Raw genomic sequence first — 61,906 nt, forward strand, 5'->3', positions numbered from 1 at the left:
GAATCAACCGAAAAAAAGGTATCGATCTGATGGCCAACGGCTATATATAAACCTTGTGAATGAACAAATTCGAACTAGGACACCGTAAATAATTCATTGTTAAGGTTTACAAAGTGTTTCAATGTCACGTCCCGTCGGTTTTTAGTGCTGAAAATGCGTTATATGTACTAGAGTAGAAAATTACTCGAAGCGATATCGGAAATACCAATAAATTACGTGTACACCAAAACACCAGTTCAGAACCTTGTCTCTCCAATTAGTATCGACATTATCGAGATTTATGCAAACAAAGGTGCAACTACGAAAGTTTTCGTACCACAAATTTCCTATGACATGGTGCAAGTCATTAATTACATCCATCACATTACATTTCTGAATGAATGAAAATGTTTATCGAACAAATTGTTACGATTGCATATAGTGTAAGTAGCGTTGAAAAAAGCTTTTACACTTTTTTCGTTTTCAAAATCTTGAACTTGAACTACCCATCACTGGTGAAGGATCTATAAAAAGACGAAAAGAAAATAAATTTTCTGATCGCAATCGCCATCAGTCACGTAATTTGGCGTGCGATTCGTATTTTTAAAAATAAACAAACAGTTAAGTAGTAAAGGAAAGGAAACTCATCACAACGACAATTTTTGTCATTACATAACCAAACACAGTGTCCGAAAAACTTGTGTGTCGACTGATATCTTTTATTTTCATTTCTTTTTGTTCGAAAAAGAAATATTTAAAGGCAGACGAGATGACATAATACTCAATTATTCTATATATACGGCTACCATTGCGCGGATATGGATTATGTACATGGTGGCGTGAAAGCTATATAGAAACGACGATCGATATAAATAATATGAAATATTTTCTTTTGCCAGGAAAATAGCAGCTGACTGGCAGAATGTATGTGTGGTTAAGGCTGAGGACTCCATAAAAAAAATCGAGAAAAATCTATCGAACAAAACTGTGACCAATCAAACGATTTGGATCGATGGTCGACATTTTTTGTTTCACTCCTAGTCCCACACAGAATGTACTAAAAGACAAAATAATTTTGATTCCACATCGTTTCGAATTACACAAATCTGGGAGGTCATTTCTATTCAATTTGAAAATTGCAAAAGTTAATTGCTACGAATTGCAACTCGGTCTAAAGAATATCTGACAAAAAATATATATTGTTCCATGCATGCACCGTCAGCTAAACCGTTTTTATTGCCAAGTAAAAATTAATTTGTCGTTCAGACACATTCCAGAGATCATTTTGGTGTTGAGAAAAAAAAGGGAAAACGTTAGAATGCTCACCACGAACATCGTTCAATTTACGATTAATTTTCTTAGTCCACCAAATATACCGTATTCCCAGGCCTTAAACTATGTATATGATCAGATGAAAAAAATATAAAATTCACATCGGTTTTTAGCGGGGACAGCAACATTGGGCAACATTGCGCATACTCATATCAGCAAATATTGTTGTGAAAATCATCATTCTACGGTTGATTGTTGGTATAGTCGGGTTCTTAATTTAAGGAGAAGAAGGTGAGTTCTGAAAAAATTCTAAAAAATTAAATTTTGGTTTCTAAGTTTGAACATTTTGTTACACCGATTGTGTTGTTCAGTTATTACTGTAAGATACTCAGTGGCTTTTCAATTGAAACGAATTTTTATTTCAAATTTCTATTGAATAAGTGAAATATCCTTCGGTAAATATCCAGTGAATTAAATCGATTATATAACCGACCTTTCCCTTCATTCACGATTCATATCTTTCATGTTGGAATTAAAGGATGAGAAAAGCTTTTATCATTGAAGTTGATTTGTCTGTTCAATGTTCAGATTATATTATTAATCCGTTACAATACAATAGCCAGTCGTTCGTGAGTCCTTTATTAATTTACAATCGGCACGAAAACGTTATCGATTTGAATTGGGAAAAAGAAAAGCTGAAAATGAAGAAAAATCTAGTTTTCCGTGAAAATATTCATTCTTTTTTCTTTTACCAAAATAAGCTCGATTGCGCACAATCCCCAGAGAAAAAGTTCATGGTTAACGGAACACGCTCAATGTTCTTGATGTTATGTAAGACCGGGGCTTGGCCAAGATAGGATTTTTGTTATGCGATATTTATTGCGGAATTGTTGTGCGAAAATAACATTTTTCAATTGTCATCGACGAGTTGGTGCTGTCAGTGGGTATAATAAATAAAAAAATTAATTTCTTTTGTGAATTACTATTTTGCCGTTCGAAATTATTCTTTTGATTGAGAAACATATGTGCGTGGAAAATTTCTCAGTTCATTTACAATGTGAATGTAAAAAATGCAACTGCATTATAGTCGAATTCATTCGTACTAATCTTAAACGACCTTAACTGATTGTTAGCATATCACAGCTAAATGAAATTCAAATCTGAACCAGTTTAATTGGATAATTTAGTGAAGTGAGCATACAATTTTAAATCTAGATTACCCTTAGATAAGTTGTGTAGTCTTTGTGACATGAATTTAAGACTTATATACGAGATAATGATTAGGCACAATCTTTCTAAGATTCAGAACTTGAATTAGTAATTCGTTGATCTAACTCTTCCAGGGTCGGTCTGGCTACTAACAGGAACTTCGGGTAATTTCATAAAAGTACAAAAGACCCTTCGGAAAACGCCCAAATTCCTAGTAAGGCCAGTCCGGGCCTGTCCGCCGTATATTTATTTAATTAATCAAAAAACGATTTTTCTACCATCCCAATGATTCTTCAATACAAAATCTTTTTAATTCCACCTGTCCCTTATTGTACAATTGTTCTGAGACAGTCAACAAGTTTCATACAATTACCGGCCAAACAAAACATAGTACCACAATGCATTCAATTGTAACTTTAATTAAATTCGAATCAAACATTTCATTCAATTTAATTCCAACATTTAAAGTGTACAAACGAACGTTGTCATTCAAATAGAAACCCTTTGTCGCATATACACAATTGCATGATGATGATGCATTATGGACGGTTTGATTAGATGCAGCGTTTAAATTTAACATGTTTCGGACGGCTATCACCTTCAACGACGACTTCTTAATTAATGTGGACTTATTTAAAAAAAAACTAAACAAATGAAGTAAAAGATTTGAAATCAATATCTTGAAAATACTTGGATAAAATGAAGTAACAGATCCGATTGTAAAACTAGTGATATGCCAGCTGTCTGTGAAAGGTTAAATTAAAGTGATATTTTTACCTGTAAAGAAAACTGAGAAGCAATTTTCCAATGTGAAAAGCAATAGCAACTCGTTATTTATGAAAACGTTTCTGACGGTGCCAGTACGTTCCGAATTATTGCTAAATTGCACTTCTTAGCCTGTTGAATGCACTTTTTTGCATTTCAAACGATTCAGAGGCATGGCGTATTAAATACACTGTATTTGAGTATATAATTGGCAATGGAATATGACTTGGGGTTAGGTACTGTATAAGAGAGAATTTGCTGCATAGACAAAACAAACGTGATACCTATCGATTTTCATGAACATTTTTTGTTTAAGTCAGAGTATGCACTAAATTTCCGATCGTTTGCTGAACTCAATGTTTTTATTTTTTAATTGTAACTCAGTCGTTTGCACTTATTGCATAATTAGACGATAAATGTTCAGCAAAAAATGTGGCCATTATCAATCCGTTTGAAGAATTCTATTTATCAATAGACCGCTAACTAATAAATTTACTTCGCATCCCATTGAAATAATCATTAATTTATGCTTCTGCTAAATGATTCACATATCATAATTGGTCGCGATTCGCCAGTTATAATCAAAAGAAAATTGGCCACAACAATATCTGACGATTGTACACTTGAAAAATATTGGTGATGATGTTGGTTGTATCAGAACATTATTCGCTTTAATTGGCCAGTTAAATTAAATGTTTCTCCGCACACACTTTATGTTTATTTGTCTTCTCTAAAAATAATATGATGTATATACGCTACGGATCATAGTATATACACACGGTTCTGAACGTAGAACATTTTTTCATAATATAGTCGATTCCACAGTGGAGCTACGGGAACTCAGTAAAGTTTCAATTTTTTATGAAGTTAGAGAGTGTTGAGTATTGTATCACTGATGATTCATTAGATTCATTAATACAAAATTGAATTTTTACCGAATTTCCCGCAGCTCACCCTCAGACGAGATATGAGTTATTGAGATCGATTCAAAGCACATAGAGTGGGCATTTATACAGGCAGTTATATGGCGGGTTTTTCGTTCTTTAACTAATATTAAAATCATACCATCGCATCGTTTATGTAGATTTATTTATGACCGTACACAGATAGCACGGATGTATTCAATTTGTTTGAAATTTGCAAATTGTGTAAGTGAGATATTAGTGCCAGTGTGTCTCTTTTCGCAAATGGTTCTAGTTAATAAGTCATTCAGAGGAAACGGAAGATGAATAGAGACTCATAATCGATTCAAAGCGTCACAAATTATGAAAAATGTTTTCTCGTTTCTGTAATTTTCCAACGACAGATTTTCATCTCTGTCAATTTTCTTCACATTTCAAATGTGTCTCCAACGGAATAAGTGTTTGCTTGTAGCCAAAAATTTGGCTATGTTACAGAGATAACGAATAATATGCTGGCATCGTTTCAAAATTTGATATTTTTTATTTTAAAGAGACGAAACGTGCGCGCGGATTGTTTTTATTTTCATGGAATGCGTGTGACTTCAACAAATTTAGCTATTTTTACATTCGGAAAATATTGTCAGATGTGAGGTAAAAAGTTATAATTTTAGCGAAAAGTCAAAGTTGTATGTTGCATTACGAAAAGGTTAATTAGAAGTCGAGAAATTTCAGATATTAAATTACATTACCAAGCGGTTAGTACGTAGCTTACCCAAACTTAGTCTGCAGCAGTGTAAAGTCCATATCGTCGATCCTAGAAAATATTTCAAAATACCGGCTTTTCATTCCAAAAATAAACTGAAGCTACATGACTCCTAGCACCACGGTTCTGTGTTTCGACAATAAAACACATTTCGCTATAACTTCCCATGTCAATAGAGTTGGATGAACGTGAATTTATACATTTTTTCCAAACGAACCATTTCTTAATTAATTGCCAGTTGTTTGCGCACTTACATTCTTTCACTCTGTTTTGAATCAATTGAAGCACAGACGTGTTTAGACACAATACGCCCGTTAATTAATGGTTTTGTGTGGATGCGGTTGCTAATTGATTTTCTTTCTCCGAATTATTTTCAGAAACAAATCAAAAATGGTTGACGCTGCTACACTTGAAAAATTGGAGGCTGCTTATGCCAAGCTTGCCGGTTCTGACTCAAAGTCGTTGTTGAAGAAGCACTTGTCCAAGGCAATCTTCGACAATCTTAAGAACAAGAAGACCACATTCGGTTCATCGTTGTTGGATTGCATCCAATCTGGCTGTGAGAACTTGGATTCCGGATTCGGTATCTATGCTCCAGATGCTGAAGCATACTCCGTTTTTGCTGAAATCTTCGATCCAATGATCGCCGACTACCACGGTTTCAAGGGTGTACATCCACCACGTGATTTCGGTGATGTTGATTCGTTCACCAACATCGATCCAACCAACGAATTTGTCGTTTCAACCCGTGTCCGATGCGGTCGTTCCATGGATGGTAAGCTTATAAGTAACACATCTCACATTTCCCATTTCATTGATTCACCAAATTGAGAATGATCATCGCTCATAACAGGCCAAATCAACGCACGACGAAACTGACGGTTTCATTTCTAAATTACAGGCTATCCATTCAACCCATGTTTAACCGAAGCCCAATACAAGGAAATGGAACAGAAAGTTTCCACCACTTTGTCTGGCTTGGAAGGCGAATTGAAGGGAAAATTCTATCCATTGACTGGCATGGAAAAGGCTGTTCAGCAGCAATTGATCGACGACCATTTCTTGTTCAAGGAAGGTGACAGATTCTTGCAAACAGCCAACGCTTGCCGCTACTGGCCATCTGGACGTGGTATCTATCACAACGACAACAAGACTTTCTTGGTCTGGTGCAACGAAGAAGATCATCTTCGCATCATTTCCATGCAAATGGTAAGTGTGACTGGGCCACATCTTTTGATAACTGCCAGAAAGTTCTATTGACTGGCTATTAAAAGGCACACCGGACGAAAAATTGAAACTTTTATATAAAAGCCTAGAATGGCCAGTCCGGGCCTGGCCTGATACTAAGCTGTGCCATAACGGACAGCACACCAAGCTTAGATTTGTCTACATTCATTAATTTCGTGTCAATTACCCTAACTAGGGTGGTGATCTTGGACAAGTATACAAACGTCTCGTAACAGCTGTTAACGAGATCGAAAAGCGTATTCCATTCTCTCATCACGACCGTCTCGGTTTCCTAACATTCTGCCCGACAAACTTGGGAACAACCATCCGTGCATCCGTACACATTAAAGTGCCAAAATTGGCCAAGGACTACAGCAAGTTGGAAGAAGTTGCTGGCAAATACAATTTGCAAGTTCGTGGCACAACTGGTGAACACACAGAAGCTGTAAGTATTTTTCGCAATGAACATATTATTGAGATGGAGAGGAATTGGGTGTTGAATTTTACGAGAACTAAAATGTGATTCGCATTTTAGGTTGGCGGTATCTATGATATTTCAAACAAGCGTCGTTTGGGTCTTACTGAATACCAAGCCGTCAAGGAAATGTACGATGGCATTGCTGAGCTCATCAAGATCGAAAAGAGCTTGTAAATGGCGTGCGTTCACTTTAAGGCGTTTTAAATTATTGTTATTAACTAAAATTAGCGAAAGTACCAACCACTCTCACCAAAAAAAGAACACTAAAATGTTACGTTACATCAAAAAAAAAAAGTTGAAGAAATTCTAATTATTGTTTCACTGCATCTCATAGAGATCACAATGAAATCAAAACAAAAAATTGCTTTAAGTAATAGTGTATGATCATAAAATGATTTAAAAAATATAGATTTACGTTTATATTGCTGTTAAATTATTGATTGACAATTTTTATGTAATGTTACACAAGTCCTGGTCTTTACTAGTAGAAGTGGAAAAAAAAATTGTAAGAAATTCTAAATCAAAAAACGTTTTTTCGAATTAATTTTTTTTTTCTCGATCGATCGTTTCTATATATTTTACATTCTCAAAGATCCAGTTAAGAGTCTATGTATTTTCGATCATTTAGTGATTCAGTAATGTATGGACGCAAAAGAATTGATTTCAAATTAAAACTAAGTAATTAAAATGTACAAAGAAAATGTCTTTCTATTTTTTACTGATATACTAAGATGCAAGAAGTGCTGCAGCCGCCGTTTATACCAACAAAATGGAACAATGTAAGAGATATTCAAAATATCTTTTCGAAATTATGGTTGTTGGCATGAAGGCCAAAGTGGCTACAAAAACTACAAAAAGGTCTTTCTAGCAATACCGTGTAAGGTATAGAACATATGCCAAACTGTTAAATTGCCCAACACGAACAAGTTTTGTTCTACGAATTTTATTCTTGAGGCCTAGTATGTCACTACCCAGTGAATGTAGCCGTAGTGCATATCTAGGCCTTCACATATCGTACGAAATTCAAATTGGTGTCAAAATGGGTCACCGGTATTCGTAACTCTCAATCGCTTCTACTTCTTAAAGATAAAAAAAATTGCTGAGGTCATGTCAACGTATTGCACAGCGGTGGGGTCAGGACACGAAAAGTGCCATAGAAATTTCCATCAGCGGATTTTATTTACTAAAAATGACTGAAAATGACTGCTTAGCAGGTAACAGACCCAATGGTTGTTGGCGATTTTCGCCATTTTTGAAACAGATGAAACATTAGCAAGAAAACCACTAACTGCTGAGGTTGTTTTGATCAAAATTTCTAATTTTGCACAATTCGAGTCAGTAAATCATTCTTCGTTAGAGTTCCATCAAGATGTGTCGCGCTATCAGCAGCTTCAAAAGATGCAGTTTTCACCATTTGGTATGGAATTCCATACCTACCACTGCATACCAATCACTTTCGAAATCACACAGACATTGTAGTTTACAGTCTATTATCATTTTATACGTTGGCATTATCCTTTTCCGTACAGTCACTCTGCCGTGGTACAGTCCACATGAGCTTGTAACTGTACATTTTGTCTTGTTAATTGCTTGTAATAAATTGAATTTGAATTTGCTTCAGCGGTTTTTCATCTCATCTGATCCACACATACAATCAAAACTGTTTAAATACGGTTGATTCAACCGAGTGGAAGCTGCACGGTAAGTCCCTGTATACTGTAAGCCGTTTTGATTGTATGTTTGGATCAGCTGCCTCTGACTGCATGTGATCTCATCCTGATTTCTTGTTCCATTTTACCTACCATCAGCGAACTCTTTCAATGTTTAATTCAAAATTATTACCTAAAAGTCCCAAAATTCAATAGTTTGTTATATGAGCGTATATCCATCACAATGAACACAAAAGATAAATTGAAAAAAATTTCATATTCACTTTCACACCCCCAAAAACCTGTTTCTGCCATAACATGAATGCATTATTTATATGTCGTCATAAAAACACACATCGAAAATATTCGCTTTAGAATGGAAGCAATTTTCTTTTTCAATTTTTATGTCTACCGTTTGCGTCAAGAATTTTTTTTTGTCGTTCAATTTATTGGTATGATTTTGGGGTGAACTCTCTTTACTGGATAGTCATAAAGAATTTTGTGAAGACGAGAAATATGAAAATAAAAAAAATCGAAGATTCTTTGCGGATATGACAAATTTTAAAGCTATCACACACTGGATCAGTAACATTTGTCTCCACGAGTTTCAGATTTGGCCGATGCTATTCGGCACCGGTGTCAAATAGCATGCACTGTGTTGTGTGGCTATTTGACACCGGATGCGAATAGCCAATCAACACAGTGCATGCTATTTGACACCGGTGTCGAATAGCCAGACAACACAGTGCGTGCTATTTGCATCCGGTGTCGATTAGCCACACAACACAGTAGATGCTAATTGACACTAGTGTCGATTAGCCAGACAACACAGCTGATGCTATTCGACACCCACCTTTGGGAGCCAGAAATAAATTTCGCGCGCGCGAAATTTATTTCTGGCTCCCAAAGGTGGGTGTCGAATAGCATCAGCTGTGTTGTCTGGCTAATCTAGACTATATATTTTGTTTTCTAAAAAAATCACAGGTTAACTAGAAACGAAAACTTTATTTGTTTAATAAGTGCTTTTCCCTAGCTGTAGATAAAGTATTTGAGTTTTTTTAACACTTCGCAAAGTTCATCAAACCACCATTTTTGATTTCTCTCACTTTTTCAGATGCATATCTTCGCATTGCATTTTTGAAATTGTGATAAAAAGATATCTAAATCACATTGGCGTCAAATTTTAACATTTCTAGCGTAACTTTATAGGAGAGACCTAATCATTAAGAACAGATACAGTATAGCTTCTAATTTTAACAGACTTTACTCATTAAATTATTTTTAATATAAGATCAGAAACACAAGCATATGGGATCCTAGTTTTAGACCACATACTTTTAAGGAATAAAAATTTAAACCTGACAAGAATTTATGTGATTTTGGGTCATGAACGATCAAGAAGGCTGCATTATAATACACATTGCAATGTGATGTAACGCGTTGAATGAAATCGAGTAGTCAATGCTTAGTATATACGCTTCAACAATACGTTCGGTATAATTGTGTGACTCTATACAAGGCTGTATACTTTGGGGAGGTCACGCAGACCGCCATTTTATTAGATATGCGGGAACACACCTTTTCCATACAAACAAATTCACCAAAATTAAATTTGTATGGCGTAGTGAATTTTTTGTATAAAACGTGGTGTGTAACCCGCGTATCTGCATCTGCGTGACCTCCCCAAAGTATACAGCCTTGACTCTATAGCCGTTTATAAAAATTTAGCCTTCGTTGAAGGTAATAGATTCTTTAGCGTGCGAAAAAAAGTTGGTATCGCACTGCGTGCGAAAAAAAAGTTCATATTGCACTGTGTCCGGGAATACAGTGAAATAAGTACCTTCAAAACGACATTAAATGGATGCATGGAAAGGTGATGATTATGGACCGGAATTGCGAAAAAAATTTTAAATTCTTAGAATTCGTTATTTTGTTGGAACTGTAAGACTGATATGCATTGAAAATAATAAATGTTGGGAATTACGGGTTGAGCCTGGCATTGAAGATGTTTTGGTATGTTTCATTATTTCACTGATGATTTGGATCTGGTTGTGAATTTATAATTTCGGAAATCGTAAACCGTATTGGAATGAAATTAAATTTGAAAAGAAAAATTTGGTTCACGGGTGGGGACCGAACCCACAACCTTCAACTTGCCGGGCTGATGCTCTATCCATTGGGCCACCGTGGACATCTTCTTTTCAACTCTAATTTTGAACCGTTCTTTCAAATGCTACGTCACAGCTCATATCGTGTGTTGCACACAAGCTGATCAATTGTCGAACTTTTCTACAACACACACATACTCAACATGTAACGCTGTCGCTTTCCGTACATACGAACATTTACTGTCTCCCGGCAAGTTGAAGGTTGTGGGTTCGGTCCCCACCCGTGAACCAAATTTTTCTTTTCAAATTTAATTTCATTCCAATACGGTTTACGATTTCTGATAATTATTGTACCAGTTCTAGTTACTTTAACTAACCATTAGTCAAAATTATAATTTCGCTATATTTCGATCCAGGTTTAGAACAATCATCAGACGGGGAACCAATATGATTTCGCTATTTCTTGAGTGCAAAATTGTTTTATTCTTTGATTTTTAATTTTCAGTTTTCTCTATACACTGAGAATATTTTTTACAATTGTCGGAAACTCCAATTAGAAATTCAGAATGTAATTATTTGAAAAGAGAACAACAACAACGGATCTCCAACGTTCAGAGCACCAACAATTTTTAGCTAATATGTCAATTTATCATCGTTACTAATATCGACCCCTCTTGACCTTCTTACACGAAATACCAACATTGCGGAAACCACAACCTATTGACATCAATATTTGAATTTCACATTTAATAGTAATTTTAACCATTGCGTATATTTAAAACCAAACAAATGAGTGCGTCTGGTGTCAATTAGCATGTACTGTGTTGTTGGGCTATTCGACACCGGTGTCAAATAGCATACACTGTGTTGTGTGGCTATTCGACACCGGTGTCAAATAGCATGCCCTGTGTTGTATGGCTATTCGACACCGGTGTCAAATAGCATGCACTGTGTTGTGTGGCTATTCGACACTGGTGTCGAATAGTCACTCCGTTCAGATTTACTGGAAAATAAACATTGATTCTAAGGAAATTTTGATCAGTTTGTTAAACTAAATATTAAGAGAATAGTTCAAACTCAAGATAAGTTTTTACTTTTCGTGGATTTTTTTATTGTTTCATTCGTTCCACATGCATTCCATCATCACATAACAAATTAGTGTCTCTCTTTTCATTTCTTCCATTCTACATGTATGACGTATGACGGCTCTCAGATTTTGTTTAAGATTTTTCCTCCATTATTTCAAAATTTGCAATGAAAAATCAGAGAAAATTACAACACATAATGAATCATTTCCGCCGAGTCCTTCGATAGAGGTGAGTGGGCATACCAAACAAAATGTTCAGGTCCAGTGGTCCATCCCACAACCAATGACTACGACTGATAGGCCCAGCCCAAGGTAAATATAGTGAGGAGGTACTGCCAGCACATAAGTTCGATGCCAATGACATCTTTTTTTTAAATGGTTGACTACGATTTACTTGTATTTCACAAAAATATTTTCGCTATCTCACAACAGATGGCCCGACTTTCTATTCCATTTTTTGCTTTCAACGAAGGGATGAGATGGCGTTTGTATCGAACTTTCGTGCCACCGCACATCTGACTCGGCTATATATGGCATTACCTCCTCACTATATTTACCTTGGCCCAGCCCAAACTATTTCGCCATTATTTTGAGACTTTTTCATTTGCTGAAAATGCGCATGACAAACCCCAGCTCACTTTTATGGTTAGCCCATTACGCAATTCACGCCGTAAGTGCGGTCGAAATTCAAAATGCAAAGTGCGGAGGTCTTTCCAACGTAGCGTCATTTTCATATAACGAAGCGTTGTAATGTATTTTTCGGTTCACTTTTTCATCGAATCGTTGACTTAAAATTCAAATTTTAGGCGCACTTACGGCGTGAATTGTCTGACGCAATAAAAATGTTTTATTTGAAAATCATTCACAATGAAACCGGTTTTTAACAATGGCGCAATTATATTTCGAGCGCAATAATTACAAAATCTTAAATCATCAGACATCAGCCTAATTTTAGCTAAATATGTTAGATGCTTGAAACACTTACGTGATAATTAATATTCAAATTAGATGTGAGTGGGCATACCAAATAAAATGCCCAAGACTGTTTCCTACGACATTTGTTGTTTGCTGTTTCATACGAAAATTTGAAAATACCCATGGGCGTGGGCAGAACACTTTTATAGATGGGCGGTCCACTCACCTATAATTCAATTCAATTATTAGGAACTTCCAAAAGAGCTCGGTATTTTTAGTAAATATACAAGAACTTCGAATAATTTAAGACTATTATCTTCTTTGAAACTCTTCAACTCAAATACGAACTCATTTCGGATGTTTGCACACTTTCGGCGATATTATCTCCTCAACATTATCGAAGATTTTCCTGAGAAAAATATTGTTTTTTTACAAACAACATCATGGAATCAATATGTTTCTTCCACTGCTCCAACTTATGTGTATCCTATCTTACGTTCTGGAAACTGTTTTCTTTGGTGTTTCTTGAAAGTATTCAATTTAGGATTAGACAGAGCTCATTGTTTATTTTTGTTGTCACTGACCATAAGAGACAGTGCCGTTAATGTTAACCGTAGCATGATGTTTTCAATCTCAATAAAACGAACACATTCAACCATCAAAGGTTAATTCTTTGTGACCAACGATATTTTTATAAAATCTTCGCCATCTTTGCACCGAAACTAATCCTTAAAAATATGACTGAAAGTAGTTAAATCCTTGCTTGCAATACTTACATCGAATCCGAAACGGCATTTCCATAATTTCAAAAATTCAATAAAAGAAAATCTTCACCACGAATCTCCTCTAGATTTACTTTATTGGAAAACTTGGTAGCAACCGAAATGCATCTGGACAGAGCACACATATATATACATAACTGTGAATCGAAATTGGTTTTCAGTTATGTTTTCCTTTCCCTCTTCCATAGAACTACATTTAGAGAGTGTATTACAAATAGAACTGTAAACTTATTACAACTGCTACATACACTCTCGGCTGACTATATAAAACAGAACAAATAGAATGGCATGGCAATAATAAACACCGACACTATTCAAGATTTGTTTTTATTTTTGCAGATTTCAATTACATTAGCTGAAGCAATAATACGATACACGACTGCACTTTATAGTTTTTCTTTTCTCACACAAAGAAAAAGAAATTCGGAGAAAATGAAATTTCCATTGTCAGTCATATCACTGGGCCTGTGGCAGATGTAGCAGGTCAGGTTACTATTGTATATTGAAAAACTTAATAACGGCGATTGAGCCAAATTGAGCGATAATTGGAGAGCCACTTGATTTAAACGTTCGTTTAAGCCTTCATTTTGAATCTAGTGAAACTTTTCCTCCGAGTGGAAAGTAGTATATACAACCCTATCTGGATTACTCTAAATTATATGGACGATATTTTTGCACGTTCAATGTAAATTGTTTAATAAATCGCAAGAAAGTTTAATGAAAATATTTCGCCAGAATTTTTTTTTTCTTTTGATATTTATTGCATGTACATTGAATGGAGAACTCCGATAATTCGGTCGTTTATGTTAAGATTAAATCACAAATTCACGTAAAGGATTTAAAACAAAGTCTCTGGCTAGGCTAAAGTCCTATACTGTTGCATTAATCGCATCTGAGTGTAAAATATATACCAAATAGAAATCTGCAGACGTAAAATTTTGACATCCATTACGTGCAGTAAAACTTTACAGATGCAACTTTCGGAATAAGCTTTTGAAAGTAAAACAGAAACTGTGACAAGATAAAAGGTGATGTCACTGTTGACAATATTCTCCATTGACAAATCTCTTGAAAGCCTTTGCAAAGCTTAAATTTTGTTTGGATTTTTTTTTTTTTTTAAATTTCCAATGGAAAATATTTTATCATCGAGAAATTGTGCTGGGTTAGGTAAATAAATGGTAAATAAATCTTTTTCGTTATACCAGGCGATAGAGTTGAAGTATTTCACCTTACCATTAAACACAACCATCGAAATTTCATTAAGTATTCAGAAACACCTCTTACACCCAAAGTGGTGCTGGAAAAGAAATTTTCTTAAATTTATTGTTCAGCTAATTTCGCTCTAATTACTAACATTTTCGTAAACAAAAATGCAAACAATTAATTTGCTAATTTTTAATTAAAGAACAATTTGGAAATTGTTGAAAGAAACTTTTCTCTTATTTTCTTTCGAACAATACGCCCAAGACCATATAGCACATAAAGATACGTTCGTGTGCCACCCTTGTAGGAAGCGAATGGTAGTCGGAAATGTAGCAATAAATTTTAAACTGGTCAAATACATTGAATTGAAATTCCTTTTGTAACGAAAGTAGGTACAAAAGAAATGAAATTTACACTCATTACGTAATCAACGCAAGGGCATAAAATAGAAAATTAGATAGAGAGTGTAATATTGTGTACATTGTACATGCTCTTACAATGTTCCAACAAAATTAAACGTTGCACAGAATTAGCACAAGAATTGTAAGAAAAGTTATCAGCACCGGCCACTCGGCAGCATTTCTGCTTATAGAAAGGGCAGGAGTATGACTTGTATAGAATCATTGAATCTGTGACGTCGGTATTTTTCTCCGTTCGGTACACAATCTTTTACTTCAATTGTTTCAACATTTCTATATACAAGAACACAAATCAGCACTACCGCTCATCACTTTTTTGTGTCGTTGGAATATGACTAGCAGTTATTGAGTCTTAGCACTAATCTCTATAGAATCGACTTTTAAATCCATCTGACTGGATGTAGTCTCTTTTTGCTTCGAAATATCGAGTAATTGTTGCATTTATCCAAGCTTATGGGATTTCCAGAATTTTTACCATTTCGACGACGTGATACCTACTTTTCCGTATGGGCAAAAAAGGGCATCTCCCTTGGCACCCAAAAGAACTCGGCGCCCTCACAAAAAAGTGGTATGTATCACAACGAGCATTTACATTGAATCCGAATGTTTAAATTTGGCGCCATTTAAGAATTCCCCTTGACCCCAGAAGCCTTCCTATTTCAAGTAGGTTTATCGTACTCCAGCATCTATTGCTTCAGACATTCGCATAGCTTTTCTTCCATTGTTATGATGTTTGTGAGTTTCGTTTCTTCGCCGTTCATGTAAATGTTGAATTTTTCTTGGATCTAGCGGCGTTGTATTGACGAAAGAAACGAAGAAACGAACAAATTTTTTTAGTTTTTTAGTTGAAGAATAGGTGAAGAATCTGTGTTAATAAGCTTTAAGTTTAATTTGTAGCCAAATCAAAATGTTCTTTTCAAATATAGCCTGATGAAGAGGTGAATAAACCTCAAATTTGCGAAAATCCTCGTTTTCTTTCGTCAATACAACGCCGCTAGACCCAAGAAAAGCTCAACATTGTTATGATGTTGACTAACTACTCAAAGAAACAATTTTATTTCAGTAAATTTGAATTGGTCTGTCGTATTTTTGCTAGTTGTCGAACTAAATTATAGCAACAACTTCAATTCTTCAATTCATCCAATAACGAGTTATGAGCTAATAAATTTCAGAAACTTTAAAACTTTGCTGTACCATGAAAGTTTTTGAGTCGATGATTAAAGTGACAGTATATTAGTGTCTGTATTGATTTTGCCATTGGAGTTCTATTATTGGAAAATTGTAAATTATTACCTTTGTTGTACTTTGAAGAACGTGTGTGGTAGACGGAAGAATGAGGAGTGAATGGTAACTCTTTAGCCCAATGAAGTGTAACGACTGGATGATTTTAATGATGTGATTTTATTCCATGTAAACTTTCAAAGGCACAGGTTTGACTTATATAATGTAAGGCCATACAGTCTCCGACATTATATAGATTCCCGATGTGTTATCAATGCCCGGTTATTCTATTTTTCATGCTTCCTTCATTTCTCCATAGTAAAAGTTTTGGAAATACACAGAAAATTATATTGATTTTGGACCAAAATTCACTAAAAACTTTCTTGTCAGTCTTGTCAGTATTAAGGATTTCTATCTATAAGATTAGGAAATCAAAATTATCGAGTATTGATAGCTATTACGAATTTGTTGCTCTCAACGGGTCGCAGCTGTTGATGAATTATTGTAGAAGACACAACGGATCCAGAGATTATAATCCTGGGCAAATTTTCCTGTTAAAATACGTTTTCCGAACAATGTAATAATTCAATGCTATTTTCCTCCGAAAAATTCAGGTGAACTCATCTTACCCTGAAAATGAGGTTACTGCATAATTTAATCTTTGACTTGCTTAGAGTCGGTAAGGGTGAAACAAACCAATATGAGGAATATCGATTTGCATCAAATTAGCGGAACAGTAAATTATAAACCTAATTAAAAATACAAAGAAATATCTACGGTATCATCACGTATTTATCCGTATTCAATGATTATAACTATTAACTACAAAACAATTAAATTCCATCTGGTGTGAAAAAAGAACCAACCAATGAAAATGGTACAAAACTAAAAACCATAACGAGCATAGAAATTACTTTGTGATGAAAATTTAACGAACTCAAACTTAGCTCCACTCAAATTTCAATATTTAAGATTTATGAAGTAGTTTGGCGCTTGTTTTTATGATCTTTTCCATGGAAATGAATAAACGATTTTCAAGTGGAAAATGGAATGGTTTTTTAATTATATAAGCGAGTTATATGCCAGCATTATAGTTCATAGTTAAGTTGGTGAAAAATAAAACTTTTCCGGTTTTTTTATGAAAAATGTGCGAAAAATAATTGGGTTATGGATGGGAATGAAAATGAAATATTAAATTCATTAATTTTGGAATTATAAACACAAATTCTGTGGAAAATGTTTTTTTTTGTCGAAGCAACACAGCACGTTGTGGTGTTTTTTTTTATAGTAAAAAGAAAAGTTGAGAATAGAGCCAAACATAAGCTTATGTTCGGCTAGCATAAATTAAGGCGTTTTCATTAATCAACAAAAATATTTTCAAAGGTTTTAATCATGAATAATGCATTCAACTGATGATTTCACATTATAATTAATTTTATGCGTTACAAACGACACATTGTGTACAGTCCTCATAACTCTCTCTCTGTATTTTTACGGTATAACGAAAAGTCCATGATACGTCACATTAAAATGCACCGGAACGATGGCATTTTTTAATAAACGGTTGACACGAACTGACAGCTCAGTGACGGATCATGAGTTAATATTAAGTGAAGAACGAGATTAAAGTACAATCTGACATTGTTCAAATATGTAGGGGGGATTTGAGTCAATTTATTTGGATGGAATGCACTGTATTGATACCAAATTAAATCGACCAACTGTTAAATGGAATATTTTATCCGGCAAGAATTTCTCACAAAAGATTGTGCAGAGTTAAGAATACATAAATAAATTAAAGGGTTGATGATTAACGCATCTTCCAGTTAGTTTTCTTAGAATTTCTTAGCCCTGTCGAGCCTAAGGCAATAAGGAAAAAATTAAAGTTCACCGAAGAGGAACCTCAAGAAGACAAAAAATAATAAAAATTTGAATCTTTATCATCAAACAGCTGACCCTTCCCAGCTATAAAATGTTTGCATTGCATTTAACAGAACAAACATTTGCACCCTTCAAACATTTCTCCAAATTTTCCCCTTGCAAACAATTTGCAAGTGAAAGGGGATGAAATTCATTTTCAATTCTCTATGAGTTGAATGCCCTCCAAACACCATCGAAGGTACTTATTGCGCATGTCCTCTTCCTCATATATAACAAAAGTTACTCTTCGCACCACGTTGCAGTACCATATTAACATTCACTGAAGTCCATCGCATTTTCCGCCTCCGCATAAATGTTTCGTATTTCCCTCTCTATAAATGCTCCAGTAGTTAACACAGTCCATTTGAAGATTATAATAGAATTTTACCATTTTGTTAGAAACGAATTTATTGGAAATATTTCATTGCTAGGACTGAATTGTACAATAGGAAGAAAGAGTGTTAAGCAAATAAGAAATTATGAAAGCAATTATTCAATCGGTTTCACGTAGTATACATATGAGTCGTATTCCAATGCTAGATGAAAGTTCACTTTGATTGATTGAAGGCGATATTATGTAATAATTTGATATTATAGCGTACACAGCCATGTTATATCCTTATAAATCGTAATGCTTCCGGTCATTCCGGTTCAGTTTTGCACACACTTCTAGGTGTTGTGCGTTGATCCTAAAGTACATTGATATGTATAGGGGCAGGGGCTATTTTCGGGAAAACATTTTCCTCAATTTAAAAAAAAAAAATTTTTTGGGATTATTTGAAAAAAGGTTAAAATCTGTGAAAATTTAAGAAAAAATGGAAAATGGTTTTTACTCATAATTAGTCCCTGACTATGGGATGATTATGGTATCGGTACAGAAGTGGTCCACAAAAATCTATTTTACCTTCCGTAGATTTTAAGCATTTATCACAGCCAGCACATATATGTTTTGTCCGTGCACCTAAAACCACAGCTGAGCTGAGCAGGACATTAAAATATTAGTCATCTGTTACCAACAGCGATGAGACGAAATAAGCGACGGGTTCTAGTTACTGTGCCATTTATTTCAGAATGTGTGCTAAAACTATTAAAGGAAAAGTTTCAGTCATTTTATTCAGTCTGCAGTACTTCCAATAGATGCAATGTAACTTATTCAATTCAAAATAAGATTTCTACAAATGGTTTATCACAATCGGACAAACGTTTGATTCAATTACTACAACGCGTTAGGTAGTACACTCGCTGTAGAAGAATCCGTAGGAACGAGTATGTCGAGAGCGGGTGAAAATTTTAAACGATAGGCAATGGTCCCCAGAAACATAATCGGTCGGGTGTTTTTCTCGATTTTGCGTCAGACCCGAGTTATCGGCTTCCCCCCTCCAAATCCGTGTTTTTGCGCATGTTTTACCTTCTCAATTGTAAAATACGAAAAATAAAAATATGGTTTCTTCGGGAAAAGTTTAGAGAATTAAATTTTGAACAAAAGTCTCCTTGGTGGTCACTTTGTAGAAAATACAGGGTGGTCCGAAAATACTATCGAAATGTGAAAAATGACAAAATATAAGGAAATTTGAATTTTTACTTCATTTTTATGCGTATATGAAAGTACTTCATAAAAATTATTAAGAATTTACACACAAGGTCAATCAACTTTAATTTGCACAGGTTGGTCCTAAAACTTTCGATTTACATGCAAATTTTTCGATAATAATATTTTTTCAGTTAATTTTTAAGTTTTTTTCAGAGTTCTGGGAATTATAAGATGTAACATTCACAATCCAATCGACGCTATTCATTCCATATGCATTACCAACGTTACGACATTTACGTATTTATATGTATTATAACGTGTAAATCGCATGTGGAATGAATAACGTCGATTGGATCGTAATTGTTGACAATGTAACTTCTTATAATTCTTTCACAGTACTTCGTTTCTTACGAAACATAAGGTTGTTAAAGATTGAGTTCTCTATCGCTGATAACGAATTTAATTGAAATAAAAAATTTGTAAGCAAAATTATGCATCACAATCTCTTTGTGAAAGCTGTTTAAAACGTAATATTTTTTCTCGCTATGACATTCACAGTAAATGCAACAGCTGATTCCTGAAGATTTAGATTAAGATTCGAAAAATAAAATAAATAAATAAAACAATATTATCGTCCAAAATCGATTTTATCATTTTTATTAACGATAATATCGTCCAGAAAACGATAATATCGTCCAGAAAACGATAATATCGTCCAGAAAACGATAATATCGTCCTGGGTGAAAAATTTACGAATGATATTATCGTTTTTTGAACGATAATATCGTCCTTGATGAAAATATCTACTGGGAAAATATCATTTTCTGCACGACTTTATCGTTTATTTGGACGATATTATCGTCCTGGACGGTAATATTTGGAACGATAATATCGATTTGGACGGTATAATTTTGTCCTGGGTTTTAATTTAGTTTTTTTTTTAAACAATCTAGACGATATTATCGCCCAGGACTATATTATCGTCCAGAACCTTTTTTAAGTAAAAATCATTCTGGTTCTGATGGAAAGATTATTTTTCCGAGCCATTCTTAAAAGGACAATATTATCACGCATTATTGAACGATAATATCGTCCTGGGCGATATTATCGTTCAAGAGAACGATAATGTCGTCCAGACCGATAATATCGTTTTCTTTAACGATAATATCGCCCAGGACGATATTATCGTACAGAAAACGAAAATATCCATGAAATTTCTTAGAACGATAATATCGTCCAGAAAAGGATATTGCACGGTGAGCTTGAAAAAAATTTTATTCGACCTCTCGTGGACATGAAATGTTTTTAGTGGTTTTTGTAGAGGGCGGCACCACGAGTAAGAATAACATAACAAGAAAATATTTCGATGGGAAAATTTTTAACTAGATCGATTTTTCGTTTTTCTGTGCCCTGCAGGAAGCTTCGAAAATTGTTTGAAACCTACTGGTGACTTGTTTGATCACAAAAATATAGTTACTGTTTAGCCTGAGGTCTAAGCTTTACAGCGATACCAATCATGACATTCATGACTACCAACAAACATCTTTTATGAAGGAAAGTCATTCTGCTATGTCGATGTGAATTTTAAAGGCTGTATCATACGTGGATTACTTATATTTTCTCTTATAAATTATTTTTAGTTATTTTACATAATTTAAGGGGTTAATAAAAGGTCGAAAGAAGATTTTTAACTCGAAATAGGTTTCTTTGTAAATTGCACCCATGAGTAAACTGCATTATCTCGAGTCAAAAATTAACAAACCTTTCTTTTGTTTCGTTCGTAGTTTCTCCAATAGTCATTCTAAGCTAATTCTGCAACATTTTAGTTGTTTCCACTAAAAAATGAGACATTATACGAAGAAATTTGGGTGGTCGTTCAGGTGTACCAACAAAGATTTTGTCAGAATGAAATCCAAGCTCATCCTTTGACCTTTTATTAACACCTTAAATTATGTTAATTAACTAAAAATACTTTTTAAGAGAAAATATAAGTAATCCACGTATGATACAGCCTTTAAAATTCACATCGACATAGCAGAATGACTTTCCTTCATAAAAGATGTTTGTTGGTAGTCATGAATGTCATGATTGGTATCGCTGTAAAGCTTAGACCTCAGGCTAAACAGTAACTATATTTTTGTGATCAAACAAGTCACCAGTAGGTTTCAAACAATTTTCGAAGCTTCCTGCAGGGCACAGAAAAACGAAAAATCGATCTAATTAAAAATTTTCCCATCGAAATATTTTCTTGTTATGTTATTCCTACTCGTGCTGCCGCCCTCTACAAAAACCACTAAAAACATTTCATGTCCACGAGAGGTCAAATAAAAAAAATTTCAAGCTCACCGTGATTGTCGTTTTTTGAACGATAATATCGTCTAAAGAATGATATTACCGTTCCTGACGATATTGACGGAGTAGAATTGTCCCACCACCTAAAATGGTTAAGCCTAGATTCTTGGATTGAATTTTATTGGCGTTTTTACCTTCAACCCTTATTGGTTGATCGTTTCCCAGTGGTACAAGGACACTGCAGTTACGTCAATATCTGTACTGATCAAAGGGAACTGCAATATTAAATTTTGAATTTTCTATAAAACTCGAACTATAGTAAACAATAATTTACTAGTTCGTATCCTGCCTTGACTGCATGGTAGATAGTATGAGTTCCGGATGTTCGATAATCTTTTTCGAACCATTTAAAGACAAATTCTGCTTAGATATGGTGATGATTCTTTTCCAAAAATAGAATTACAAATTAGTTTGTGCAGCAGAAAGTGTATAAATAGCAGAAAAATATATTTTTATCGAAAAATTTGCATGTAAATCGAAAGTTTTAGGACCACCCTGTGCAAATTAAAGTTTATAGACCTTGTTTATACTCTATTTCAGTGTAAATTCATAATAATTTTCATGAAGTACTTTCATATACGCATAAAAATGAAGTAAAAATTCAAATTTCCTTATATTTTGTCATTTTTCACATTTCGATAGTATTTTCGGACCACCCTGTATTTTCTACAAAGTGACCACCAAGGAGACTTGTTCAAAATTTAATTCTCTAAACTTTTCCCGAAGAAACCATATTTTTATTTTTCGTATTTTACAATTGAGAAGGTAAAACATGCGCAAAAACACGGATTTGGAGGGGGGGGGAAGCCGATACTCGGGTCTGACGCAAAATCGAGAAAAACACCCGACCGATTATGTTTCTGGGGACCATTGCCTATCGTTTAAAATTTTCACCCGCTCTCGACATACTCGTTCCTACGGATTCTTGTACAGCGGTTGTATTAAGGGTAAAATCTTAAAAGTAGGACATTTCTCAAAAAGGACAACATATTACGAAAATCGGCTTAGAATCATTGATTTCCTACTGAAATTTTGTAAGCCTTAGCTAAAAGTTAACACAATTCCGATACACCAAACTTTTCATAAATTTTCGTAAAATTGTTTTTTCTGATTTCTGTTTTTTTTAACAAATATTCACTGCTTGCGTTGAATTACCGAAAACTTGTCCGTTCTTTTGTGAATGACTTTCACAAAAAAAAAGTTCGTAAAAATCGGTTCCGATTTGTAAGCAATCGAATGTAAGGTCGAACGTGCAAGAAGTCACATAAATATTTCACGCTTTGCGGGCAATTGAGGACAATTTTGGATTTTTTCTCGGATTTTCGGTCTTGCGAAATTGTCTAAAATCAATCGTCCAAGACACTGGACACTGGACCTTGAGCACTTTCTGCAAATATTCAAACTGTCTCATCTTAGAGCATACATCTCCAATCTCCATACGATCTGAATTATGTTTTATTAGCTTTGTAGCCTCTAGCCATTAATGAAACTTCCCGTTCCGGCATTTGTCCTTGCATTTTGCATTTGTTTATGGATAAATGCTGGTTATATAGAAAAAATATGAAAGGAGGCAAAACTGGGATTCTGAATTTGTATTCAATTGGAAAATACAATTTCTATTCAACTCCCTAAATACTCCATTCGAAAGTGGGGTTTATAGAACGTGATAACAAATATTCATTAATTATTCACATCTCTCCAAATATAATAATTAATGGAAACTGAAACCTCTATACTCCATTCAATGAATAAACTACAAGGTAGCTTATTCGAGCTCGCGTGGACAATTAATTCCTGTATGCATATTTGCTCAACTATGGTTAAATATTAAAGTGTTGTTGGTACAAGCGTCAATGGGGGATATCGAATTAAATTTGAATAATTGGACGGTTTTATGCCAAAATATCGGTATCGCGGCGTGTATTTTTTTATACTTTCCGAAAATATTAAATTACTGGAGGTGAGTCGATTATAATCGACAGTGTGTTCATATATTCGGGAATTTATTATAGATATACGGGAAAATTGATTGTGGTTTATTAAAAGTTTTTTTATTGCCATAAATTACCCAAAACGGTTGAATAATAATTGGAAATATAAAATGAAATTACGAAAAATACAATGAAGATGTGGTTGCGTATGTGGCGCAAATAGCATTTAAAATTCAAATTAAAAGTTAAAAATCCACTCTCGTTGTGGGATTATAGAGCCTGTCAATCCAGTTTAGAAAATAATTGTATTAAGAGGAATGGATGCTTTATTGAACAGCCTACATTAGTCCGTTTTAAGAGGCATCGGTGCTTAGTTCAAATTGTAGCCTACATTTGTGTGTCTCGTATTTTATTTTTGATTTTATCTTTTCATCCGAATCCTTTTTTGTAATGTGCGATAGCAATAACGAATATACGAATGTGTTAGCTTTCAACAGAAAATAGATTTGGCTGTAGCTCTGAGAAAAGTGAGTTAACGAAATTTTCAAACGGCTAAAACCAAATCTATTGTCTGTTGAAAGCTAACTCATTCGTGGTCGTTATATAAGATATTATGAAAAGTAAACTAAAATTCAGTACTTAAAAAACGCTTAAATGTATGCTTTTCAGCAAAGCATCGATGACTCTTAAGAGGGATGGATGCTTTATTGAAAAGCCAACAATAGATCGTTTTTACAAAAATCCGCTTTGGAAAATGGAAGATGGCAGCAACCACTATAAATGTGTAAAAACTTTCAAAGCTTCAATAAAAAATGGATTCATTTCTGATAGACTTTTTTAAGAACTGGTCAAACTGCCACAAAAAACTATTTTGTCATTGTGGTCATTGTCGTCCAACATTTTCCAGAAAGAATTTTTGCAAAACGATATCAGTGAAAATGCAATACGAAATGCCCAAAAATATACCTTAATTTCAGCTAAATATCCGTCCCTCTTAAAGTATTTCGACAACACGTAATTTTACAAAAGTCAAGTGACATCGGCTCACTACAAGCCAAAAAAATATATATTAAAAACCCAGAATTTGACAAAGCAACCATTGCTTCATCAGATGGCGTAAAGTATTGCACAATTTTACAATCCGACAGACGCGCACAGTTACGAAGAAGTCAAAGCACCTAGCAGGGTAATAGAGGTTTTTACACGTCAAATAGAGTAGTATTTCGGTACCAATAATACCATTAGCAGCCTTAATGGTAATTTTGCAATGACATTATGAAAAAAAAGGTATGGAAATTTTCGCATTCTTCGATTACTTCTCTATTTTTTTCTATTGCCCTGCTAGGTGCTTTGAAGAAGTTCAAAATCTTACAGTGATCAACATTCCAAAACCAGCCACTATGTGAAAATATGGAACACAAAATTGTTCAATGTTTTTGAGGTTTGAGGCTTTGGCATACTCGGATATATCAGTCGGTAAAATTTCTTACATTGACTGTTTTTAAAATGCTCGTCACTGTAGTTTTCAGAGAGACGCTATTTTTAGAAATCTATGGGGAGGAAGTTATGAAACAAGAAATGTTTTCCTCCATAATTATTTATTGAGATCTGAACTCGATGAGAGCTGAGATTGATCTGATCTCTCCGATACATAAATCGTTCTTATATACTAACTAAACGTCAAATGTACAAATCATGGACGTTCTGGAAAACGTCAAAACTAAATGACAGTTTACAATGAGTCCGTTCAGTGCGCGTGAAACTAATGTGTGCAGTGTTGCCACAAATCTTTATAATATTTTCACAAATATTTTCATATTTTTCCAAATTCTTGATATTGATACCAAAATAAAATTTGGGAAAATTAAAGTAAAAATCAGGAATTTTGTGGAAATTTGAGAAAAGGTAGGAACAAGTTATCTCAAAAATTGTCCCTGAGTTTTGGATAAACATATTTTACTTCAACTTCAAACTTCAATATACTGTGTGACTCGAATGTGCTTTGAAGGGTACACTTGCTAAAATATTAGACTCGGTTCTCGGATTAAATGACGCTCGAAAGAACACTTCAACGAATAAAATGTTATAAAGCAGTTTGCACCGAGAAATACGATTTCTAACACATATCGATGTCAAAGTTGCGATACAGAAAGCATGATAGTGATCTCCTGCTTTTCGTATCGTGTCTCCACAGACATGGTATTTTATAATGACGTCGGTGTCAATTTTACACAAGTTTTTCATTTCATTTTTAATGGAAAAATGTAAATTTTTACAGAAACTTTTCGTCCCAAAAGAAATGAAGTCCATCCTTCTGTTAAACACATAGAGACTTCCTGGAAATAAACTAAAAAGTGAATCTCATAAATCCATAAAAAAGAAAGGTTTATAGCTCTGCTGGTAAATTCAATCATCCAAGCCACTAACAATGTTATAATGTGAATTATTCCTATTTTTTACGAACTTTTTCACTTCGGTAAAGAACCCCGGAATATTACCCTATAAAACATAGATGAATGATAAAACATCAGGCTAAGGCAACTATATTAAACAATAAATTCAAAATAGAAATACCACAATATAAAAAGCAGAACTAGCAAACCAGATAAAAAAGTTTGTATTTTTTTTCCTCTGTTTTGAGGTATTTAATGGACAATCATAAATCAACCGACGGAAAACTCCAGAAAAAAACAGAGATAAATACGAGAAAAAAATAAAATAAAAGTAAAGCGGTCCAGGTTTTGAAATGAAATTTCACCCTGGGCTTTTTTTTCCTAGTTTATAGTTGTTATCATAACTTATTTACTTCTGCTCAGTTAAACACCTTTTTGGGGTGTAAGAGTTTATTGTTTTCATCTTTCGTTTTTTTTTTCTGCATCTGTTAACCGAATCCGGTGCGGAAATATTTTTTTATATTGTGAAGACTTTGGCTTTTTCGTCGAGGACCAACCATATATTTCTGTAGAAATGTGGAATGAACACTCAGCTAACTTGAAAGTAACTTTCTTGTACACTTGTCCCCATATTTGATAATTACACGAACTATTTCTGGCAGAAATGAAAATTAAATTTAAACAGGAAACCATGGACACATTTACAGTATTTACAATTCCACTTCGACGAGGGTGAGCGTACTCTTTTTACTTAAAAAAAATTCAGATACGGAACGACTTAACAAATTAACGAAACGAAGTTCTTCATCCACCCATCTATCCATCCAAAACTATACCATCCTACGTAAAAGTAATTAAATTTTGCATGAAAACTGAAAACATATTTCGAAAATGAAAACGTTTCATCTGTCACAACGTAATTATTCTGTTAATCAGACTTTATATCTCTTCAGAGACGTGATAATTAAATGTTATAGCTTAATGAAGACGGCCTAAAAGCTTATGGATTTTGTTAAGGGGTGTTAAAAGGAAATGTGTTTTTACCATCCATTTAATGAAATTATTGTGTTGTCTTTCGGAAAAAGGTTTAGTCGCGATGATGCTATTCCATACGTTGTTGCAGTGCAATTTTATGTTAGATTTTAATTAACAAGATTATGGCCATATTCGGCATTCAACATGTTATACACATATAATGTACTTTAAAATGGATACAATTTTAAAATCGACACACGTACTTCAGTGTCCATTGGCAAGAATAAATTAATTCGTTCTGACGGTTGTTCCCATAGTTGGAGAAGAAAACAATGAGGCAAATTGAATTTGTGATTTTGTTTTTATATTTCCAATCCAAAGACTTGGAAACTGCTGCACGGCGTGAGTAGAAAATGTACAGATTGAAGGAAAGGCAGGCGACATCACTTATTAGTAGTTTAATGATCAATATGACAAATGATAAAAATGGTATTCTTGTGTGGAATTTAGGGATCGAGGCGAAACCGAGGTCAATAAACACGTAAGAAGTACATCATTTTCCCCTTTGCCAAGTAAGGCATTTTACTCGAAAACTTGAAATAAAACTTTGGCGCCATAAAGTAAATTTAGCTTTACCTCACGTTTTTGAATAAAATCAACTAGTGATCCTACAGGCCTGTATGCATTTTGTTTTCTATGGATGTTGTATGTTGTTTTGTTCTTGTTGTATGCATTTTACATGACTAAAATATGGATGGAAAGTTGGAGTGTTCAGTACCCCAACTCATTCTTGTAGAAAATTATTTTATAGTTTGCCCCATGCGAAAATTCACTATTACATATCAGTTTGCTCCCGGCGAAAATGATCCATTATGTGAAGGATACGTAAATTTCTGTGTGACTTTCAATTTTCGCATGGAACAGGCAATAAACCATTGCTGCTACGTATTTCAGTATTTAGGAATAAACTTTGTGATACTCGCAAAACTCACTCGTGTGTTTTTTGAGAAACTCGCTTAGGCAACTGTTTTTCGGCAAGTGGACACATCTCTATACTTACAGTTACCGACAGCTTTTTACTGATTCAGGCTTGTGATGATAGCGAAATTAAGCTTATTAGAAAGGTATTTTTAGTAACTTTCAAATGAAATTAAATTTGACGATATTTGTCACTGGACTGAAAGCATAATTTTCGAATGTTAGGCCACTGACTTTGAACGGCCACAAACCTCCACAGGGAACTAGAAGCATAGCAAGATGGAAAAACCACCAAAATTACCTTTCGATTGATACGAAGTACGATAAAATTCATGAACGGTCTAACAAAATCGGAATGGTTTCTGTATTGTCGAAATATGTTTTGACGCTGACGCTGACGTTTCCTTACATCATTTTTACCAGAGATTTCATTCACGCCGTTTTTCGGTTTTTTGAAACACTGACATGGAGGTTTCTCAAAAGGTTTTTACTCATTTATGTTTTTCGCTTAAGGCATCAAAGCCAATAAAAAGCCGTGAAAGACACTTGAATGGAAAGATAAACAAATACAAGTTTTTTGCTGTGTGCTTCTTCAATTCATCTTTGAATCGCATTATCATTATTCCAACTTGTAGCATTCTTCTCTCAAATTTTCTCTGTTCATCTTAAGCTTTTCTGAAACGAATGAGTTGTATATAAACCGTTTTCCGTCTGGTTGTCGCGACAAACTGACTCCGTTTAATATCACAAGGGTTAAAATAGAAAACAGACTTTAATAATACGAACACAAAATGGAAAAGAAAAGTCTTTGAAACTAACAATTCAGAAGCCAACAAATTCAATACGTTTCTCATTTTCATCTTTTCTTTACATTTTTCTTCCTTGAATGTCGCTTCATCTACAACAGTATACAGTCTGTAACGTCTGTAATGGATCGACTTTTCGTATAAATAATACAACCATACGGTAAAAGTAGACGGAGATTTAGATTGAGTTAGAGAAACTGATTTCACGGATTTTCCATAAATAATCCGTCCAATGTCTTTTCGGTTATGATTTACGACTTTATATTAAGCCGAAATTCTAGAAAATATTATCCTTTCTCATCGACACCACTTATCCACTTCTATTATTTATTGGGAAAATTTCTTTAAAATTACCCAACCAACCAATAATTCATCGCGTTTTATGTTTTGGTGCTTGTGGCATTTTTTTTATTTATAAAAGTATGCAGAAGGTACGACGGATTGGTTAGGCTTACCATTTTGAACATCACACCTAAACCCTTAAAAAATGCTTTCAACAAAAATATTACGACTGTTGAATTTTGATGTGTTGTTTTTCGGGAAATGTAGTACATTCAAACATCAAACATGTTCTCTTTTTTCTGCAAATGTTCGGGGAAATATTTGGGAAGAATAAAAAATTTTATTTTCCAAAAATGTTTTACAATGCGACTTATGAAGGGATATAATAGCGAAATGTAATGGCTTTTAATCATAAATTCACGTCACGTGGTAGATGTAGAATTATCATATTTTTTATTAGAAAAATAAAAAAAAATTTGAACTTATTGCTTATCTCTGTGGTACATGTAACCCATATATATACACGGATGTGTGCATTGTTCAGTTCCACAAATTAGTGTATATAACATGCTATGGTTGTTGAGGCTTCAACCTTCTACATGTCAGAAATGTTTTTGTGTGTACACCTTTTATCAGACACATAATTGGCATATTTGTTGCTTGGGAACGTGTACAATAGAAGTGGGGTTTTGGCGATTCCCGACAATGGAAACCATAGTGCATTTTCCACCATCTATATAAACCTAAAATTCAGCCGAAGGTGGAAGGTACCGGGAAGATGATGGATCATGTGCTGTGATGGAATTTTAGGAACTATGCTACATCCACATCAATGATTCCAAAATTACAGAAGGGAACCCAAAAAAAACGTAAAAAGTTATTATCTAAATTTAGTAAAAAGTCATCAAATACCGTCAGTTCTAGCTGAGAGCAGAAAGAATCAGCCAGAGAATTATTTTCGCCATTCTTCCTCATTTAACCTCCGGAGTTCAGTTCCTGCGTGAAATCCCTGAAATAACAATCTTTTGACCCGATGGATTTTAAGTAGGACCAAAACCCATTTCCCACGTAAAAACCAATTGTATTTGGTAGAAATTAAAAAAAAAAGATTTTTTCTGTTTTAGAAGTTTTGGTGGGGGAGTCTAATCTCGAACATACCTGCACATTTATTCTTTTTGAAAATTAAACTTAAGGAATTTTTGGACCTATCGGAAAAGCTCGAAAAATTGCCATAGAAATGTTGATTTTTTGTTGAATCTTGCATGTATTTTAAGAGGCATCAGCACTTTTTCCTACCACAAAACCCGAAAAAACGACCCGAAAACTGTTGATGTATCTCTTAGAAAGTCATATAAAATGATTCGAATATGCTTCGGAAAGGTAATATGGACTTTCGCCGTTGGAATTGCGGTCTTACAATTTCCAGAAATTAAAATTTTTTTAATAAAATAATGAAATTAAAGTACCTCTGTTTGGAGCTAAAATTTTCACAAAACTGCTCACTTTCCTGACAACACCAAAAATATTACAACACAAGAGCCTATTATATGAAAAACTGCCACTGATTCGGTTGGAATTGCGGTCACAAATTTTTAAAATAAATCTTTAAATTTCACAAATGTTAAAAAACAAACTGCAATAGGTTTAAGCATTATCAAAATATAATAAAATGGCGTCACACTAAATCGAATCATTTCCGAAAAATGATTTCAAAAATGATGTCATTTCGATTAAAATGCTACGTTCAGTAAAGGGGACATATGGGCAACAAATTTTTGATCTAAATAACAAAATGAATTTTTGATAATTTAAACGATTTCAGCCTTTTTTATGCGCTGATTACCAGTGCATACATTGTAGAATATGGGGGTCCAAAAAATCAAAGTGTCGAGGAAGTTGGCGGATCCCGAGGAAAACAAACCTTTATGGCCTCCTGATAAAAATTGTATATGGGGCCGATGCGATCCGAGTTGGTTTATGGGTAGCTCAAGGACGAAATATGTGAAAAAACGCTGTGATTTTCCATACATTTTTTCCATTACTTTCTATGGAAAAAATTTGTTAGCGACAATATCAAACTTTTTTGGTCCAGACAACTTAGATTAGATGCAAGAGCAACAAAAATGCGTTGTTTTCATTTTTTGGAATTTTTATATCGTCTGGGCACACCTAACAATATTTATATATACAAAAATCGACAGATAATTTCCAAGTAATACAAAGTCAAACGAAGTCACTCTTAAAATTAAGTGTTAGGTGTCGTTGTAAAGGTAATGACTGTGGCTTTCTAACGAGCCCACACACAATAAGTTTCAAGTTGGTGTCTTGACGTAACAGTCATTTGAAAATTGTCTGAGTTCACGACCCTGACATTTTTGCACCAAAATCGATTTCTATATAGCTTCAAAAAATTGTTTTCAAAAAAATTTCTTTTTGCGATGAAAGCTTATGCCATAAGCTCTCGTTAGATATGAATATATCCGATGCACATCCCATAAATGTTTTGGAAGAACCCAAAGACTGGGTGAACAGATTGGGAAACTTTGACTGACTTGGGAGATGCGAATGCACTTACAAATCATTAAATCGGTCTCTTTGGATTATTCTGAAGTGAAATAATCCAACTCACCTTAAGAAGTGACCTCAGCATCTGTTAGTTACGTTCAATTTTTCTTTAACCCTCATTTTCGTGGTTTTTCACATATTTCGTCCTTGAGCGACCCATAAATCAACTCGGATCACATCGGCCCCATATACATTTTTTATCAGTGGGTCATATAGGCTCGTTTTCCCCGGGGTCCGACAACTTTCTCGAAACTTTTATTTTCCCAAACGATTCTGGACCCCCCTATTGTAGAAGTTGATTTCAGCAAATAAGTAACAGAAAATCTACATATTTAAGTCAAAATTTTGTGTGTTCAAATTTAAATTATTGCGCTTTTCCGAATTTCCTAGTTGTTTTGAGTTGTGATCGTTGGATGGAGCAAGTATCAATTGTTAAGAACAATCATGTTGGAGTGTGTCTTAGGAGGAACAATTATGCCTCTTAATAAGAAGAAATCAAAAACTCAAGTAAACATAGATACAGAAAATGTGTCGGTTTTCAAAACGCTGTGAGTGTATCAAAAAAAACTTTAGGCTTTCCCCGTTCATTTGAGCTATTGGTCGCTATGGTAGAAGGTGTAGTTTCCTCTCAATAATTCATCGAAAACATCGCAAACTTTGGGGTGGTCGGACAAGGAAAGGGCTGAATTTTTGCGCTCTGCTACAGAATCGAATCAGAAAATAGATATTTATCGATCGTTAAATCTTCAGACCTTTGTCACCTATGGAGTGTGGAAAGGTCTTTTGTGCCACCGAGAATTGAAATACGACTCTTTTCAGCACTCATTTTAGTGTTGTAAAGTGACTTATTTCAGCACCCGTTTGATGTGATATTTCAGCACTCAAAGCAGTGTTGTTATGGAATTTGTATGAGTTGTTACAGCATTCGTTTGAGAAAATGCAAAGCAATGTGATCGATCAAATTTGAAGAGTGATTGTTTACCATGAAAATTATGATTTTTTGGGCATTTGTCTATTTCAATTCTCGGTTGGCACAAAGCATGATGTGTTACACGTATTGTAATGAGATTTTTTTCAGCACACGACCAAATTTTCTTTACTCGCTCCGCTCGTAAGGAAAACTTGGGTATAGTGCTGAAAAAATCAACATTACAATACTAGTAACACAACATACTATAAATGAACTTGGTTAGGTAAACCAATGCAAACAATTCTATTAGCTTTAATAGCAATAGTCCACAGGACCTTCCAGTCCGGTTATTATTGTTGTTATTATTCGTTGATGATCAAATATGCAACGAGTAAAAAATTTAATTGAAAAGTATGTGCAAATTCTGTATACCAATCTACAGAAACATAAAAACAAACCCCATACTATGGACGACGAGTAAAGCAATAAATTTCAATAAACATACGACACAAAAAGCACATATACTTCAACATGCCACACAATAAACAAAAAACTTCAGTTTTTCCAGCTCTACTTGTAAATTGGTGTTTTGTCCAAGGTTTTGTCCCGATTTTATTCGAAGATTGAAAGCGTGCTGTTGATTTTCATATATATATACATTTTGCAACATGCATCACTTGATCGGCTCTTTCACTGTACACAGGATTATGTAACGTAAAATGGCAGAGAATGCATGCCGGAATGTATCTATCGAAAAAAGTTTTTAGACAAAAATCGAAAAAAAAGATAAACTTTTGATGTACAGCACGCCCGACCATATTTCAAAGCGGATGTTGAGAATATTTTGGGTTTATTTATGTATGGTTCAAAGTTTCGATTTTTAAGTTTACGAATCATACACAAAACGTATATATTGAGAGTTGAAACGGATGCTCTAGTCAATATTTCTTTATGTGTATATACAATCAAGACGTTAGAGTCCCCATTCTGGGTGGTTTATTCTTAATATAAATGTTGTGGTGCTTCACCAGTGGACAGAATAAGCGAACGTTTTACTGAAAATGCCATACAAGCAAACAATAACCTCAGGGGCATTTTGATTTTCTTTATTCAGCTTCTGCAGTAAGAAATACACCATTAATTTCGAAAACCATGATTTTATCCACAATATTGAGACATGGATACGTACTGCACGACAATAATCTAGTCGTATTTTATCTGTAAGTACAGCAAAGCCATTGAAGTAATAGATTTAGAACACTTAACCAATCTAACGGATCTAACGATTACACAGCAATACGCTTGTCGTTACTCTAACTATAAAATGAATATCGACGTTCAAGGAAAATCCTGCGAAAAACATTGAGATTTTCTATTTTGAAACCTATAACTGCATCGTTCGATAATGTTAATACATTTGATATACGTTGATAAGAACAGCTTCAAACGAAATCTGTATACAAAATATGAAGGCACTTGAAATAAATAAGCTCGGAATCCAATTTTCTATGCAACTCTTTGAAGCATGGAGCATAAATCGACATTACCATAGATAGTATCAATCGATAGTATCAAGCTTAATGTCTGAACACAGCAAGGGTATAGCGATATTTTAATAATTAAATCTATTACTTCTGTTGCTCAAAACTTTGTTCTGGTATTTGATACACAGAATCTTTTGCTTCATTCTATCAAACGTACATTCATTGCTTACGTTTGTTATTCTGCTGTCGATAACAGATGATTGTAGCCATTTCTAAAGTTATATAGCTGTGTTGGATTTGCATGTGACTAGCTTCGGTGTAGCATCACCGTTATGGTTCGGAACAGGTCAGGCCAGGTCACGATAATTTCAACCATTCAAATGTAAAAAGCCTGACCTGGAACTGACCTGCTCAATTTATGGTTGACCTGACCTGACCTGAATCTATCTAATTCATTTTGATGACCTCTTTCAAAAATTAAAGAGATTTTTTTATAATAATGCAATCGAAGCAAGGTCAGGTCAGGTCAAATCAGGTTGTCAGGTATTTTAAGTCAGGTTTCAGGTTTCACGTGACCTGTTCCGAGCCTGTATCACCGTTCTTCCTGTAATCGTAATAACATTTGTCAATGGAACAAACAATGAAAATGGTAATTCTTGTGTGAGGTTTACCGATCCCACGTGAATCCGAAAACATGGAAGAAATACCATTTCCATCACCAGTAATGCATCGAATTAAAGAACCGACACTCTCTTCATAGAATTATTTTTTTTGTGTTTTCCCTCCACCCTAGCATCACATACTGTGCTATTAGTTACCATGTTGGTATGTGGTGAGTAATATGTACAGCTTCAGTAATATACATAAATGCCGGATCTGGAAAACGTAAAGTATGCTACATTTCATTTCAGAAGTTTACCTAAAAGGATAACATCTTTTCGTAACGTAAATACAGTAAACACGTACAAAATATAAAACTTTTTCCTTTTATTTATCTTTAACATCTACCAAAGAATGAGAACAACATTCGGTACATGTGACGCGATGATGGCATGGTATTTATTTATACCGGTTTCTGCACTAAAAGCACAATCAAGAGACGAGAAGGATAATAGCTGAGGAAATTGAGAACATAAAAACCGAATTGAATCATTGGATTGAAAGTTTACCGTTTTCCAATGTACAAAATAACATGTGTTCCGAGACTATTTAATGTTCGGCACTCACTGCATGTGTCAGTTTTCGAATATCGTGCATTAGAATAGTAATGGTTGAGAGCACGTTGAGTCAAGAATGTGAATGATGTTGAAAGTGGAACGAAAAACAAAGTTTTTTTTTTAATTTCACGGATCTTATCTGAAATGCAGAAAATAATCTTAGAGGAAAATAATGAACGAATGCTAATTACATCAAAATCGAATAAGTCTAGTGGTGCATACAAATATGTACCACATAGGAGACATTAAAGTTCGTTTATAAAATCTACAAACAAGAAAATCTCTTGAAAAATCCGACCAAATCCAATTTAAAAATGTTTTCCCTCTCGTAAAATATGTGTATACCCAGCCACACTAATAACCCGAATATGCCTCAAGGATATCATAACACAATAAATAATTGAAGCAGAAATTCACCGCATAAAACGAATAAAAGTGTGCTCTTAAATAAGGAGGTGCGAGAAGATTGCAGAACTTTTAAACATAATTTGAATTTAAGCTGATTTATGAGGAGAAAATATTTATTTTGTTAAAAATATGTTCGTTTCGGTGTGTTTAAGATAGGTGGGTTCGTTCGTTGAATAAAATTAATATCGAACATTGTTGCGATTTCGTGATTATGAAAATATGACTAAGTTAACGAGCGCAATGTGAAGCTTTTGTTGTAGAGAGGAAATTTGTTGATGAGATATTTAAAAGAAAATTTAAGCTGCATGTCGGAAGTGTTTATAAATGCGAGCTTTTTGTGTTTCAGCGAGCGGGTGCGTAAATTTACGTTTTGATTTAAATTTGAAGAGCGAATTCAAGGGAAAATGTAAGGCTTTGTCACAACTCTTTAGTGCTACAAGCCTTAACACTGGTTTGAGTGGTGTCAGATTAGGACGTTTTAGTCATACGAGTAACGGTGGATTAATTATAAGGAGTTACATTTTCAACGATTACAATCCAATCGACGTTATTCATTCCACATGCGATTTACACGTTATAATACACGTAATGCATGTGGGATGAATAGCGATTGGATTGTAATTGTTACTTCCTGTAACTCCGAGACTGTACAGTAAGCTTTCGCTTGTTGTTGTGTGTATCAACTTCCAACGAAAATTCCTCAGCAGAAACGGTTTTTGAACCGATTCAATCCTTTTACTGTAAACATCGTAGTTCGGATTTCAACTCATACATCTGTAGTGACCCGTAAACGAGGCACACACATACAAGTAAAGTTACGTTTCATATCAAACATATCAACGTAATTGCAATCAGCAGCTTTAGATTAGTCTACCACCAGCACTCGATCAAGCAACATAAGAATAAATAAACGTAACCTAAAGTGCACCGACTCGGCTTATTATTTACAATATCTAAGGATATTATACATCCTTATCAAAGAGTGTGTTAGCACGTGTTGTCACTCGACAAATTGTGCAACATCAACGCACTTCAAGCAAAAGTGCTATTAATGACAGCTTATTATGACAGAAGTGGCCGATGATTCGGCTTTCTTCCATGTAAATTCTTTCAGTACATTTTTTAACCATTTTTCTAACAATAGTTTCCTCAACATCTGCCACTTGTGACGCAAATTCCTTTTTGTCAAACTTTCTTTCACAAATTTTTTGAGTCAATTGTTTGTAGATAAAATTTTTGCGTACGACGCACAATGCGTCACCCTCAGCGATATCAGTTATTTTGTAAGTAAGATAAAGGACTTGCGTCACATTTACCCTTTAAGGGTTTTTTAACTGATATCAGTACTTTTGTAAGTTTTAAGGATAAAGCGCCAGTTATAACATATCCAAAGTTTTTTTTTAGAGACGAAGAAAGCAATTTTATATGTCCCGTAACACAAAAGATAATACCAAAACCACATTTGAAATAGGAAAATCCAACTACCCGACAATTTTCATATTTTCCACTGTTTTCTGCTTCTAAAACACTTAGACTTTGTCTAAGACACCAACCTTAAAATTGAAACAATTTTCAAATTTTGGTCATTTCGCCCGTATTCTACTCCCAAAACTCTGAGACTTTGCCGAAGACACCAATATTCCATCTACCGCGCCAACAGAGATAGCTCTAAAAACCTAATTGAAACAGAAAATTCCAACTTCGCGACATTTTTCTCCAATACCGTCCAATTTACTCCCAAAACTCTGAGACTTCGCCTCAGAAACCAACCTTCCATCTGCCACAGTTCCCGAGATAAGTCTAAAAACTGATAGTGACCAAATTTTTCCCGCTGCCCAACCATACCATGATTTTAGGAACCAACCTAGTGGAAGTTAATACTTAATGACCCACACAATTTCCAACAAGAAACACATCCCAAAACAACACACATGACCATCCATTTCATGTACCAAAATATACAACACACACACACACACACATACAAATTGGCTTTTATATGGCATTTGTGTGGAGACTTTGGGAGCTCCAGCTTCCAAGATATGGGTTTTTTCCAACTTTTGAAAATTCCATTCTTATTTTTGGGCCATTATTAGCCTATAACCAAAATTTCAGGAAAATCTATAGAAACGTTTAGGAGTTGCTGGATCCACTTTTCCATAGGAACTAAGTAACTAAGTAACTAACTAACTAACGTAGGCGATTTCAATTATCTGAAAAAACGAAATTTTGCTTATTTTCATACAAAAATCAATATTTCGAAGTTCAATATCTCGGCCAATTTTGAAGCTGCAGTAACGTGTGATAGCTCGTTGAACTCGTTTGAATTCCTAGATTCTAGATATTTTAGTTTGAGGGTCGTTGGAGTTAAGGGGGAGAAGTAAAAAAGTTGCTGTAAATATGCTCCGCCGTCCTCAAAAAAATTTGTTTAAAAACATTTTTAGTAGTGGACTTGCGTCACGCCCGCTTACTAACGTGCGGGCATGATTACAAAGGAAAACGCAGCATAATTGTCGAACTCGTCAACGCAAAATTGCTCGTGTGCTTGCCGCAGTAAGGATTGTAAATGTAAGTACTTATTTTTGACTGCTTTTAGTGGAATAAAGAGAAATTCCACATTGTGCGAATAATACCTAAAAGTCAAATCCAGATATTTCCAAGCAAGTGATGTCTCTAATTTCGATAATTTTATAAATTTCATTTAGACTTGGTCGTAATAATAAAAAAGAAAAGCAAAAAAAAACTCCGTCTCAAGATTTAGCTTTCATTTAAGAATAACGAAAGTTTCAGTGAATGCCGATATTACTCTTCAAGTAAAAACGATGAGAAGGAATAGAGGAATGATGTTGATTTATGTTCATATTGTCTCCAATGTATACATACTCGAATCAGCGGTGATGCTTTTCCGTAATTGTTATAAACGATAGTTTGTTGACATCCTTGGCATAGAAAAATAACAAAAACAAAACTGTCACAAAGCACAGAGCTGGTGGTATTAACGTCGTTGATTGGAATTTCTTTTAATTATTTCCCTTTTCATACCAAAACGAAAAACTGTCTCCCGACTATTTTTTTCCCTAACTTCTTACCGGACACAACCAGCAAATTATATCCCCAAAAACGTATCACAAAAGAACAAAAATTCTTCAATCTCATCCTCACATGTGATTATAGCCAATGTCACGAAAAGCTTAGCATAGCTCGTCAAATGTATTTCAAGATTAAAGAGGAAACGTTATTTCACAAAAATATTACGTGAGTCGTTAGGCCTCGTATTTGTGCTTTTATATGTAACAGATGTTTGGTAGCGATAAATGTTTCGTAATTTATATAAAAGTATCATTTAGGAAGGATGTGTTTGCTTTTCGGATAATCTTGTGTACGGGCTCTTATTGTGTAACATTAGTTAATAGAAATAACGAAAGTTGTGCAACGTATCTGAAGATCTGAAATGTAATAACAATCATTTTGTACAGCCGGCCAGGCCGTATGTGTTACTGTGTTCTATTTTCAGTTTGGAAATCCTCTGCAAAAGAAAATGAATTCTTGAAAATATAGGTAACTAACCTGGCAGATTTGGGACCGAAGCCTAAAATAGTGACACAACAAAATTCGCGAAAATTTGCGCAAACTGGGCATTATAGACACGGATAAAGGCTGTTGCTTCGAGACAATTTGTAGTTTAAAATTCATGATCAATTAACCACGTCTACCACGATCAACTGAATACATGTTGGTTCAATTACAGTTGAAGTTACATACTTTAAGAGCGAACGTTGCATACAAAAAAATGATTTTCGATTGAAGTGGTGTGCTGCATTAACCTGTCACATACGGCTATTCATCTGTTATCGATAACGACTACAAAAATAATAACAGGCTCTGGGTAATATGGTCCGTTATACAGTAAAATGTATGTTAAAACAATTGAAGTACAAGATTTGAAATCGACAGATTAAAAATAACTTGATCGATGGAAGTTATAGACCCGATAATAATACTGGCCAGATGCTTGTTGTCTGTTCCAGGTTAAAGGTAAAGAGTAGGATAAGTTAAGCGAAAGCATTCAATTGGAAGAACAATTTTCATATGAAACGACAGAAGAGTTGAGTGACCATGAAGTGACGAGAGTAAAACGATTCTCTCCCATAAAAAACAACAACATAATTTCCTGTCTACACATTATTCATGCATAATACCAGCCCCGACACGATGAGTAATAGTTGGAAATATTCCCATGAATATCAAAGCATCCAGTCAACTTGTGGAATTTTGCATTTTGCAATCTCACCAAATTTCCTTTGTCGAGTAGTTCAGGCGAGACAATCTGGCGCGACTAAATGCCGCCAGATAATTTTCATTTGTACGCTTTTATTACAGAGATGAGAACATTTTTTTCTAAAAAAATGCGAACGATAAAACATATTCGCATTTAAAGTGAATAAATTTTCGACCAATTGAATGTAGATATAAAAGTTAACACAAACATTCTCTTGTGGAACGTATGCCCGAGGGTTGGTTTAACGAAAAAGATGAATTCAACCGATTTTTTTTTATGAGATTTCATCGAACATAAGTAGTTCCGTGGATGGAGGAGTTGTTATGAACCCTTTCAGAAACTGATCAAGAATTAAGAAAAAAAAAATAATAAAACCATCTGCTAAGTTACTCGAATAAAAGTAATCTTACCAGGGAAACTATTGGTCGTAAGTTTTCAGAAATTTAATGAAAAACATTATCAAGTAAGTTTTCTTTGTGAACAACACACCATAAACAGAATGTTTCCGGTTTATTGGTAAAGTTACAAATCCTTCAAAGATAACTAAAAGCAAACTACTCTGGGAGACGAAAATGTAACTATATAAAAAAGAATATTTTCTATTCGACTTCAATTGGCAGAAAATTGGAAACTATCTCCAATCGATTTAAAGTCCAAGCATTTAACTTACTTGCCCGATGAATCGATCAAACAAGGAAACTACTAATAAAACAAAAGTTCCTATAAGAACAAAACACTTGGTTGAGGAATATTGCAATACAAGTGCACTTGGAGACGCAATACACTTAAATGTAATAATAATTTTCATGTGACGGGTATTTTGATTGTTTAAAGTGAAAACGGCTTATTACATCACTGACAGGGAAAAACATACTTTTTGAGGCAAAATAGAAATCATCCACGTGTGATAAGACCTTTCAAATTAGCCTTTCAGACCTAGTTGAATGACTTTACTTCATAAAAGATGTTTGTTGGTAGTCATGAATATCATGATTGGCATCGCTGTAAAGCTTAGACCTCAGGCTAAACAGCAATTATATTTTTGTGATTAAGAGAGTCACCAGTAGGGTCCAAACAGTCTTCGAAGATTCCCGCAGGTCCCTCAGGAAAACGAAAAATCGATCTATTTAAAAAATTTCCCATCGAAATAGTTTCTTGTTATGTTATTCTTACTCTACAAAAACCACTAAAAACATTTTCATGTCCACGAGAGGTCGAATAAAAAAAATTTCAAGCTCACCGTGTTGATGATTATTGCGCGCGACGGCCCGTCTTTATACGAAAACTGGACTTTGCAACTTTTCATTAGTCATTTCTGTACCAAGGGAAAAATAGTTGAAAAGTCGAGGTTTCGTGTAAATTTTATTAATCCGAGACGAAGCTTGAGATATATAAGCATGGGTATGGGTTTTGGCACACAAATTGGGTATATCTCTTGGTCAATAGAACAATTTTCGACCCTCAATCATGTCATGGTTATTTACTTCCTTTGGTTTCTAGAGTCAAACGTTCTTTATTAAACACATTGGGAAAACGAGAAAATTGGTTAAAGTTTCTAAAGCATGTAATAGTCTCGTTTTCGTGTGTTTATTGACCTCGGATCCGCCTCGGATCAACAAAATTCACACGAAAACAAGACTTTTCATTTTTATCCCGAGTTATGTAATGGATTTTATGAGGGCGTCGAAAGTAGTGTTTGAAACACGAAAAGTACGGTTTTCGACGCATATAGCATGTAAAATTCATTACACACTCGCGGAATTTTGAAAACCGACACATTTTCTGTTTTGTGTTTCACTGTTTTTTTTGTGAATTTTGCATGTATTTTGCATATGGAGAAATCAGAAACTCAAGTAAAACACAGAAACAGAAAATGTGTCGGTTTTCAAAATTCCGAGAGTGTACAAAACTCGGGATAAAAAATTAAAAAATTTCGTGTGATTTTTGACATCGACTTCGCCTCGAATCAGCAAACTTCACACGAAATGAGGACTTTTCAACTTTATATCACTTGTTATGCGAATAACTATTGTTCATCGAGTTGGAAATGGCATTTTGAGGGGTTGTCAATTCACGCAAGAAATTCACTATTTTCCCGAGTTAAACAGAACGTTTTAAAACAACGAAAGCTTCCGAAGTTTCAGCGAAGGTAAGAAAATTACTATTTTCTCGACTGCATTGTGAAAAATACATTGTTGTCGCTATTTATGGTGTAGATTCTTATAAAAGTGTAATTGGAAGTGCACATTAGGAAGAAATTACTTCGATTTATATTGCACCGTTTTGTGCTTCAACATTTTAATATATTCTAGATGTTCTAGATTCATGTTCGCGACAAAGAAAAGTACCCATCTGATACAAGCAATCAAAAATTTTAACCATAAGCCAATCAATTCGGATTTAATGCGTTACCCTGACAATTTTCCTCCGCTATTTAATTAGCGCATTTAAATACTCAATGTTTAACCAGCTAAAAAGGTACTCAAACGAATCAAGTCTCACCAGGTATTTAATTGAAATGTGGTGGTGGTGTGGGTGTTTTGTTTGATTATGTTCGCGTTTTGGAAATGTCGTTATAATGCAATTTTATCCGATAGATATATAAAGTACTATAGATGTGAAGTGATTCAACACATCAAAAGCACTAGAAATAATTTAATCCTTACCAGCATAGCAAATCAGACATTTAAATATTTCATAAATATTTAAATTTAAAGCATATGCCGTTAATGGATTTATCATTTTAATTGTATTACACACGCAAAGTGCTGAGACTTTTGTTTTCCCGAAAATAATTTGCATGCGTTTTCCATCCAATATCTCCCCTTTTTTAAACAGCGTTCCGTTCGCATATACATTTAAACCAACGTCAAGAGATTCGACTAAAACTTACTTTCGGCTGTTATTGTTTTCTGAATCAAATGCGGCAAACGAATAAATTAATCTGATGCCTCGTACGAAGATACGCTTTCGGTTTTAGCAATCCCCCACATAACCCTTAAGAGCAGCAATTTTTCATGGATCGGATACACTTCACAACCAATAATCGTATGTCAAAAATGTATAAAAGCATTTTAATTGGGTTTTGTCTGGAGGAGTAGTCGAATTAAGTGTTTAACGAATTATAGCTGGAATTGTTTTGACATCAACGTTTTGTATCTTTTCTCAATTTTAAAATATTTCTGCTTTAATCAACAGCTTTAATTTAGTTTAAATATTAATTTCGTCGTAGTCTTATAGTGTAGCATAATCTTGATGATATACCCCAACCCCAAACACATCATTCCCTGATTTGATGAGCTGGAGTACAATTTTTATGTCTACAATGTCTGTCAATAAACCTAAAGCAAATATACGAAAGGAATAAAAAAAATTTATTGAATATTCGAGTGTATAGCTTTACGAGCTTTTATTGATACGCACTTAACGTGATGAGTCATAGGGGATAAATATTTTCGTTTTTCTCTGTTTTCTCACATTTTATCTGAATGTATATACGAATTGATTCGGTAAATCAACAACTTGAAGATGTAAACGATCGGAATGAAAATGTTCTTCGGCGCTCTTTGAGGCAAAAAACGAATATTAAAAAGAAAACTTCAACTTACTGGTTCAGCAAGATGTCGTCGGTGAGATATGTGTATGTTAAAGCTAAAGTTACGAAAGCGCTATTCACACATTCTGTGAATAGTAGTTCTATAACACTTGATAGCAGGGATTATTTTTAGGATTTTCTTGAATTTTCAAACATTTTTCTAAAATTTCCCATTTTTTGCCTACAGTCACAGGCAGTGAAATTTCAGCATGAATTCGCTTCAGCTGTTTTTCAGCTGATCCACACATAAATCGAAAGTGTTTATACAGTTGAAGCTGCTACAAACACGCACTTCGTAGTGGTAAAACCATATAAAGACGTATAAACAGTTTTGATTGTTTGTGTGGATCAGCCGAAAAACAGCTGAAGCGAATTCATGCTGAAATTTCACTACCTCTAATTGTTAATTTATTGTGAAAATCTACAAAAATGTAGGAAAAATTTGGACAATTTTCTCCCAAAAATAGTGCGTGCAGAAAGTATACTTTGGCTATTCATACATGGGCGAATAGTCATTTTATAATACTTTGGCACAATGAAGGTATGCTCTTACCATCACTATTTCTTCTTATTAGCCATTAAAATTATTCTTTTCAATATGGAGTCAATCCTAACAAATTTTACTTTTCACTAGTGTCTAAGGAAGGTATTAGGCAGGCATCAATAATGTTATAACCGAAATGAATTCGGTTACTCGAATAACGTTATTCAAAAACCGAAATGAATTCGGTTACTCGAATAACGTTATTCAAAAACCGAAATGAATTCGGTTACTCGAATAACGTTATTCAAAATCACGAACTAATTTCGGTTAATTTATCACAAATGCATGCAGATTAAACTAAAGATCACTTCCAAGGGCTGAAAAAATACAAACTCAAACTCACAGACACAATTAATCGATCTCTGTGGGTCGGGGTCCATGTTTGTATGGAAAAGTTTGGGGCACTCTCCGGTACATTGTTCGTTTTTAATCTCTGATCGATAGTGTACAAGGGTGCCACTCCATCCTCGTCCTAAACGATTTAGGTCGCTCAATGGCGAAATGTGTAAGAAATGACAAATTGACGAATGTGGAAATCGACATTTATCCAAAATTACACATTACTCGCGTAAGGATAAGTTCGGTTTTTTCTCATCAGGATGTTCTCAAAAGAAAGATTTTTGGGTCTATATGTGTATCTAGGCGATTGACTTGCTGCAATTATTATATAGTAATTCACAAAATCATACTTATCAAACACTGGGTTGGGTAATACTTGAGTATTAAACGAAAATCATGTCTAGTGCTTGGTCGTAGACCGGTGAAATCCTCTGAGTCGACTTCTTTTGGGATGCTTTTCAGACCACCTCAGTTGCACGCTGTCACAGCGGCTATTTAATGAATATAGTAGTCATAAAAATAGAATTCAAGCCATTTCAGGTACCCTCGTCCAACTTTAGGAAACTGTGGAAAGCTCTCGGGAAGGTGTATTGACATTTTTCCGTTATTGTAGAAAAGTCTAGACCCTAACCTTCTAAAACTAGTATTATCAAAAATAAAAGTTTTGTAGAGAAATAGTTATTTTCATCATAAGGAGATAAATCACGAAATTACAATATACATACGTTACGTATGCAAAAATAATTCTCGTTGGATACGAGTTCACATACATAATGTGATTGAGTGTGTTCTCTCCATAATGAACAAAAGTTTACACGCTTTATGATACGAAAAACATAAAAAACAAAAAGAGCAAAAGAGAGTGAGAGAGTTAGCTCCGCCTTCGTATATATCAATTCAAAACAGGTACCATGCGAGTAAAACATCATTTTTATCCCTAGACCTGTTTACAAGGTCTGCTCCTCAGAGAGAACCCAAAAAACTATGGTTTCCGATAATGAAGCGTGTAAAATAAATGGCAAGTTCGTTTTACTCGAAAACTTAGCGACGTATAAATAATTTACGCTGTGACGAAACTGTAATAAATCATGAACAAGATGAAGCAGTGCTCAGAGAATTTTAACGATCTACCCCCTAACTAGTAATAAGAGCAGGTAAATCGCCTAGAAATATATTCACTAAAATCCTTCTTGTAGAATTTCCACCGATTTTCGTCATTTGTTACACATTTCGCCATTGAGCGACCTAAATCGTCTAGGATGGAGTGGCACCCTTGTACACTATCGATTAGAGACTAAAAAGGAACAACGTACCGGAGAGTGCCCCAAACTTGAATTTTTCCATACAAAAATGGACCCTGGCCCACAGAGATCGATTAATTGTGGCTGTGAGTTTGAGTTTGTGTTTTTTCAGCCCTTAGAAGTGATCTTTAGTGTAATCTGCAATAATTTGTGATAAATTAACCGACATTAGTTCGTGACTTTGAATAACGTTATTCGAATAACCGAATTCATTTCGGTTTTTGATTAACGTTATTCGAGTAACCGAATTCAATTCGGTTCCTGAATAACGTTATTCGAGTAACCGAATTCATTTCGTTTTCCGAATAACGTTATTCGAGTAACCGAGTTCATTTCGTTTTCCGAATAACGTTATTCGAGTAACAGAAATCATTTCGGGTAATAATAACGTTATTGGGGATGCCTGGTATTAGGTTCAATTTATGGGAATTTGTTCTTAAATGAAACGAAAATGAAATGAAAGTTACTATTCGCACCATGTGCGAATAGCGTTTACCCTAAATTTATTCCATTGACTGTAAGTTATGGGTTTTACAAAAGAAAATACACCGTACGTAACACGGTCACTATGATTAAAAATGTATGGAAATTTGATTAAAAAACGTTAAATGTAACAATTTTCTGCTCTTTGATAACACGATAACTGGAGCAAAGCTCAACCGATTTTCAAAACTTTTTTTTTATTCGATGAAGGATTGAAATCCGCAGGTCATGTTCGAAAATGGGTGGCATCGGTTCAATAATCTGGTAGTACTTCTCGAAAGAAGCCTTTTCTGCTCTTTGATAACACAATAACTGGAACAAAGTTCAACCGATTTTCAAAAACTTTTTTTTATTCGATGGGGATTGAAGCAGGTCAAGTTCGAAAATGAGTGGCATCGGTTCAACCATCTGGGAGAAGTTCTCGAAAGAATCCTTTTTTGCTCTTTGTTAACACGACAACTGGAGTAACTCTCAACCGATTTAAAAAAAAATGCTTGGTGGAGAATGGAATTAATTCCTGAGGTCAGGTTCCAAGATAGAATTATGTTGACTGATGTTGCTAACCGAATTTTTGTATCTATTTCAATAGTATTTTTCCGAGGGGTAACCGACTCGGGAAATTGACTACACACCCTCAAAGGAATTGCCGGAGTATCCGGTAAATAATTGGAATTGATGGAATTGACCGGAATTGACCGGAATTGGCAGGAATTGATCGGAATTGATAGGAATTGACTGGAAATATGTGGAATTGTAAGGAATTGAAAGTAAATGAGAGTAAATGCTGATAAGTGTGATTATCGGAAAGAAGGACCAGCGAATTCAAAACCACATTATTTCCTTTTTGTTTTAATTTTAAAAGCTCCCGCACAATAAATAACAGTGTACAGTGTTGATCAGTTCCAACGTCCTTTTATGTTCAAAATATGCACACTGAAGGATTCTTCTTCGGACGATTCTTGTTAGTCAGATACAGAAGAGTTTGAGCCGCAACAAACAAGTGAATATTCGTCGGGGGAATGTTAGGCTGGGGCATTGCCTTTGCGAAATGCTCCAGTTTCAAACCAAATTTACAAAAAAAATGCATCAGCGACAATATCATCTATTTCATCAACTTTTCAAAAGCCTAAAATCTTACGATGTCGATCACTTGAGCGAAACAAAAAATTGAGTGCTTTTGCCTTTGCTGACGTGTGCTGAACAAATCCATTTTTATGCCAAATACTGCGAAAGTTTGTATTTTCGGTCCTCAAATGGTGACCGAAAGTAAAAAAATTCAGGCCTTGGGCCGAAAGTAAATGTCACTGTCATCATTTTACTTTCGCCCCGTGGGCTTGCGTATTTGCGGGCCGAAAGTAAATGTCACTGTCATCATTTTACTTTCGGTCCTCATATGTCTCAAAAAAAAACATGTTCACTTGATTGAAAGTACGCATTGAGTGTAGTGTTTTGTTGACGATAGCCAAATGTTTTGTGAGCAAGAGAATGTATGTTTACAGTAATTTCATTTGTTAAATTGTTTTTATTTTTATACCAGGGGGCTGCCGCCCCCTGGACCCCCGCGCTTTTCGGCATTTTGGTGTTTCTACAGCAAATTTTGTTGATAACTCAACAGTTTAATTAAAATTATGTTTTGTTTCGGACCGAAAATACAAATCTTCCGCAGTATTTGGCATAAAAAATAGTATGCATCACTCGGGGCAAAAGTAAAAAAATTCAAATCGTGTGATTGCCGCCCTTGCCTGCGGGCTGCAAACTTCACACGTTTGAATTTTTTTACTTTCGCCCCTTGTTATGCAAAATACTATTCCTGTCGAGGTACGAACAATGTTTTGTGCATCGGACAACTGAAATAGACAAAACACAGCAACTTTCTTGAAAACATACACACTTCACATTCACCATAAACCATAAATCGTAAAGAAATGAAGTTTTTTTCATGCACTGGGCATAAATTACGGAATTTTTCTCGTAACTTAGGCCCTCAGCATGAAACGTTGTATACGCATCTGTTGTGGACGGTTTATTTTAGGCACTTTCGCTTGTCGCCCTCACTTCGTTCGCGCTACAATCCGCGAAATTGCCTAAAATATACCGTCCACAACATATTTATACGTAAATAACTATTCCTGCACGATATATAGTTCGGGAAAAACTGACATTTCTTAATGAAAAATCATGGCAAAATATGTCGTATTTCAGTTGTCGGCACAAAAGTTTTTCGTCATTTCCTGACTTGGTACGAAAAATACTATTTATCTAAAATAAACAATGATCTGCGATGTGAAATCATTTTAAACAAAACTGCAGTCAATTGGACGGTTCAATCTAAATTGAAATTGAAAAATCTCTTCTAAAAGTACAGTGAACGACATCTCAAATGTCTCACTGTCAAATTTTTCTGAGAATTTTATTGTGTCATTGCAAATTCACAATGACATTCTCTGAAAAAAATGACAGTGAGACATTTGAGATGTCGTTCACTGTATGAGTAAAAATTAAAGATTCTAACAAAATGAGTCACAAATGTCGGACAACATAGTTGTTCCAAATTTTTTCTTGATATAGTCTGACGATTCTTTTTCCAAAATGCTTAAGGGTTTAACTTTGACTTTAAGTTTATATCTATTTGAAAATATCGAGCAATTATTTCGAAAATTCGTGGAATTGAAGGAATTGATTGGAATTATAGGAATCGAAGGGCGAATCCGGCAAGTAGTGGTGTTAATCCGTTAATGAAAGAAATGAAAGGAATTAAGAGCAATTAAAAGGAATTGACAGGAAGTACCTTTAGAAATTGAAAGGGTATTGAAAGGAAATTGAAAGGGAATTGAAAGGGAATTGAAAGGAATTGAACGGAATTGAACGGAATTGAAAGGAATTGAAGGAAGTAGAGCGAATCCGGCAATTAGACGAGTTGGTCCGGTAATTGAGGTAATTAAACGGAATTGACAGGAATTAGAAATTGATTTGCCACCATTTTGGCCAGTCGGTTACCCCTCGTATTTTTCTTGTTATGTGACTTTGCATTGTAAAAAAACCGAATAAATAGAACAAAAATTAACAAGTGTGAAGTTTGCGAGCGAAGCGAGGGCCGCAAATCACACGAGTTTAAGTTTCATTGAAAACATGCGTCATTTTTTACCGTATCACTTTTTAGACAACGTTTCAAGATTTTCATTGAAATAATTCAATAAATCATTGCCAATAAAAATACTATTGAAAAGCTCAGACAAACAGTCAAGGGATCTGACCCACCCAATAGGTTGGACCTAGTTTTATGTAAATATCGAGATGTCTGACTGATGTCAATTGAAACAATCTCTCTTTAAAGTTCAAACCAGAAATTTCCGACAACAAAACTGAAAGCTTACACTGTAGTTCTGGTAAGCTCTATGGAACGACGAAGTAATAAAAAATTTAAACGATATCACTTTACCATCGACGATCGTTACAAAGACATCCGCTTATAAATATTGAATTAAGTTTGTTTTTTTGTTACTGGCTCGAATGTCAATCAATATTAAAGTGAAGTCCATCGAAATAATAGTATCACTTATGTCTTTGACATGTATTCTCTTTACTGTATCTATACAACTAGTCAAATCGAAGTGACTTTATCCATTAAGTGGTCGAAAAAATACATTTTTAATGAGACGTAATTGATTCAGATTTTATTCGAAAGGGGAACTGTTTTTTCTAGGAGTTGGTGTAGAATGTTTACGAAGTAATAGTTACAGTTAAGCATCATCCCATCACGCTTTTTCGAAATTCGGGCCCGGAAATTATTGTCTAATGTTGAAGAAATAATTGTGTATGTGAGAACATATTGTGATAAAAGGAATCTCTTTTAGTAGCGACGATGTTTCTTTTTCGTTTTTAAATCAATAATCACGAAACGGTTTTATACGAACTCTGCTATCCCTTTTTTTAATCATTTTGATTTTCCTTTTTCTTGTGTTCCATTACGAACGGACAACTTTTCTCTTTTTTTTCACATTCGACAAACCATGCAAGGCTATCGGTCAGGGTATTGAATTTTAACAAACGGAGTCTTATAATACACAATATAATCAAAACATGATTGTGTACCGTGTTTCGGAATTGAATTCAATTACCTTCAGAGCCGGATTAACCCATGGGCAAAGTGGGCCCGGCCCAGGGCGCTGGGAAAATAGGGGCGCTTAGAAATTAAATTTTCTCGACAATTTCACGTTCAACATAAGTCATGCACAAATCAACGTCGATTAAAAAAAAATCGCGCTCGCTTCGCTTGCGTCTGTACATTACATTCTTGGGGTAAATGTGAGCTACAAGAAATGCATATATACATCTAACTTGATATTTTTGAATAATACACGCACATCGACTAACCCAAGGCTGTTCGTATTTGGTTATTTAAAGCGTTTTTTTGATGGTCCTGCTTTAGAAAAGTTGAACTTTGAGGCTTCTGGCTGAAGACACTATAAATAATTTTCAATAACCATTCCATTGCTTCATTTTCGTCAGCCGCCAGTGATAGTCGGATGATGGAAAGCCTTTAGCTCATGAGGAATTTTCGAAAATTTTGTAAATTCCTCATGAGCTGAAACCTGCTCATGATCGCCGGACAACGGAAGTTTGGAACAAATAAAGCAGCTGGAAAAGCTGCAGAACAAATCCGTTTCCGCCCATTGAAAATTGTTCATGGCATATATTCGCGATTTTTTTTGTCGAAATCCAAGGCCAATTACCTAAATTTCAAGATTCACTTTCAGAGTGAAGACAAAGGATCATTCTAGAGTGCCCTAAACTTCAATACTTTTGGGATCCCGAGTCCTAGATCCTTGAAATTGCTTCAACGCAAGTCGTTTTTTCCGAATCATGACCTTACCCAACGCACTGCTCCTAGCATGAACATAAGAAATATTTAGAGGCTGATGAAGTCACAGTAGGCACTGCGTTTCTTTCGTGAAGATAGGTGACTTGTTTTAGTTGTGTGAGTTCAAACACACAATACAATCAATCTTAAGCGGTAGCTCTCATCACAAAAGTCTCCAAATTCGACGTTTGTCAAAGTAGTGTTCCTGCTAGGAGCAGTGCGTTGCCTTACCAAGTAGAGTAAATCTCGCAATATAATGAAACTGTAACAGTATCACAAATATTGTGTCAAAAATTCACGTTTTTTTCTTGGTTTTTCCTCACAACGCGTTCATGTTCTAACGATCTTCCAAGGGAAGTGAAAAGTGAGAATAATGAGAGGACATTCGAGTGTAAATTGAAAGAACACCTGAATGAAACTATAGAATTGTGATGTGAATTGTAGTGTTCATTTTTCAATGTCTGTGATTGTGGAACTTTGTATTTGAAAATAGCTATTTGCCAAATAAATTTGTATGATTTGATTTGTTCTTCAAGAAGAATTTCAAGAAAAAATTGTTTCGGATTCATTCTACAATCTTCAGACTTAAAATCCCGAAAAATACGAGCGAAACCTTTTTATAACTTTACTTGATTTTTGTGTGTGGGAAAGTTTTGCGAATTAATCACGAAATCTTTGGTCATATCATATATCTCTCATTCATATATGGTTATATGTTATCATAAGCTTGCCACCTCGCCTCGCTCGCCGTTTCTAACTACACATTACTTAGAAAATAATATTCTTGAGGAAATGTTGAAAACATTTTATTTGATTTGGTTGACAATGTGGGAAACAATTTCTTTAATAAATTTTTCATGCGGCGCTGCAAGGCTCATTGCCCAGGGCGCTGTAAATGCTAATCCGGCCCTGATTACCTTTGATTGAAAACCGTAAATTCTTTAGTTGACTGAATTGATTGATACGGTAGAGGTATTTCGAAAGTTTTTAGAGTAAGAATTTGTTAGATTTTCTTTCAATTTTCTTCTGAATCAAGGTGAAATTATAGTTTCAGTTGTGTAAAGTTTTTCTAATTAATCTTTTAAAAACAATTGGTCATATGTTCCTGACAACAGAAGCATTAAAAAGTGGTCACAATGAAACATTTTCTATTTCTATATTAGATTAAATGTCGTCTAGTGAAAGAATTTCTTTGTGTAAGCATAGTGAACCACTCTTAGCACTATTTCTGAATCGATAGTGGAAACTGCTTGAAAGTAGCTAAACTCATCAAAACTTTCAACAGCGAGTTCAACAGTCAAAAGTTACAACTATTCGTAAGTTACAATGCCTGAGGTTTACACATCTCATCAAGAAGACTTTTTTTATTACAAAAGATCACTGCACTGCTGCTGATAAGAGCGTTTAATCAGAACTAGTTAAGTCCATTTTTTATGTACAACTTGAGAGAGAGAGAGAGAGTGAGACCGATGTATTTCAAATATTAATGTTAGAAGAGTGAAGAAAATATTGGACTAAACTCTTCATATGTACTGTTACAAATTCACGAACAATAGAGACCACTGGAAAATGCGTCCGATTTCGGTTAGCTGTTTTTCAAAAGAATTCCGAAGATTAGAAGAACCGACCTCTATTGTTCGTTTATATAATGCTCTACTGTTCGTCTGTTCAGCCTTTGACTGCACGTTACATATGGAACTGATTTAGTTTACACTTGCTTCTACTGTTGTCGACACCGTAGCCTACCTCTATAGTCATTTGTTTGATTTAGTCTTTCTACTTCATAAGACACTATGCACTTCCTTCGATTTTTGATTCGGCGAAGGTATTAGAATTGAGTTGCGTGTGCTCCTCGTTAATTGAAAATGATGGTTGTCTGACCAAAACAACTGCTGTGTGCCATTCACTTCAAAATCAATTTGCTTTCTTGAAAAACATGGGTATGGGAGAATCATACTGAAAACGCTTCCTGATGTATGAATCAATTTTGTACTTATCTAGTAAATACTATTACTTTGAAGTTTGGTACATTCAAGGATAGTCTGCTAATACTCGACTCGACCGTACTGCTATTATATGCTCTGATAGCGAAAATTCACACTTAAACTTTGACTGTAAACAACATTCCATAAAATTAATTACAAAACCACTACCTGGCCCTAAATTAGTTACGGCGAAAAAAAAAAACCTAATCTGCAACAATTTGTTTCACATCAGCGTCCGCTTTTCCTATTCGAAAACTATTGTTTAATTTGACCGTCGCGTTCTGTCGAAAAAGTTTTAATTGTTCCATACAGTTTCGCATTAAATACCAAACTTTGTGGCTTGTGACTCTGCAAATGCAATACGGAATTCATTACATTCACAACAAGGCGTCACATGCCATCTTCAGTCATAATACAATATTCATTTCCCTTGTAAATAGAAATAAATGTTTTTTGGGAAATTTAATTTCATTTGAGGGCACACAAAACTAAAAACCTTATGTAAAACATGATAGACTCCCATCGACGATATATTTATACGTTACACTTTCGTATTACAATATGCATTTAATAAATGGGGCGTCGAAGTGTAAGCTATATTACACTGAGAGCTCGACATAACGTAAATATATACCACCCATCAAATTGCGTTACTTTGATTTATATTGGTACTGACATATTGGTAAATGTACTCCCGAAATATAAATGGGTAATGTCGAGACGTATATACATATAGTAGTGACAGACGAACGTATAAAATAATACAACATGCATTCTTCCATAATTCAACCCTCCACCCTCCATCCGTACATATATGTACATACAAACACCCAATTCATACATCAAACTATATACATACGCACCATCGAATATGAAAAATGTGAATTTGGTAAACACAGCCACAACATTGATTTTTCACGCACTTTCGCATTGCTTTGATACAATGATACCGTTCACAAAATTGTGTATATATATCACAGTGATACATAATGCAATTTCATTTTTATTATTTTTTCTAATAAAATATTTTCTATTGGTGTAAGATAACGAAGTACAGGAAATATATGGACTTCGAGCGGAATATCTAATACCCACGATATACGACACACGACCGCGACCCCTTTAAACCTTTGAATGATACATTGAGTATAGAGATTTCGTGGCGGAAGAAACGTATTCGCTACATAAGTGTAACTGAAAACATACTACCCTTTAATGACTTACATGAGGTACACCCGAAAAAAAATATTTTTTTTTATTGCTTCGCTAAAATGCACTCAATCTTCATTCATACATTTTCTGTTAAACTGTTGCCCTGATGTGATAAAAACAATTTAAGGGTGTGATTGATGCCCATTGGAAGTTATTCGAGCATTTATGACTAATATTGTAATTGATGATGGTTTTTGTGAATGTTTCGATTTATTTTCCTTACAATTTTTTTGTGTGTGTCACATATGGCGTAATAAGCTGAATCATTTTTGTCCCAGAACGGAAAAAAGGGAGACATGTCGAAAGTTAATATCGAAATTGCAGAATCTCATACATATCATGCATGTTCCATTTACTTATGCTTCGTTTGTCGTTAATGTATGTGATTCGGGAATATTCTGAAAAATTCGATTTTCGTAAAGAAGGAGATTCTTTCTTATGTAAGCGAAGCGTCTATACTCCGAAACACCGAAAACCTTTTCCCACAGATGTGTGCCCTGTTTGCCGTACTCTCTTGAATAATGTGGATATCTTGTTCTCAAATTGAATTTACGTAAATTCAATTTTTAAATTATTGCATGCACTTTAAAATTTATCCTTAAAGCAGTTGTCTGACTGGTATTGTGCAGCTCTCGTGTATTATACTAATGGTAATGGCAATCGCATATAAACTTATGAGGATGTGTGTACGCTTTGAGATTGAATCGATATTGTTGTTCGACTTACTTCAACTAATATCCTTGTTGAAGGAATGTCACAAGGAAGAACGGTTTTCAAACCATAGATTGTGTGTGGTGAATGACAATCACAAAGGAATATTTTCAAAGAAATCCATAGGAAACCTGTAACAAGTCTACAGGAGATGCATTTCTTGTTTCCTAGATACAAATTCTTTGGTAGAGAAAGCAATAGGTTGGACGTTCTACTCAAGACACTAAAATGTAAGACATTTTAACGGTTAACGACGATAGAATTGAAAAAGAGACCTGATAGAGACATCAGCACTCTTTTTCTCAATTCTACATGAGAGAGTACGATTCACCATTTTTCGAAAGATGTTGCTGCCCAACGCACTTCGCAGAAATAGTACATTACCTACCTGCTTCCAGATATTTTTTTGTCCAGTAGGAAGTTTATAGCCTGAGCCGAAGGCAAGACTGTACTCTTACAATGCGACATGATGCCAAAATAACAATTTGGAAGCAGGTAGGTGTAAGTGTACTATTTCTGCGTGTGCGAGAACCCACTTTACCTCCCTAAAAACAGTAGAAGTATAACTGTATTTGCTACTCTTCCAAAATACCTATTAAAATGTTGCAACCGACCTCGCAACCGACATACTTGACTGAAACACTGTCATAGTATTTTTGGTAGAGAAGAATGCGATTCCGTAATTCTTCTCCATATAGGTAATGTCGACAAAATAATTAATCTTTAACTGGCCGGATTTTGGTCAAGTAAAATGACATTGCGTAGTACATGACCTCAGGTCTTTGGAACAGTAAACTTGGCGATAAGAGCCTTAAAAAAGACATGATGAAACTATAGCTAACGACGACTAAAATCCTACGAGTAAAAATTGAATTATTTTCTTTCGAAAAATGCCGAACCGAACTTTATCATATAGAATGGAGATAGAATTGAGAAACGAGAACTGACTGTGGATGTTGAATAGTACTTAGTCTTTCAATCTGTCCAATATCTGCTAGGCGATAAAAGTTTGGAAGAAATGTTTGCTTTCATTTGACCGTATGCAATATTGTGGGAGGAAGAAAGGACGATTTTCATAACACAACACAAAAAAATCTTTGAGCTCCCACTCTACACAACAAACACTTCAAAGCCTTATTGTCTAGTAGATATTTTGCCGATTAAAAAACAAATTGTTTTATTGTAGTTATAAGATTATGAGCTATTCCGTCCAGTTAAAATGTAGTTATTTTTCTGTAGACACCGATGTATTGCCAAAACATATTTAATTAACGAAGCATATGTCTTTCGATAGAGTTGTGATAGAGAATAGATTAGAGAATGACTGCCGTTATACCGTTCCAGGTATATTATTTACAATTTTCTTTTTTGTCAGCTCTTCCTTGACAATTGAATCACTTTGAACTGGAAAAACGGAAACATTTCAAATGAAAAACGAAGCAAAAAAAAACCTCGTTAAACATTGTGTTCTGTGTTTGATGTGTGTGCAGCAAAGTTTTGCTGGACTGAGTTCATAAAAAATGTAAAAATTTTCCGTACCAATGAAACCACCAAACTAATTAAAAACAAAGAAAATTTCTTTTCATCTTGTAGAGGTGATTTCTTTGGAAACCCGAGATTGGAAAACTATATTTCACCTAACTAATCAAGAATTCTATTATTACCGTCAAGTTTAAGTGTTAAGAAACAAATTCTTACCGTCTAGCCGAATAGCCTTTAGCAGAAATAAATAGTTAAATAGTTCATTGGCGTTACATAGCTTACAAATGGTATTCCGTGCAAGATTTTTATCAGAAATCGTTGATTGAATTTTCGCCTCTAACAATAACGAAATCATCACAAATGTATGTCTGCAAATGGAAGCGCAAAAACATTCGTAACAGGAAGGAAAACGGAAGGAAAGCAAGTAAATTATATCATCGATCAGAGGGAAGAAAAAAATTCTAGCAAAATTTTTTGTTGATTTCACTGCTCGGTTTGGAACAGGGAAATGAAACACAATTTTAAATTCTTCATCAAAATTGGTATAATATTTGCGAGCTTGTTATTTTACGTGACTGCAAGATTTAATGTTATTATTTGTATACACACACAAAATACAATGGAATTTCATCTACGCAGAACGGAACGTAAATAAATTAAATTTTAGATTCTCGAGAGAATGAGTAAATGATGGCCGGATCCCAAAAAGTTACGATTACACATTACACAATGAACTTTGCATGTATACGTTACTTTCTTTATGGATGTCGCATTGAATTAGTTAACATTTCGGCATCAGGTTGACCCCTTATACAGCCGCATTTAACCCAAAATAATGAACTTTGACGAATGTTCAAGCGTAAGAGCAAACATTTTATATGTTCTATCGAGAGAAGATGATGATTTAAAACGGTTTTGTTGAAAACTGGATGATGTGATGACTGTTTCTGTAATATTTTAAGTTAATAGACATTCTTCTTTAGCTAATATTTGGCAGCTTGTCAATGAAGTACAAGATTTTTTATCAATCTGCTAAAAATACTTATGACAAGCAGCCTTGTGAGTACATAATTGGCTGTAAAAAAAGGTAGCAATGCACTGACAAAAAAGTTTCGAAAAACCCAACTGTTGCAGGTAACTTTGTCTCCAGGTAATCTACAATAGCTGCCACAGCTGTAGCGCCCCATACAAAAAATACAGCTGTGGCAGATAATGTAGATTACCTGGAGACAAAGTTACCTGCGACAGGTGAGTTTTCCAAAACTTTTTTATCAGTGTGGATTCCGGTTAATATGCTTTTATCGCATACGGTGTGTGTGTATTGTGAGCTATATACGTGACGTACATAAGAGTAAACAGTAAACCAATTTATATATTGCGATAAAATACCTCACTGATATAAGGCTGTATTAAGAGACTCGTACTAATACTCGCGCAAGCTCTCGTATACGTACATACAGCCTTATAGCAGTAATGTACTATTTTATAGTAAAATCTATGTTAAATCGAATGAAGTAATAGATTTTCTGCGCTGCTTTTTGTCGGTTCGCCGTTGGTTACTAAATTGGTCGCTTTTATTTATCGGGTTAATTCGGCGTATTTCGTCAAGACACAATAGAAGTAATAGATGCAATGGTTCTATCTAGATACGCTTGTCGTTTCTAAATATACATCCGAAATATAATGGAAAATCTAATTTAAAAGACACTTTAAAGACCATTCTAGATGTGATAAAGTAAAAGTAGAATCGAAATAGAAACTGGTATCACCAACCGGTCGAAATTTAGGTAAGTAGTTTGATCGAGATTTGTTTTCCCAAAAGTCAACAAGATGTTCTGATGTTCCATACAAAGAAAATTGCTGAATAAGTCAATGTACCATCTTATCCAACAATCTTGCACAGAAGAAATATGTTCTCAAATATATCGCTTCATCGATTTTTAAACCCCTTCTCGACTTATATCCATTTTTTAACGCCGTATACAATTTTAAAGCCTTTAAAGTTTGCTTCTTGCCAGGAGGGTTGCTTTCATTTTCATATGCTTGACATTATACCCCTTTGGGACAAATAAAATTATTCTTAGAGAAATGTTTGAGGCTATGTACGTACAGACAATGTACTTGATTTCCGTAACGTTTAAGTTAAACAATGCGGAAGAGAATTCAAGCATGAAAGCGTGTGCACTTACTTTGTGTGTGAGCCATGTTGTTTTTTCCCCGTGTGCAAGACTCTTGTTTTGTAGTAAAAATGTTTTGATAATTTTGTGCACGACATTTTCATATAATTTGAAACAATAAAACATCTCGATCTGAACGCTCGCTGCGTATAAATATCAGACGGAAAAGTCTGTGTGTTGTAAAATTCCACCGGATTGAATAAACGCATTAACATCGACATTTTGATGTTAAGTTTTATTTCATTGGAGCGACATCGTAAAATTTTATATTTTTGGATGTTTATTAGGTTGTTAATTCAATATTTTTTCGGTAGGATTCGTTTTTAAAGCCCATCGAACTGCCAATATTAACTTGTCGTGTCCCCATTTATTTAATTGTTCATTGGGAACGACATAAAATTGTTGTTGAATTAGAGGGGCGCTGAAATAAATCAGAGATACTATCGTCAGATAAAGTTGACTCATTTCGGGTGTATATATTGGTTACAATATTGTGCCATGCATCAGAACACCAGACCGAGAAAAGGAAATTGATATTACTCAATTCGACAGTACAACGACCGATGAAAAGTGTAAATTTTCAATTTAAGGAAGTTAGGGTAAACGCTCTTGTCATATTTAAACGATACTTCAAGGCTCTTCATGTTGCTAGATAGACTACACGTTCCTCTTGTAAATCCGGTTTCATTTTACATTATTTGGTGCATGAGCTAATTGGGATACGAAGATGATTTCGATGCTTTAATTACTCAAAATATTCTACTGCACTTGACACGTTCTGCTATTATGTTATAGAAAGCTTTGTGAATTGTGCACATTTGCAAGTGTATTTTATCGCTGCAAGATATATTGACGAAATAGTCGAAGGAAATAGAAACCCGAGACCACACAAACTTTGTATAATGTATATAAACCGCAGAGAATCCAACTTGAGGGCCGAAATGCGAATTTAAATCCATAACTTTTTTGCGCACATAAAGAATTCTTGTTTTGCAATTATTTAATTAAGTTTCTCCCATTAAACCAAAATGAATCCCAAATTACCAAACAATAAAATTGTCATTAGGCGTAAAGAGATTGTGGAAGAAAAAGTTTCTCATTTCCATATCCCTTCGAAAATACAACAAGGAATAAAACAAAAGATTATCTCGTTATGCGATTTATGGAAATGTTTCGAAATTGGGAATGGAGAATTTGCCTTCTTTCTTAAAACGGAAAAGAAAATTCATAAAAATTTCTTCTTCTTTACATTCTGCACACAATAAATTGCTTGGGTGCACACGTTTCCACGACAATTGTATGCTGGCTGTTTGTATAATACATTTTGTGTTTGGTAAAAAAAAAATGACGAGTTCAATGGCCCCAAAAATTTATATTCAGATTAATGAGCTTTTAATTCGCTTGTCATAACAAACTGAATGAAGTTAAAATTTATTACGGAACGTTTTCCAGGACAAGAGGAAAACTTTTGGGGAGAGATTTTCGTTTGGGTAGAGATAAACAAATTTGAGTTTTTTTTTTATTCATTTCTTAGCATTTCGAATGATGCCAGCTGCTGTCTGAATGCAACGAATTTACCGAAAGATTAACAATTGGTGGGGAGGCGAGATGGTTTTTTTTTTGGGCATTGAGCTGAACTTTATGGATTGTTACACTGACTTAAATTTTTATCTTATTTTGACGTAGTAATGGACATGTATGGCGATGTTTATTGTTGAAATTACAGCAGTAAATCGACAAGTGAGATTTCACAAGAATAACAGTGGGAAATATACATTCCTTTGTTCCAGCTGATGATTCATCAGCTGGTACACAGATAAACACTCTTTGCATCGTAAACAATACAAAGAGAACATACCCGCAGTGTCTTTGCTACATTGTCATCCATATGCACTCATAAAACATATAAGCGAAGCAAAGATATGCAAATTTTTGGTTTGCTTGTTATACCAAGGAATCAAAGATTTATATTGGACGGGATGGCTCAGTGGGTACGCATTCTTCTTCCACCAAAATGACCAGGGTTCGGGTCCATTCACTGATACAAAAATTTCGTCAACATACGTATAGTATGTATGAAACAGCTGGCAGACAGCTTCATTTCTGACTAAATTCGGATATGTATATTCCAACGTCTGACATGTATATCGTACATGTGCGACGTAGAAACATACGAGTGACACGAATAGTCACGAACAGTATGTATGATTATACGTCGGACATGTACGATATACATGTCAGACGTTGTAATATACATATCCGAAGTAAGGCAGAAATGAAGCTGTCTGCCAGCCATTTCATACATACTGGACGTATGTTGACGAAATTTTTTTTATCAGTGTTGTCAGTCAAAAATTTAAGATCGAATTTTTCTGACGACTTAATTGCATTAGTAATATTTGGAAACTTTGAGGAGTAATATTTGCATATTTTGAGGCGTGGCTTGGAAATTACGTTAAGCCCGACTGAACTTTTTATTGGCCATAAAATGCTGTTTATGAGAACTCGAAACAAACAAATGTATGTAAAATAAGATGAAATATGCGATGTTTATCTCTCCAGAATTCTTCAAGAAGACGTTACTCGATTACCATAAACATTAGATGATTTGCACAATATTCCTATCCTCCGACAAATATGATTCAACATAATTCCGCAATTTTCCATATTCATCAGACCACATACCACTTGTAGAATTCAAATGAAAAAAAAAAAAACAAAATCCTTTATAAAAGTTGTCGAGAGACGCGTCTCTATGTCGCGACGAATTGTCGCCGAGCGAACATTTTATGATGAGCTTTAAAGTTTCAATCTCTTGTACAGCAATTTACACTTTGTTCTATTAAAATTTAATGCGAGGTTGTGAATAGTGTTTGCGGAAAATTATTATTTTGAAAGAAAAGTGGGCAGGAAGACAGATTAAGTGGGTATACTTTTGCGACACATTACTGATTCGAGACAAATTGTAAGAAAAGGAAAAAATAATCGAATTCAGAAAAGGTTTATGTTTTCATGCTTTCATAGGTAGATTTCTCTAAAAATCGCTTTGAATGTATGCAACATCTGACGATTCTCTAGAATAAAAGTTCATCACGTTCTTCAATTTGTTACAACCAACGTGCAATTAATCAATTTAAAAGAAGCAACAGCGATAATAATTTATTTTATTACTTACAAATTGCACGCTAAATTAAAAAAGAAGCAAG

The 61,906-nt window shown here is 34.5% G+C and overlaps 1 protein-coding gene and 2 long non-coding RNA genes across 7 annotated transcripts in view; 1 reads left to right on the forward strand and 2 right to left on the reverse strand.

Annotated features, from left to right (window-relative positions):
- Positions 1-1,388: 1,388 nt before the first annotated feature.
- Positions 1,389-7,291, forward strand: LOC119078083 (arginine kinase). Of its 5 annotated transcripts, none has more exons than XM_037185541.1 (5): positions 1,389-1,542; positions 5,268-5,665; positions 5,792-6,099; positions 6,314-6,562; positions 6,653-7,291. In XM_037185541.1, the coding sequence occupies exons 2-5, from the start codon at positions 5,281-5,283 to the stop codon at positions 6,767-6,769; spliced, it is 1,059 nt and encodes a 352-aa protein (XP_037041436.1). In that variant the 5' UTR covers positions 1,389-1,542; positions 5,268-5,280; the 3' UTR covers positions 6,770-7,291. The 5 variants fall into 5 exon arrangements, with proteins under 5 accessions (XP_037041436.1, XP_037041437.1, XP_037041440.1 ...); XM_037185542.1 differs by having other exon boundaries at positions 1,466-1,706; XM_037185545.1 differs by lacking the exon at positions 1,389-1,542 and adding an exon at positions 1,843-2,195.
- A 12,337-nt stretch (positions 7,292-19,628) lies between these two features.
- Positions 19,629-46,416, reverse strand: LOC119078105. The gene is made up of 3 exons (XR_005087936.1): positions 46,405-46,416; positions 43,002-43,007; positions 19,629-19,828 (listed from the first exon to the last, which is right to left on the reverse strand). It is a non-coding gene; the product is annotated as an uncharacterized LOC119078105 (long non-coding RNA).
- A 7,204-nt stretch (positions 46,417-53,620) lies between these two features.
- LOC119078106 overlaps positions 53,621-61,906 on the reverse strand; it is a 24,256-nt gene continuing 15,970 nt past the window's right edge. Inside the window, exon 3 of the long non-coding RNA XR_005087937.1 lies at positions 53,621-53,634. This is a non-coding gene — a long non-coding RNA (uncharacterized LOC119078106). The remainder of the gene's footprint in view (positions 53,635-61,906) is intronic.

Source organism: Bradysia coprophila, unplaced genomic scaffold (genome assembly GCF_014529535.1).
Source record: "Bradysia coprophila strain Holo2 unplaced genomic scaffold, BU_Bcop_v1 contig_24, whole genome shotgun sequence".
In the NCBI taxonomy this organism is placed as follows: Eukaryota; Metazoa; Arthropoda; class Insecta; order Diptera; family Sciaridae; genus Bradysia; species Bradysia coprophila.

Coding starts and splice junctions, on each gene's coding strand:
- LOC119078083 (XM_037185545.1), top strand. CDS start 2,119: ATGCGATATTTATTGCGGAATTGTTGTGCGAAAATAACATTTTTCAAT. Junction 2,196..5,267: donor CGAGTTGGTGCTGTCAGTGG/GTATAATAAATA, acceptor AATTATTTTCAG/AAACAAATCAAAAATGGTTG. Junction 6,563..6,652: donor CTGGTGAACACACAGAAGCT/GTAAGTATTTTT, acceptor TTCGCATTTTAG/GTTGGCGGTATCTATGATAT.